Source organism: Miscanthus floridulus, unplaced genomic scaffold (genome assembly GCF_019320115.1).
Source record: "Miscanthus floridulus cultivar M001 unplaced genomic scaffold, ASM1932011v1 fs_914_1_2, whole genome shotgun sequence".
NCBI classification, from domain to species: Eukaryota; Viridiplantae; Streptophyta; class Magnoliopsida; order Poales; family Poaceae; genus Miscanthus; species Miscanthus floridulus.
In genome coordinates this window covers 1-69,305 of record NW_027097446.1, presented here as the reverse complement: position 1 = coordinate 69,305, position 69,305 = coordinate 1, and the positions used below count along the sequence as shown (strand labels likewise).

The window sequence follows — 69,305 nt, the reverse complement described above, 5'->3', positions numbered from 1 at the left end:
TTGGACAGAAATACAAATAATTCAATTTAGTTGAATAAGAACTTGCAATCTGATTAAACATAACTGCCAATAGCTATGACATGCAGGGGATGGATCAGACAGCATGAAGAAATGAAATACTCAAATACGGTAGATGGGTTATTATAAATAAATAAAAAGGGCAAAGACATGGACTCGTAAAGAAATGAACCTAACCTAGAGAGGCTAAACAGAAGATTTTAAATACTCGATGAATAGAGGGCATTCTTTTCTTTTTTTAAGTGTGGGTCCTTTGCTTCATTTTTCGAAACCCGGTATAGATGCAAACACCCTTTTAACCTAAAAGTACTAAAAAAAGATATATCTAAACTATTTTTTAGAAATTAATCCTTTAAGTCATGCCATGGGCTATTGCGCGACTCAGTCACTATGATTACACTATATATACACCCTCCGTCTCTTTTTAAATGTTATTATCTATATTAAGTTTGACTATATTTATAAAAAAAATTAGTAATATTTATATAAGTGTATTATTAAAAATATATTCAATGATTAATCTAATAATATTTATTAAGCAACATAAATATTAGTAACTTGTATATATTTGATCAAAGTTGAGTATGTTTGACACCTTGATATATGAGAATGGCATTTAAAAAGGACGGATGGTGTACTGATATGTGATTATAAATGTTTTCGCAAAAAAAAAATGTGATTATAAATGAACACGCTGGCCAGTTTTTACGTGTATCGTATGGGCCACGTCAATTCAGTTGACTCATGCTGTTGGGCTTGACGGGACTTTCAAACTGGGCCACTCCTTTCTTCTCTGGTTTATTTTTATTTTCTGATTCTTTTTATGTTGATAGACCAGACAAAAAACTTAGGGACCTCAAAAAATATTGCAATTTTTTAAATAGATAATAAAAATAAAGGGTAACCCATTTTTCTTGGATCTACCTTCGTTGCTTCTTTGATTTTGAAATTAAAATTCTTCCCATAAAGCTATATTTGAGTTTTTGCTTTAAGGTATTTACTATTTAGCCCCAAAAATGTCTCAAAAATCTAGAAAAAATCATGTAAATTCATGGTCAAAGAAGTATTATTTATGTAATTTCTTGCATATGTGCTCAGGTAAAATCCAAGGTTCCTTAATTAAGCACATGCTCCAAATTATGTTTTAATTCAAAATTAAATTTAAAATGATTTTAAATGATTTTAATATTTTTATAGATGCTAAAGATTTTTGTTTTGATGCCATAGATGCTAAAGATTTGATAGTACGTGCTGCTAGCCCGCTATTTTTAATTCAGGACTCAGGTTCTTCTCTATCGCGGTCAAAGGTCTATTCCAGTTTCTGATCGGATGGCCTATGTGGCTATGTCCCTCTCCTCCACGCCGTGATGCTACAAGTTCTATCGATGACGTGGCATGGCTATTATGCGCTGGAATGCGCTAGATTTAGAGTCTTGAGATAAGTGGTGTTTTGGACATTGACAAGGTGAACAGATATCATGATGTTACCTGGTTTGCATTTCCTAGTGTTGTGGAAAATATTGTGTTGATTTTTGTTAGCGAATCAGACAGTTGGTTTTTCCTTTGTTGTTTGCAAACAAAAAAAAATTGACTTGTAACCATACCAAAAAGGATCTGTTTCTAGATTTTCCCAACAAAAAACGACTGATACACATAATAATAACTAAGATAAATCACAAGATCATTTCCATGGAAAAAATCATACCTGAGAACAGATTGAACCGATCTACAAGGCCATGTACCATGGCTTTAACATTAACAACAGAGAGGGCATGTAATGAAACCAACAAAACGCAAGCTTGCAAGGTTGAAAGAACAGGATGGGGAGGGACTCATGTCGACAGGCTCCCGCCACCCTGCTGCCAGAGGTTGATGATATCGGTGGCCTGGTTGAGAAGGATGATCATCTGCTTCTGCGAGATCCACTCTTTCTCTTCCAACTTCGCTCTAAGCTCCTCCCACGCGTCTTTCCGTGGCCAAAAGTAGTATGGGCTTAATGGGATGCTGCCATAGCCAGGAACCAATTGGTCGAGTGCTATGCCGATGTTCTTCTCCATCCAGATGAACTTGAGTACCAGCATCGGGTCCTGTCTCTCGGGGACCACCACCTTATTCTGTAATGCAAGATTCAGGTCATCTCAAATTTCATTCTGATGATGAAACACAATATCTCCATCCTAGTAAAGCTTAAGTGTGTGGTTTTAACACAATCCACATCACAAAACTAAGCAGGAGAGATCAAATGTTGAAGCTAGTGTTCCCCTTTTGTTAGCTTTGTGATGCAGCTACCATTGGCATTTCAGCACCAAAACCCACTTCTTAGGTGTTGTTTGGTTCATAAATGATGATGCAAACGTATATGGTATGAGATCCAGGAAGCAATGATTACAGGATAATCGGTTCTCCATTTTGTTTGGTTCCACGCTAGATCCTGTCTGGTACGCCTACCGCCCACTGAGCTGAGATAATGATTACCACTGAATTTGCACTGGCCCCCAAACCCAACTACACAGGACCTGATTACACCTAACTGAATCAAACAAATTTAATGGATTCAGATTACCCTGTGAACGGATAACGTCACAAACTTACGAAACCAAACAGCACCTTAGTATTCTAAAGGGTAATTTTGATAAAACCATAGATTTTCTTTAGTTCAATATAAACAACTATGTTTCGACAATGAAAACAAAGACTATTCATATATACTACTCAGGAACCGAATTCCAGATGCTCTCATTACATTCACATTCGCAACATCTCAGCGCATCAGAATATACAGCTCCTTTCCATATAAGCAACAGCTATGCAACAGCAAGCTCAGGTAAAGGCTATTTTTCAACATGTATACATCATTGTCAAGCTCAAGGCTTCGCCAGAACATCCCCCAAAGGTGCCCAGCTAACCTAAATTGTCCCTTCTAGTAGTTGAGACCAAATTCATGGTAAACAGTAAGCTAGCCAAGGGCAATTGGTGTCACACTGAACGTTAAACCTAATAATCAATTGAAGAGCCAAAATTGAAGAATCGGGGTCCAATTCGTTGGAATTGAGTTCTACTGAGCATATGATGCACTTAGAGAGGCCAACGAAACATAACCATTTTAAATTTTAACTGCATAATTTCCAGTTGTACAGACAACGACTGAGCCGGGTAAGTTGCCCGAATCGTAGTGGGTTCGAAAGGCCAATACCTCCGCTTCCTCCTCGTCGACCGCATCCACCCCTCCACCTAGTTGCACCTCTTCTTCCTCTGCCCCGACGGCATCGGCGGCGGCAGCGGCGACGACGCTGCGGAGCGAGCGAAGTGGCAGCCTCCTGCTCTTGAAACTGACGGTGCGAGAGCAGGGGGAGGACGAGGTGGCGGCCAGGGAGCTGGAAGACCTGGGCGGGGAGACGCGGGCGTGCGGGGACAAGGCCGGCGTGGTCGTGGGGTGCACCGCCATTGGGAGCATGGTGTCGGGCCAAGGTTCTTCCTCCGCGGATAAGAGGAACAACGAACCTGCGCGAAAGCCTTCTGATCATCCTTGCCCTTTTTCTCTTCCCGACGACTGAGCTACTCCAAATGGGAAAAAGAAAAACTAAACGGGCTGGATAAAATTTGGATCAGGCCTGTCATGGGCCCAATGTGTTGGAACGGCTCTGTCGATGGCGAAATGCAAGCTTATCCGTCTGCTCCATTGTTTCAGCGCAAAAAAAGACCTCCTTTCAGAACGACAGAATACAAAGAGTCAAAGACCAATATACAGTGCGAGGTAGTACATTACCAGTAGTATAGTGCCACAATATACAAACTTGAACAGTTGGATTCTAAGATATATGGGATCAGACGAGAGAAAAAAAAGAGTTCTTCCCATTTCGATTAGCTCCACTATACTGCTGATGAAAGTGGTTGTTGAATTACATACAGAGCAAAGACGAGACGCTCTGGTCAGGGACGAAGCTATGAAAAAATTTAGGAGGGACTAAACAACGATAATTAGCAATAAAAGAGGTTCAGCAAATCTCAGCCCCGCCTACCTGTGCATCTACAACTGAAATTTCAGACGGCGACTCTACGGGGCTTCGCTTGCTTGCGAGCGGTAGGGGGCTGGAGCCCCCCTAGCCCCACCGCTGGCTCCGTGCCTGGCTCTGGTCACTGTTCTACAGTCTACAAGAAGCTTTGGCAACTGATGAACGAGTAACAAAGATTCTAAGGGGGTGTTTGGTTGCCCCTCCTAAATTTTAGTCGATGTCCCATCGAATGTTTGGACACATGCATAGAGTATTAAATATAGACTAATTATGAAACTAATTATATAGTTTACGACTAATTTGCGAGACGAATCTTTTAAGCCTAATTAGTTCATGATTTGACAATGTTTTGCTATAGTAAACATGTACTAATGTCGGATTAATTAGGCTTAAAAATTTCGTCTCGTGGAATACCGACGGATTATGTAATTTGTTTTTTTATTAGTATTCGAATACCCTATGCAACATCCTCCCGACATACCTCCTAAATTTTAGTCACCGGATCCAAACACCCCCTAAATTCGGTACATCTTCCTCACATGTTTAATCAGGGTGCTGTTTGAATTAACCCAAGAGCGCGATTTAACCATCAACATTAGTAGTTGTTCGACCTTATTGTTCCGAAATAAGTAGCTAGCTATTTACTGTGTCATTTCCCGGGCTGCATGCCGGCGAACATGTCCAGGGCTCACGAGTCAGAAGTCCAGCGCCGGAGAGTAGGCCTCGGGCGCCGGCGCAGCGACTACTGACGTCGACAACGAGGCCGACGACATCGAGTACGCCTCGGGCGCCGGCATCAGGACTGACGTCTGCAACGACGCCGACGAGGAGTACGCCTCGAGCGCGGGCATCGCCACTGACGTGGTCAGCAACGACGCCGGAGATGAGTATGCCTCGAGCGCGGGCATAGCCATTGACGTCTGCAGCGACGCCGAAGACGGGTACGACTCGGGAGCCGGCACTTCTACTGATGATGTCGGCAACGACGACGAGTTTACCAGGCTCATTATGCTGTCCCAGTAGTTCTTCTCCTCCGTCTCCTGCAGCCCGGCGTCCGCCTCGGCCGCGTCGTTGTCGTGCCTCGTCGCCGGCCTCAGATCCTGCTGGCTCAAGGAGCCGTCGAGAAGCAGGCCCGTGAACCCCGCCGCGGCGAAGCCTGCATCAGCGACATTGACAACGTGATCGCCCCACTGCTGCTGCTGCTCCTTACACGCCTCCTCGTACGCCTGCATGGGCTGCATGGCGGCGCGCGCGGCCGCGGCCGCAGCCGTTGCGGCGCCGTGCGCCTCCTGCAGGACCGAGGCGAGCGCCACGCTCTCGGAGAAGCTCAGCGTGGACGTCGGCGAGTCGAGCCGGTGCGCCGTGGAGTGTCCGGGCATCTGCGGCGGCGGTGCCGAGACCACGGACGCGGACGCGGAGGCGGCGGAGGCCGCGAGCGCGCGCAGCCTGGCCTCGCGCGCCAGGCGCGCCTCGGCCTCGAGCCTCGCGCTCTCCCACTGCGCCGTGTGGCTGAGGTGCGCCGCAGCCTTGGCGTGCTGTGCGCCCGCGGCACCGCCGGCGCCGGCGCCTCCCCCGCCGCCTGTCCCGAGCGCGTCGGAGCGCGGCTTGTGCGTGACCGGGTCGATGCCCATCTTGGCCAGCCGCTTCTTGAGGTGCGTGTTCCAGTAGTTCTTGATCTCGTTGTCGGTGCGCTTCGGGAGGTGCGTCGCGATCGCCGACCACCTGCATGAACGAGCACGGCGCGCACGTCATGAAAAAAAATTCTCAGCAAGCAATCGCGCGCGTTGACAAATCTGCATCGGCGGCGAGCGTAAAACCACCGCGGCCGGGCGTGCGAGTCTGCGAGACAGTAACGAGTGCATGGCCTGGCACAGACACGGTGCAGAGGTGACAGGAACTATGAGTCAAAACGGCAAGAGAGCAGGTGGCTGCAGTGACCTTGGTCCACCGGCGATGGGGGCCGGCGCTCATTGAATGGCAAGCTTGAATGCCGAATCATCAGGGAAAAAAGAAAGAAAAATTCGGGGAGGAGCCTCCCGTGGCCCAGCTTTCTCACGCTTTTTCCCGAGATGATGCCTATGCATTGATGGATCAATTCACGCAAGCTCAGCAGTAGATGTTGGACAGGCGAAAGATAAACAACAATGCAGTACGATAACTAAACTCAAGATAAACAACAATGCTCCTTTTGTACGGATATACACTACTGCTAAGGTTCAAAAATTTTCAGTTACTAGATGTACTCCTACTAGCTAAGGTGCCAAAATGGCAAAATGTATTGTTGGTTCATGTAAAACCGCTGCGAAAAACATGTGTACAGTAACTAGAGCGTAGTACTCCGAGAAAAATACTTGGACAGGTTCCCCATCTCGTGGTGCTCCTGCCCTAGGTACCCGCTCATGCATTACCCAATCATCATAAATAAGCAAGACTAGGGTGTGGGACGGATGCTACTGAGTTCTTGACCTGCCGGCCGGCCAGCCTGCTCGAGCTACCAGTCAAAATTCGTGCGATTAACTGAATTCCGGGTGCAGCCGTGCAGGGTACTGGCCGGCCAGTGCTAGGACAGTGATCCATGGATGGAGTCGAGCCCTCACCTGTTGCCGAGCAGTGCGTGGAGCTGGATGATGGTCTGCTCCTCCTGCAGGCTGAACTTGCCCCGCTTGATGTCCGGCCGGAGGTAGTTCGTCCACCGGAGGCGGCAGCTCTTGCCGCACCGCTGCAGCCCTGCGCCACGGTCACCATTCGCATGCATGTCAGTTACGAAGGAGCAAAACCAGACAGCGTAGTAGCCGAACGCCGCTGGCTGGACCGCCCAGCACTACGATTACTAGTACTAGCTTGCGATCGAGCTCACCGGCTTTGGCGGGCAGCGAGCGCCAGCAGCCATGGCCGTGCTGCTCAATGTAGGCGAGCAGCTTCTGGTCCTCCTCCGGCGTCCACGGCCCCTTCTTCAGCCCATCCTTCTCGCAGCACGGCGATCGCCCCATCGCCCGCCGCGGCGCCGCCCGTGTCCAACCGAGCACTGAGCCTGCGCTGTGGCTGCGCAGCGACACAACACAACCCTCGCCGCCTGATCCTCCTCCCTCTCGCACGGCCGGCCTCACTCACAGCAATTCAGCCTCGCTCCTCGCTCCTTTCCCCTTAATACCCCCAGGGGATCGGCGCAATTGACTGCTCGGGATCCTCCTTTCCTTCTGGCAGCAGGCCGGGCGGGGCACTGTGAGTGACTACTACGAGCGCAGCGCAGGCGGCAGGCAGCAATTGCCAGTGAGCAGAGGCAGAGCAGGGGGGTGCCAAAGCGAGAAAGCGACGCACTGATCACTGAGGCGTGGTGCGCCGAGGTCGGTGTGAGGCATAAATAGAGTACTCCGTAGTGAGTAGAGGAAGGAAAGGGCCGGCCGGGGCGTGGCGATGGCGTTTGCCTGTATTGGGGGCCGGCCGGCTGGGGCGGCACGATATCTTCTTCGAGCGCCGCGATCCCGGCGCAGACAGGGCCCCGGCTGTCAGCGTGGCGGGGCGCGCGATGGCAGTGCTGGGATTTCGCCCCCCGCGCGTTCTCAGCTCACAGCCCCGGCGCGGAAGCGTCGCTGCCAATCGCGATCCACCCGATCAGAGGGCGGAGCATTTAACACTCGGCTGGGGTCGGGGCGTCGGGCCGGGGCCTCGGGGGCCTCTGCCTGCTCTAATGGTCCAGATTCCCGAGCTGTCTTCTCTGCCTTTCCTTGCCTTGGACGCTGTATGCACGGCGTCAGCGTGTTCGTTTGGCTGTGGCTTGTCGTAAATCATCCTAAATTTCTAGCAAATCCACTTGCTTTAAATTTACAAGCTATATCAAGTGTGATAATCGCAACAATGAATCCAAACACATGGAAGGCCAAAGTAAACCAACACTAGTGGATACAGAAAATCCCTCTAAGGCCAGGCTAAGTGGGATGTTTAATGTCCCTGTTTCTAAGATGTGGTAGTTCTTGGAACTAGGACATGAAATATTCTCTCTCAATTCATAATTTAGTTTCACTATTTTATAGGCTAGCTACATCTTTTGATTCTTACATGGGTGTGTGATAAATCGTGCTACGTGAATAATGTTGCCACTTGTAATACTATCTAACTAAGCACTAGCATAAAAAAATGTGTCTACAAAAATAGTTTAATTTACATCAATATTCATATGATATATATAAAATACATATAATAGAGTAGCACATGTAAAATAAAATTACATATAGCACATCATAAATATGAGAAGCACGGTGCACAATAAGAACGCGAGCCACATGGAATTGACCGAAACACATGGGGATGAAACCTTGAGCTCTGAATGCAGATTTCATTCGAGTTTCGTTCACTAGGAGAAATTGCCAACAAGGTTTTATGGGGTGAAACTCATCTCTTACTTTTCTTGATTTCCATATCACCTCATCACTTTTACTGTTGTGGCACTATACTAAACGAGACTTGGAAACTTTTAAACAAAATGAGACTGGCCTAAGCAGTGCAAGGATCCGTAGGACAGCCCTCTATTTTGACGCGCTACTAAACATGGCAGCTCGAGCCAGGCTAGGTTTTAGCGATCCAATTTCTCGGGTGGGGCATGCACGTGAGCACCCGTATGGGCATATCGCGATGCCGTCTGACTCAGCCAGGCAGGCAGCCTGTCTGACTCTCGGGGTTGCTATACTTTAATCCTTGGCAGCCCAAGTGTCAATCAACAGATGGGCGAAAACGGCAAGGTGACGAGATTTCGGCCGCGCAGGGACATTTCCATATGCGGCACAGATCCGTCCTTTTTCAGGTCGGAGACCGTATTTCCCCGTCGTTTCACGCTGCGGAGCTCCACCAACGCCAAAGTTGCCAGCCGCAGGGTTCAAGCAAAGTTGCACGTTACTTTGGAGAAACTGTCTCTTCCGGCTACATTAACAGATGTTTTTTGAACCGATTGGCCAATCAGATGCTGAAAACAGTGCTGCAGCCAGTACTGGACAAGTACAGATTCCGAAGTAGAATACGTCGGCTGCACCTTTTTCCTACCTGGGTCGTCCTGGGAGGTGCTGCACGCCCATGTGGCCACTGGCCGAGATGATGATACTAGTTGATAGTTGCGTGCGCTACGCCACTTTTGAGACGGTTGCGACGCTACCTGCCACCGGGTAAAAGTAGTTTTAGGAGCCACCGGTATCGGTCGATTCACCAGTTAGGCTACAGGTGCGAAGCACAACCGTGGGTACCTTTTGTTCTCCTATGTTTGATTTCCACATTTTCTTTTGGTCCCGGTTCTCGGTACAAATAGGCCCTGTTTGCTGGGCTGAATTTGGCTGAAAAACATTGTTTTGGTTGAATTGTTGTGAGAGAAAAATATTGTTCCGGCTGAAAAAAGAAGCCGAACAAGCCGGCTTTTATGACCAGCCGAACGACACTATAGAGGTGCAAAGCAAGTAGGAGTGGTTTGCAACTTAAAATATGTTATCGTGTGACACGAGCACATGGCTAATGCAGTAAGAGTATATCACTATTGTTGGATACTCGAGCAATTAGAGTAACGTCATCTAGCAAATTAAACAGTCACAAAGTGTTAAGTTTTATAGATGGCTTAGGCGCGGCTCTGAACAAGTGGCCGACCATACATAATCAACAAGATGTCGTACGTCGAAGGGAAGTCTCTCACTCTCTCTCGAGGGATATCTCTATATGGTAATGGAAGATAACATAGGGTCTATTCAGTACCCATTCTTTATAGTGGCAGAGGCAACTTTGAAGCGAGAGATATCTCTACGTGATAATGAAAGATAACATAGGGCATGTTCGGTATCCATTCTTTATAGAGGCAGTGGCAACTTTGGCTTCAGACCTCTCTCACGTAACATTGTATAATCAGCAGCAACGACTGACAGGTCCATAATTAAATAAGTGTAAATTTTGTCAATCACATGTTAGAGATTCGAGCTGATGGTGTGGTTAGTCGCGCACCCAAGAAAACAGAGGAACCGGGGCGATGCAACTCTCAACCCCTAGTACGCCACTCTTTGATAACCATTCTCAGCAAATAGGCCATGGGCCATGTATCGGGTCTTATAAGAGGATACCAGGAGAGAAGCCCGGCATGGGTCTAGGGTCATCGAGTCCAAGGTTCGCCTCTAGGTGTGTTTGAGACTTTAGCTTTTTTTTGTTGCTATTTTGGTGTTGTAAAACCTCTAGGCCGAAGCCCAAAAAATGGTGTCAAGCGTATTTATGTTGGGCCAGGTTTTGGATTTACATGGCTCGGGCTAGATGCTCGAGCTAGCCCAAGTAGGGATAGTCGTCTCAACTTTTATTTGTTTTCTATATAAAAACACAAATTTTTAGTCAACAAGTAACTAAGTAAGTGTACTCTGTTATCAAACACTTATTGGTATTTGTTTCGACGTTATAGGTGAAATCGTTGTTAAAATCGTAGTCAATGGGATCTGTCTTCTTTGACAATTTGTTGGCGTGCGAACATGAATGGTACTGTGTCATGTGTGCTTAATTCATCTTTTGAGAACAGCACAAATTTATAACTCTAATAGTATATCCAATATTGTTATTTTAGATCAGCATCTATGCCCTTTTTTCTTGTGCTCAGAATCTATACAACCACTTAAGCAGCAACAGGTTCTGATGTCACCCGGAACCACATATGGCAAAATTAAACAAACTACAGGTGGAAGTTGAAAATCTATAGACAACGGGGATATACACATGAGTCTTTTTCAAACCAAAATTATTTCAGATCTGATATATATTAAGAAAAATATGACACTTCGACAAACAATGATAAATAAAAAAGAAAAAGGACAAATAATCCTTCTAATTATTTACAGAACGTCAGCTATTGCTTAAAATAGTATTATTAAAATATATAATAAATCAAATATAAGCCCTCATACCAAGTCAAAAACTTAAAATTAGGTAGACAGATTCTAAGCAATTGTTGTGATTATATTTAACTCGAATGCTTTAGTAGTATAAAGCATGGCAGGTGGAGCGATATCAGGGGTGCATTTGTTATGGATCTAGATTCTTCTAGAAACGTTTCAGATCTAGGCTCTTTCTAAATGTTTCTCTATGAAGCCGTTTGGCTGTATCACTAGATTCTTGAAACTAAAACTGGAACGAGGAGAAATCATATTTTAGATCTTTCTAAGGACTAGTAAAAAACAAGAATTGGTTTCAAGTGATTCTAGCTAAATGTTTCTCTCTTTGTAAAGTTTGGCAACAATTTTAATGATTCTACTATTAAAATGTTTTTTTTTTTTGCTACCAAACGCACCATGGGTTAGGGATCCAATTTCTTGGGTGGAGTCCATGCATGTGAGCACCCATGCCGCGATGCCGCGGCGCAGTATGACTCAGCCAGGTACACAGTTTCCTAAAAATAGGAGTCCTTGACCACCATGCGCTCTGCAGTCACTGTCATTAGGAGCACGTCGCTCTCGGCAGCACAAGTGTCAATCATCAGATGGGCGAATACGGCAAGGTGACGAGGTTGCGACCGTGCAGGGACATTTCCATATTCGGCAGATCCGGCCTTTCCAGGTTGACACCGTACTATATATTTTCCTTCGTCCTACGCCACCGCCGAGCCCGAGCTCCAAAGTTGCCGGCCGCAGGGTTCAAGGAAAGTTGCACGTTACCTTGCGAGAAACTGTCTCTTCCGGCTTGCAGGTTAAAGGTGGCGTACGTGCTGAATCAGGTGCTGATAACAGTGCTGAACAACAGAGCAAGTACAGCCTCCAAAATAGGCGTGCGTGCGCTGCGCCACTTTTGAGATGGTGAGGGAGCTAGCGGCAGGCCGGCAGCGTAAATACTTTCTCAGTTACTTTGTAAGTGATGCTATAATATTCGTTCTGATCAAACTATCTTAAATTCTAAGTTTATAAAAAATATATTAACTATCTTCAAATATGTTTATTATGAAAATAGATTCAACGATCTATCTTAAAGATACTAATATGTACTCCTAAAATTTGACTATATTAACTATCTTCAAATATATTAACTATATTAAAAATATATTAACTATCTTCAAATATGTTCATTATGAAAATAGATTCAACCATCACAGCTTGAAGGTATTTTACTTGAACATTTTGATTTATATATGTGATCCAAAGTGTTTGCATTGTGGGAAAGCAATGAGACTTTGTTGGCCGGCAGCTATATGAATTTAAAATTTGACTATAATATATAAGTTGAAGAATTTCCAGAAGGTTTGGTTGGCTGGCAGCTATATGAATTTAAAATTTGACTATAATATATTATTAACTTAATTATGTGTACTCCCCTGATCAGCCATATGTTTTTTTGTTCCTTCTGATCTACTATATACATTGAGGTGCTGATTCAGTAAGTTTAGTAGCCACTCAATCTATAACTACTTAACATAGAGATAGTATCAGGTTATTGCAGCTGCTGTTACTCCATTGAATTCTTATTAATAATGTTGACCTTGTTGAATCCAAGATGAAAATTATATATACCATTATTAAGCTGCTGGTACCTTGCTTTAAATTCAGTCCGCTCTCCTCGAGGAACTGAAAAGAATTATACATGACAGAAATTAACCTACTAGGTACCTCCGTATGCATTGCTGCTAGTGGAGGCAAGCAGCAACCATGATTTTCGATTCATCCATCAATAGCTCGCTGCTTTGTAGTTGGCATGGCATTGCTAACTAGATTGAATGGAATTATGTAATGGGCCTGTGTCACCAAATAGTGATAGCATAGCTGCCCACTATACAGTAGTATTTTTTTTCACTATTTGCACCCAATAACAAAGCAAGAGTTAGTGATACAGAGCACATTTCATTGATATTTCGCTTTTTCTTTTTCATATTAGGTACTTAAGCTCTGTGGTGTTGCAAGTATTTTGGATTGGCAACCTTTTGAGGTTCGATCAAAGAGCTGTTACATGTTCTCTGGAGTGGCAGCAACCATATGTGCACTAAGTTGGTGTTCAAGTATTTTGGAGTGGCAACAAGCATCAGAGATTTGTTGCAGGAAGACATGAATTTCAGTTCTTTTCTTTTATTTGCACCTACTATCATGTAGGCCAAAGACATGGAAGCGTTGAATTCCACTTTTGTGCCCAAGTCATGATCTATTGAGCTCTTAGCTTTATCCATAACCAGTTAGTACAAGACTGTAGTATATGTCTCCTAGTGACTAATCTATATCTTAGACCTGTATATGTATGGAAGACTGATCTATGTACTATGATCATCATCACTTGACCTACTATATATAATCTAGCTGGTGTATGTATGGAAGATCTGATATATTATTTCTGTGAAATCAAGTGAATATGTTCAATGTGATGCCTTCTATATGAATAACAGTGGATTTGTCAAATTATTCAAATTGTATTTATATCTATATTTGCAGTATAGTTTTGCCGATAGTTTAGTTGTTGACAGGGCATGATTCACAAAATACCTTGAAAATGGTTTCGCCAACACACAAACAGTCGGGAAAGGTTCAAACTGTCGGCGTAGGTCTTAACTGTCGGCAAAGGATTAACTGTCGGCAAAGGTTTCAACTGTCGACGTAGGTCCACCATTTGGCAACACAAAAAGTGTCGTGATTCCTTTAACTGTCGGTGAAAGTTTCGCCGACTGCTTCTAGCACGACTATTTCTAAACTGTTGGCAAAACCTTTCGCGGGAGGTTATCTGTCGGGAAAGGTATCCTTTGTCCACTATAAAAAGTGTCGGCTGAAAGCATCTAGGCCCCAAGTTGGGTTTCGGTGATTAATGACAATACAAGATTACTATGACTAACGTGTGTTTTGCAGAGGCAATTGAGTTAGGTCATAGTAATGGTGATCGATTGGGCAATCGGTATGGTCATGCCCCTACGATGGAAATCGTTTTGGTTTTCAAAGGATGGACGACAAGGTTAAGGATGACTAGTTCTAAGTGTCGATTGGTGTTGGAGAGACACTTAGAGTAGTTTAGGACTTTGTTTTTCCTTTGGCCATACTATTAAGGGGGGTATGAACGGGTAGCTTGACCTAGTTGAGTCTAGTGAGTTAGGTATGGTGCACACTTGTTTAAACTAGCTCTAGGTAGCTCCTATGAATGCCTAAGATCCTTTGGAGCAAACTTCATTCACATATGATCGAGAGTTGGAAGTGAATAGAGGATCAAATGCTGACCGGACGCTGGCCCCGGTGCGACCGGACGCTGGCCGCAGGGTCCGGTCAGTTCATTTGATCAGCAGACAGCGTTCGGTGCGACCGGACGCTGGAGAGGTCAAGTGACCGGACGCTGAAACGCAGCGTCCGGTCGACTCCAGTAAGGTTCCAGAGAAGGGAATCTACGACCGGACGCGTCCGGTCAGTACTGACCGGACCCTGAGGGTTCAGCGTCCGGTCGAGTCCAGTAAGGGTCCAGTAAGGGTTTCATGAGACCGGACACGTCCGGTTAGTGCTGACCGGACCCTGCCAGCGTCCGGTCAACTCATTTTTACTGGTTCGCGGGTTGAACTGACTGGAGCGTCCGGTCAACACGACCGGAGCGTCCGGTCACCCCACAGAAGCTCATAATGGTTCGTTTTTCAGGCTGCCTTATAAATAGAAGCTCCACTCGTGTGTGGAGTTACTTTTGCTCATTCCAACAGCTGAGAAACACGTTTGTGAGTGCCAAGAAGAGCAAGGTCCTAGTGAGGTGATTGAGATTTGAGAATCCAAGAGAGTAACCTCATTAGTGAATCAAGAGTAGTCAAGTGTGCATCCATCTTCTCATTAGGCTTCGCGTGGTCAAGTGAGAGTTCGTGCTTGTTACTCTTGGTGATCGCCATCACCTAGACGGCTTGGTGGCGGTTGGGAGCTTGGTGATCACCCGACGGAGCTTGTGGGTGACCCAACTCAAGTTGTGAGTGGCTTTGGGTGATTCGCCACGACGGAGTGTCAAAGAATCAACCCGTAGAGAGCACTTGATCCTTGCGCGGATCAAGGGAGAGCTACACCCTTGCACGGGTGCTCCAACGAGGATTAGTGGGGAGTGACGACTCTCCGATACCTCGGCAAAACATCGCCGCGTTCCTCTCTCTCTTTACTTTGAGCATTTACTTTGAGTATTTACTTTGAGCAATTCAATACTTGTCTTTACATTCTTAGAATTGCTTTGCTAGAGTAAGTTTAGAACATAGGTTGTAAGTTCTTTGTGCGTTAGTTTGATAGAAACACTTTTTCTAGGCACAAGGGGTTAATTGGGCTATCCATATGATTTGATTATTGCAAGAAAATTTTGAATTAGCCCAATTCACCCCCCCCCCCTCTTGGACATCTTGATCCTTTCATCGGCAAAGGTATGTTGTGTTATAATGCACTTTGACAAACAAGGAAAAGTAAAAATGATTCATTTTTAAAATTTCTTTGTTAATCATAGAATATAGACATAAACGTCTGTAAATTAACACGTACGTACAATCACCCCTAAGAATGCCCACATATAAATCCTACTTCTATGAGCATATTTGAAAGAGTGATAGATATATCTTGATATTGACAAAGTCATTGTAAGTGTCGCACTATTGATAGACATATCAAATAAGATAATATCAGTAAATTATAGAATAAATCAAATATAAGTACTTGTACCAAGTCAAGAACTTAAAATTAGGTAAACATGTTCTAAGGACATGTTTGGATTACAACCGAATTATTATAATATGGACATGTATAGGATTATTAACATCAGGTTTATGGGTTTCAATAATTATTGTGTTTAGATCCCTAGATTATTGTTGATTAAAGTAAGAAATGTCTATAATCACCAAAAAGCAGGTCTCACTTAGATTATACGCTTATTTTAATCTAGATGTTGATTATAATAGCGGTAATGCTTGGTTGAGGACATATGTCGTCCGTTTGGACGGACTGACCCGTGTGGCGTGACGACCAAGAAAAAAAGAGGGGCACATGTTACAGTCATAGGGCCCGCACCCATCCATTCCATGGTCAGCGCATGGGAGCGTGTGCGACCACTCGCTCGGCGTGGAGAGCATGCGGCGTGTAGGGTCGTGCATGCACGGTGACCACAAAGAGAGAATGACCGGTGCTAGGAATTTGTGAGAGGAGCGCGGGCCCACATCATGCGCCATTTTCTCCCGTGACTAGTGACCGTGGGCATTGAACTTAGTGCTGGTGTATGCTTTTCGGGTGTATGTTTTGGATGTTTTATCCGGATGTTGCATATGTTGCAATGGCTATACACATATGTTGTAAGTGTATCTTTGGCTATACACATATGTTGTAAGTGTATCTTTCAAATGTTTCATCTGTTCTACATGTTTTCATCTGGATATTGCATATGTTGCAGTGGCTATACGTGTATGTTGCAAGTGTATCCAAATGTTTCACATGTTTCATACATATGTTGCAAGTGTTTTATATGAATATTGCATATGTTACAATGACTATACACATATATTGCAAGTGTATGTTTTAATTTGTTTCACTTTGTTTTAGCATGTTGTAGCAAGTGCTGCTCTCCACGCGCTCTGACTCGTGGGCACGCACGCGTTGCAAGACGTGCATGCAACGAGCGGTCAGTGCCTAAACTACCGAGCACTCCCTGGTCAAAGTGCATGCGCGCATGTAGAGCACCAGAGCGGGACAGCACCCAAGGAACACAGAACCAGTCGTCCTGCACCACCAGGTGTGCCCCCCCCCCCATAGTGCAGCATGCATCCGTGTTAATACATGGGTATAGGCGTTGTGCTCCCTCTCTCTCATGCAGCTGGCGGGCCCCAAGCATATGCTCTTCCGTGCGGACGCAACGGCAAACGTGGGGCGTAGCTGCAGCAGTAAGAGGAGGCGCGTGTTTCCAAAAAAAGCAAGAGTTCAGATGCGCGAATCCATCGGACGTCTATAATAATCCAGCCTATTTGGATCATAATTAGATTATTTTAATTGATTATTATTATAATAATTTATCTAAACATGGTCTAAAGGCAACTCTCACGATGAGTTATGAGCTAGCACGAAGCATATTATTATTTTATATTTTAATACAAGTGAGAGAAAATCTATCTATCGATCAAGGCTAGTCTACTAGACACATTTTAAGATTATGTGAGAGTGTTACGTTATACTATTCATACTATGAGCTATGTGATAAAGTTAGCATCATTAGAGAAGTTGTCTTAGTACTTGTAATTAGCTTATACCGGGTGCCCTAAGTAACCGATGCGATTCTTTTTTGATTCGATTGCTTTAGTAGTAATGTTCGCAAAAAAAAAAGGAATGCTTTAGTAGTAAAGCATGGCAGATGGAACGAGAGCAGGTTAGGGATCCAATTTCTCGGGCGTAGCCCATGCATGTGAGCGCCCATGCGGCGATGCCGCGGTGCCGTCCGACTCAGCCAGCTAGACAGACTCCTAAAAATAGGAGTCCTTGACCACGCTGCGGTGACCGTCATTAGGAATACGTCGCTCTCGGTCTTGGCATACTTTAATCCTTGGCAGAACAAGTGTCGATCATCAGATGGGCGAATACGGCAATGTGACGAGGTTGCGGGCTTGCGGCCGTGCAGGAACATTTCCATATGCGGCAGATTCCCATCCGCCCTTTCCAGGTTGACACCATCATTTTTCCTTCGTCCTACGCCGCCGAGCCCGAGCTCCAAAGTTGCCAGCCGCAGGGTTCAAGGAAAGTTGAACGTTACCTTGCGAGAAACTCTCTTCCGGCTGCAGGTTAAAGGCGGCATACGTGCTGAATCAGGTGCTGATAACAGTGCCGAACAACAGAGCAAGTACAGCCTCCAAAATAGACTATTCCTACGTCGACTGCACCATTTTCCTACCTGGGACTCTGGGAGGCGCTGCACGTCCATGTGGCGCTGCCCCTGCCCGTGGCCGAGATGATAGGTGTGCCGTGTGCGTGCACTGCGCCGATGGCGAGGGCGAGCTAGCGGCAGCAGAGCGTGACGGTGACGCGCACGCGCCTGCTGCCTGCATGCGTCCACGTCCCACTACGCTACGCCCCTCCCGGATGCCGCTGTCGGACTGTCGACCGCCCCCAGCGCCGAGCGGCCAGCGGGCAGCGCCCGCGAGCTAGGCGCCGGCCTGGATGGGCTTAGGGCATGTACAACCTACGGGGGTTTGTCTCCAAGAGTCTTGAATCCAACGTATAGACAACTGAAAGGACAGATCGTACAACCCACAAACAGGGAGTCGTCTGCAAGTTATTTAATACTTCGCATGTAGTCAGAATCAATTATGAACACCATCTTCGCATGTAGTTAGTATAGGTCACATATTTAACTGGAAGCAGATAGCTCATCAGGTAACAGATTTAGAACATAGAAGCATTCAGATAACCCATCACGGCCACCATCCGTGTTCAGGTAGCTAACTTCAGAACATGAATAGAACTATGACCAGGTCCTGAACGCGGCATGCTAGATGAAGCAAAGATAATCCTTCAACATAATACATAATCATCCAATCCATCTATACGGGCACTCATGTAACTTGCAGACAGGAACTGAATGAACGGCTTTTGCTGGCAGTTTGATGATGGCAGCTGCCCTTAGGAATCAGCAGAAGAAGAAATAACACGAGCCGGCCGCTGAGGCAAAGACCCATGAGGCCCCCGACGGACGCGCCGAGCATGAAGCACCGCGACGGCTCCATGGCCAGACTCTGAGGCCACTGGGCGAGGAGGAGACGAATCTGCAGGCGTCAGGCTCTTCCTAGATACGTGGACTTCGAGGAGCCCGGCATCTTATCGCGCCGACAGGAAGTTGACATCAGCGCAGCCGTTGAAGGATGGAGGGCTACGACACCAGAGCGAGCGAAGGCGATGACACCGGTGGGTAACGATTTGGCGCGAGATTTCTCTCAACGCGCGCCAAAACTGGAACCTCCGCACGCCACCGACTTGTACAACGCTGCTGGAAGAGGAGTATCAGCCTCGGGCAACGGGACATCCCCGTCTCCTCGCGAGACGACGCGAACCCCGTCTCCTAGCATCAGCGAGGGTTTTTTGCGAAATTAGCATCGTAGAGACGGGCTCAAGGGACGCGTTGTATTTGCCCTTAGCGCAGCGCAAAGTAGATACCAAACCAACCAGCCCCTCCCGGGCCTGTTTGGTTCATTGGCTCACGACGACAGGCCGATATAGGCACAATAATGCCTAAGCTTGGTTCCAAAAGCATTATATTCATACATTGTTTATACAATTACAAATACCCTCCAACTAAGCAAGCAAGCTCACCGAAAAAGGTGCTATGGTTTGAAAAGGATACTAATACATTATATTCTTTTTAGATTAAACACTTGTCGTTATGCAATAACATAGAGGAAATTCAGTAAATTAATTCCCAAAGTGTTATTGTTGGTCGCAGAGAGAAAATTAAGCATCCAATACGACGAATCAAGGGTTAGAGATTCTAATCAGATTTGCTATCTCACGACCGGTTATTTCGTTGGCCTCCAACACTACCCGACACGGCTGATTTGCCGAGTGCAAAAAGCTTTGCCGAGTGCTTTTTGTCGGGCACTCGGCAAAGGCAATCTTTGCCGAGAGCCGGACCCAGCGGCACTCGGCAAAGATAGGCCGTCGGCAAATCTACCTTTGCCGAGAGCCGGACACTCGGCAAACTTTAGCCGTCGGCAAAAATTTTCCTTTGCCGAGTGTCGGGCGCTCGGCAAAGATTGGCCGTCGGCAAAAAAATCTTTGCCAAGTGTCGGGCACTCGGCAAAATTTGGCCGTCGGCAAAGGTGGCCGGCGTGACGGCGGCCACCTGCCGTCAGCCTTTGCCGAGTGCCCCGCCGTTACACACTCGACAAAGGGTTTTTTATTTTTTATTTTTTAAAAATTCTTTATCGAGTGCCCTGTGACCTGGCACTCGGTAAAAAAAATTTTTTGTTTTTTCGCCCATTTTTTTCTGGGGCCTTGCTACAGTAATTAGAACTTCATTTCAAAATTTAGGACAATTTTGAGTTTTTTTACTATATTTCCTTAATTATTTTTGTCTCGTTGAATTTTTCCGACTATTTCAAATTTGAACTGCATGTACATGAAATAATGGAATTTGGTCATTCAAAAAATGGTATTCATGATGTTTGGCGTATGTTGAGGCCGTATCCAGGAATTCGTGTGAAATTACGAGCATCTTGTTGTTGTAACATGACGATGTACTTACGGGAAAAGTGTATTTAAATTATATAAAATCCAAACAAAGTCCGAAAATTACGAAACTTGTTGAGGTGTCTTGTTATCGCATGTGGAGGCTGTGGTAAAAAATTAAGAAAGTTTGGAGCAAGTTGTGACGTCAGATGCCTAAAAGCCAGACATCTCCACATGTGGATGTCTGGCTTTTAGGCATCCGACGTCACAACTTGCTCCAAACTTTCTCAATTTGTTACCACGGCCTCCACATGCGATAATAAGACACCTCGACAAGTTTCGTGATTTTTGGACTTCGTTTGGATTTTATATAATTTAAATACACTTTTCCCGCAAGTACATCATGTTACGACAACAAGATGCTCGTAATTTCATGTGAGTTCCTGGATACGGCCTCAACATACGCCAAACATCATGAATACCATTTTTTGTATGACCAAATTCCATTATTTCATGTACATGCAGTTCAAATTTGAAATAGTCGGAAAAATTCAACGAAACAAAAATAATTAAGGAAATATAGTAAAAAACCTCAAAATTGTCCCAAATTTTGAAATGGAGTTTTAATTACTGTAGCAAGGCCCCAGAAAAAAATGGGGCAAAAAAAACCAAAAAAAAATTTACCGAGTGCCAGGTCACAGCGCACTCGACAAAGAATTTAAAAAAAAACCCTTTGCCGAGTGCCGCTGGGCTCGGCACTCGGCAAATCTTTTAACCTAAAGGCCCAGAACGGGCTGGCCCAACCCCACCCCCTCCTCACTCCTCTCCCACCTGCCCCCGCGTTTCCCTACCGCGCCGTCGCTGCCCCCGCCCGCCCGTGCCACCCCGCCGTCGTCCCCCTCCGGCAAGGTCCTGCCGGGCCCACCCCGACGCCCCCGTCCCGCGCCCCCCGTCCCGGCGGCGCTCGCCCCGGCGCCCGGCCGATGCTCCCGCCCGGCCCCGGCGGCCCAGCGCCCCCGCCCCCGCCCCGACAGCCCCGCGCCCGTGCCCCGGGTCCCCGGCCGCTGCCCCGAGCTCGCCGGTGCCCCGGGCTCCGAGCTCCTCGGGGACAGCGACCCGACCGGCACCGAGCCACCCAGAGCTCCCCCGGTCCCAAGCTCCCCCGTCGGCCCCGAGCTCCACTGGCCCCGCCATGCCCTGCGGCCGGCCAGCAGAGGGAGAAGGAGAGGAGCAAGAGGAAGAAAGAGAAGGGGGAGGAGGAAGAGGAAGAAAGAGAAGGGGGAGGAGGAAGAAGAGGAAGAAAGAGAAGGGGGAGGAGGAAGAAGAGGAAGGTGCCGACCTGACCGCCCGTCGATCCTCGCGCCGTTCTGACCGCCCGTTGATCCTTGCGCTGCTGCAGTCATCCCCGCCGTCGTCACCGGCCCTCGCTCTTGTCATTCTTGCCGCCAAGGTAAGCCCTACCCTTATAGTGTTAGTAGTAGTAGTAGTTAGTTGTAGTGTTAGTAGTAGTAGTTAGTAGTGTTAGTTGTAGTGTTAGTTGTAGTAGTTAGTAGTGTTAGTTGTAGGGTTAGTAGTAGTAGTAGTTAGTAAATAGTAGTAGTTAGTAAGTAGTAGTGGTTGTTAGTAGTAGTTAGTAGTGTTAGTTGTAGGGTTAGTAGTAGTAGTAGTAGTTAGTAAGTAGTAGTGGTTAGTAGTAGTAGTTGTTAATAGTTAAGTAGTTCTTAGTATTAGTACTGTTAGTAGTTAAGTAGTTGTTAGTAGTAGTGTTAGTAGTAGTTGTAGGGTTAGTAGTAGTAGTAGTTAGTAGTGTTAGTAGTAGTAGTTAGTAGTGTTAGTTGTAGTGTTAGTTGTAGTAGTTAGTAGTGTTAGTTGTAGGGTTAGTAGTAGTAGTAGTAGTTAGTAAATAGTAGTAGTTAGTAAGTAGTAGTGGTTAGTAGTAGTAGTTAGTAGTGTTAGTTGTAGGGTTAGTAGTAGTAGTAGTTAGTAAATAGTAGTAGTTAGTAAGTAGTAGTGGTTAGTAGTAGTAGTTGTTAATAGTTAAGTAGTTCTTAGTATTAGTACTGTTAGTAGTTAAGTAGTTGTTAGTAGTAGTTGTAGGGTTAGTAGTAATTGTTGTTGTACTACTTCAATACTTTCATCTGCATGGAAAGAGAACTAAAGTACATGGCTCCTCTTGATATATTGGTGGTTGTTGGCCTTCGTGCCCATGTTTGGTATATATGTGGTTGTTGGCCTTTGTGCCATGTTTTTTGTAGGTTTTGGGAACCTCCCCGTGCATGGGAGGTGCTGCCGAAATTTTGAGTCGACACTAACCATTTTTGCCCTTTTTTGCAGGAGGACCTGTGGGAGGGACTCAGCGACCCCGATCGTCTTTGTCGACGCTGCGGGTCTTCCTGCACTGCGTCGACTCGCCACTGCACCGACTCTCCACCACCCCGCTACCCTGACCTCATCGGCACCCTAGGTATAACCCCTCTATCCATATGTGGTCTTTGGTTGCATAACCTAGTTAGGTGTCTCCCATCCGAAAGAGATACGGTTGGAGGTATGCAGATCTTTGTATATTTGCGACCATATCTATTTCGGATTGTCCACATTTTTTGGACAACCCACAGATACGTAAATGAGTTAGTTTCCATGGTCTGCTCTGGTCCAAGATGGTGTTTCGGCATCACCCCCTATTGTTCTCCAGAATAGAAGTAGACAATGAAAGGGTCGATGACGAGGAAGAAGGAGATGAGGTGCAAAATGCCAAGGACATAGAAATGCTTGAGCGATTACATTTAGACGATGACGATGAAGGCAACATGGAACCTTCAGACAGTGTTATTTATTTGGACAATTTTGATAGTGATGACGAGACATATGATCCAGATAATCCCAATAATGATGATTACTTCTAATACATGTAATACTATGTTATTTTGTAATCGTGTTTATTTATGTATTTAGCATCTATTTTTAACACATGTACTAATATGTCTTGTTTGTTTCTTTTTAATTGCAAGTGATTGAACAAAGATGGCAGGCAGTCGTGTGCCAAGGAACATGAACTTGAGGTTCATGAGGGCACATGATGTAGATCCGAATGCAGAAGAGGGGTCGTCGGACGGGAGGAGGCAGAGGGCCAAGAGCAACGGTAGCGGCAGCGGCAGCAGGAGGGGCCGACCTCCTCTAGTCAGGCCGCGTGACGTGCCGGAGGAGCAGCGCCGTACCCCAGACTCCTTGGACGAGGAGGAGCTGGTTCGGTAGACGGACGACGAGGGAGACGAGGCACAGCAGGGCGGCGAGGCTGGAGGCACGGCTGGTTTCGGACTCCTCTGCTTGTGGCCAGGATCTACTTGCGAGGTCCCTCGAAACTCCCTGGGCCTCCGCTTCTTCCCCTACGCCCAGTGATCCGCCCCCAGGGGGACAGGTAAGTAACTTTAGATTTTATCACAGCTACTTCATATAACCTGTTGAAAATTGTCAGAGAAACTAATAATGTTTGTTAATGACTTGTGCAGGCACTGGCTGGTTGTGTTGCCTGGTGACTCACACAACCCCAACCACGTCCTGGGTCTTGTGTGTAGGCACTTTTACCCTGGCATTGTCACGCACAAGGGGAACACTGAGCCGACCAAATCGTGGGACCACTACAAAGATGCCCCCGACGCATGTGGAGATAAGCAGGAGCGGGTGAGGAGAGAGTTCTAGGTAAGTCTCGCTCGCACAACTTTGATCAATACATCGTATTCATTTGACTTTTTTTGACATAATGAATTGATACATTGTGTCTGTCTGCAGACTTTTTTCAGATGTGAAGAGGGATAGGAGGACAGGGTAGAGAAGGTGATGGTGAAAAGTGCTAGGAAACGAATCACCGACATGCACTATGAGGAGTGCCTCACTTGCATCGTCAAGTACTACGCCACGCACCTTGGTGAGAAGATCACCAAGACATAGGCAAGACAGAGGACGCTGACCCAGGAACAGTACCTTGAGGTAAATGAAGAAGAATAATATTGATTCGTTTTGAGATTAAGTAGCTTTAATTTGGTCTTCTTACATCTCAAATTCTTTATGACATGTAGATAATTCCATGGTGGTGCGAGTCATATCGGGACTGCTGGGAGATGATCGTGGATAGGTGGTTCACGGCAGGGGCGGATCTAGCGGTGGGGCGGGGGGGGGGGGGCTCAAGCCCCCCCTACCCAAACCGAATCAGTGCAAATTACTGTAGAGTCCCTATGAATTTTTAGGCAAAGTTCTATAGTATAGGGGGGCTGAGACTTAAGATCGAGCAGCAGTGTTATTCAGTCCCCCCTAAAATATTTCCTGGATCCGCCGCTAGTTCACGGAGGGTTATATCTAGGACCACGAGGCGGGGCGGGAGTGGCGTATGGCAGCGACAGGCCCCACACACCATCAAGGCAGCCGTAGCCTTGTCGCGTACAAGCAAGCATGGGTACGTGAATTTTTAGTACTCTGATGCTCCATTCTGCATGTTTCTTCTAATCATCTTGTTGTCTTTCTCGCAGTCAGCATCACATGGTGGGCAGTCCATCTCCAATTTCATGGCATATGGTCTGGCCCGCAAGGGTAAGGCGACGTCCGCTGTCACCTTCACCCCGAATGACCCACCCAAGTCCTACAGCATCCCGAGCGTCCACACCCGCATCAGTTCGTACACGTCGGAGGCAAGGTCGGTCCATGGGCTAGACTAGGATCCGAGCACCGACGACATCGATGGGATGATGGTCATGAGGCTCGGACAAGGCAAGAAGCATGGGCGGATACTAGATTGGCGATGGCACCCTCGAGCCTAGCGAGATTCCCTCCCTCTCCTAGATCCGAGCACAGACCCCGAGCAGAGGCCCGGCCATACGTCAACGGCCGTCCCCTTCATAGCAGCGGGTCAACGCAACCAGGTTAGTTTCGTTTAACTCTTCGTACATTGATCTTTAAATAACTTAGTTACTTTTGCATTACTGAAACATTCGATTGAAATGTTGCAGGCCGAGAACGAGAGGATGGCTCAGGAGCTACGGGACCTGGCGGCGAGGTCCGAGTAGGCCGAGCAAGAAAGACAGGATGAGCGGGCCGAGCGGGAAAGGCAGGCCAAGCAGCTGGCGGAGATTACAACGTTCCTGTAGAACTTTGGGCAAATGCACTGGTGTAGCTATGCCGTAGTTCGCTCCACCGTCGCCGCCAGTTATAGCTAGTCCTGTGAGTATGAAACCAAATTGCTTCGACTGGTGCTTTCATTAGATGACCACTCTAACAGATGCAATCTCTTCGACGGAGACCACCACCAAGCCGTCTAGGAGGTGGCAACCTCCAAGAGTAACAAGCACCACCGGCTTGCAACTCGATCACCTAGTGCCACTCGATGCAACCTCATGATGCAATCGCACTAGAATCGCTCACTCACACAATCGAATGATCACTATCAAGTATATGTGTGATGGAGGGCTCCCAAGCACTCACAAGCATGGACACTAAGTCCCTTGAGGTGCTCCACACCAGCCATGGCCGAAGGCCACTTCTATTTATAGCCCCAAGGGCTAAACTAGCCGTTACCCCTTCACTGGGCAACGGTCGGGTCGACCGGACGCTCCGGTCGTGTTGACCGGACGCTGGACCTCAGCGTCCGGTCGCTCGCAGACGACCACGTGTCCCGATTCCAATGGTCACTTGACCTGACCGAACGCAGCAGCTATAACTGACCGGACGCTGGACCCTCAGCGTCCGGTCGTTTCCAGTAAGCTCCCGAGCATGACCGGACGCGTCCGGTCGAACGCGATCGGACATAGCCAGCGTCCGGTCACTCTCCAGCTACTGCTACACTCCACGTCAGCGTGACTGGATGCAGCTTGCCAGCGTCCGGTGCATTCAGATCCAGCGTCTGGTCAGTTGACCGACACCAGCATCTTCTCCATTCTCTTCACCCTTGCTCAAGTGTGCTAACCACAAGAATTTGCATCCGACGCAATAGAAAATAGACATTCCATTTTCCCGAAAGCACCGAATCCCGCCTCACAAGCTCGGTGGGAGGGAGAGAGGGACCCAAACCCATCTCACCCCTACAAACACCACCGCCTTTGTAAATGTGCCAACACCATCAAGTGTACACCACCATGTGTATGTGTGTTAGCATTTTCACAATCATTTCCCAAAGGATGTTAGCCACTCAACTTGCCACGCCACTCGATCCTAGCGACAATGCAAAGTTAGATCACTCGAGTGGCACTAGATGACCGATATGCAAACAAGTTTGCCCCTCTTGATAGTACGGCCATCTATCCTAAACCCGGTCATAAACTTCTCTACACACCTATGACCGGTGAAATGAAATGCCCTAGGTTATACCTTTGCCTTGCGCATTCCATTCTATCTCCTTCAATGTCGATGCAACACATGCACCAACGCGATCAACAATGATATGATCCACTTCATATCATCACATGATCATATTGGTTCATCGATCTTGACTCTACTTGCTCTTCACCATTGCCATCGTCCATCGGCGCCAAGTCTTGCTCAAGCTTCACCGCCACGCGGTCCATCACTCTAAAGCCTTTGACTTGCCCTTCACGCTTGCAACTAGTCCATCAAGCCAAGTCTTGTCTTGATCTTCTCCACCTTGATCACATGACTCAATGTCATGTCTCATGTGCAATAAGCTCCTTCATCATCACATGTGTGAGCTTTGCAACATCTCTAAGCCATTTTCACCTTCATGGCATATGTTGCTCACACACATGTACCTGTGGACTAATTACCTGTGTATCTCACATAAACATAATTAGTCCACCTAAGTTGTCACTCAATTACCAAAACCAAACAAGGACCTTTCAGCAGGTGACGGCACTTTTTCTTCACCAAGCACTCAGTTTCCTCCCCACCGGTAGTTTGTATCTCTTTTTCACCACTTGATGGACATGTGATGCACTGTGATCAACTATTGACTTGTTTCGATGCATATTGGACCTATTATGCTTGTGATGTTGTGTATGTGAGATATTGTGTGATCAACATGTGATATATATGTGGTATTGCCTTTGTGATGAGATGGATGTGATATATATGTGCTATATTCTGTTTGTGATGTCATAGATGTTATATATATCTCTTATATGTTTAAGAACTCCAACAGTAAGTTGATCAGGTCATTTGGAAAAAAACTGCCGGTTTCTTAAGGCTTCAAACGAACGACTAGTCATGTTGATGATGAAATCAAAGTCTATTTTTTACCTTTCATGAAGAAGCCTGCGTGCAAACTACCTAGCCCTTTTCAAAAGAACGTCGATTTCCATCTCAACAAAGAAAGAACTCCAAATAAATGAAAGCAAGATTGCTTGTTGTCCTATTACTCTTTTTGTCAGCCTTGTGGAGCTTTGGAAAGGAGAGAATTTGAATAAAGTAACTCTCGGAAACTCTTATTGGACGAGAGAGAGTCAATATGATATTGGGCGTGGGTTTTTCCAACGAAACGACGAGTGAGAAAGATAAAGAACGCGACGTGGTTCATTGAAGTAGAGGTTTGATCGAGGATTGGGTGTCCTACGCTACTTCCGTTCATGTTCAAAAAAAATAGAAAAGAAAAGACCTTGGAAAAACCAACGAAACGAAGAAGTTTAGGATTGTCTTTTTCATGCGGAACCCTCTCCGTATTAGTAAGCGGGCCCTCCTTTACGCGATCGTTACTGTCCATCTTTTGAAGCTCTGCTCCCGAAAAGAGAAAGGAGACTGAACACATTTCTATACCCGAAATAGGGACGATCAATTCAATTTAAGTATACGCATACCTTTTCCCACGATTCAGGGATAGCCATAGAGGACTACGTTTTATAGACGTACAAATCCTATGATACGCGCAAAAGCTATGAAACCATTAGGAACAGCAGCCCCATTTGATTTGGCTGGCTCCTTCTTTTACCTTGAAAAACAGATAGGAACGGCAAATCCTTGTTGAAGAAGAGAGGTGAGCAAGAGTGAAGAGTAGAGCGCGCATGGGAAGTGCGGTCGCTATGAACGAAGTGGGATTAGATATGGATCTTTGAAATAAGAGTCTTTCTACTTTCTATAAGTGAATTATTGATCAAGAGAATGGAAAGAACCCCATGTATATGTGAAACTATGCTCTTAGAACACCTTCTTCCATGCTATTGAAGCAGGCGAACAGGCGAGTGAGTGAAGAGAGAAGCCATGCCTCTTTCGAGGTGAGGCAAGCGATGAACGAGTAGATGCTGCCCTTAGACCTATTCTCTCTTTCGGTAGCAGACACCATGATGGGCTAGGCTAGGAAACCTTATTCGATACGATAGGACAGGTAAACAAAGCAAGGCCTAGGTCAAGAGCCAATTTCATATTCTCCGGTTTCATTCCTGATCAAACTCCCTTCCTGTCATCGTATCTTGTGTAAGAATCGCTTTCAGGCTTCTTATCGCTTTCTCATCAGTGGCAGTTTTATCTCCCGTCCCTACCGATAGTAACTGATCAACTTACTGTTGGAGTTCTTAAGCATATCTTTTTCCATTATTAGTTCTATCTTCCGAGTGGACTAAGGCATCAATCTGAACTATAAGCCCTATCGCTTGGGAATAAATGCTTCCCTAGCAGCTTGCTGGAGAAAAACGAAGCCTTAGAAATTGTAAATGAATCCCTAAAAGCGGATAAAGGCTTAAACCTATTCATCTATCCTATCCCTCGCTTGACTCTTCTCGGAAAAGGTTCTCGTTCCCATGAATCTTGATCTGCCTCCTGGCATTGATAGCGATTGATCGAATTCCTACTCTGGTTTGAGAAGCTTTTCAGTTTTCCTTATCTCTCGTGCCTTTGAACTATCCTGACTGAAAAGAATTCAAAATACGTATATTTGGTACTAAATAAACTACCTTCGCTGGCTAATCCCTATGTCTTGGTACTCTACCCTCCCATTCATAAGAGAGTGGTAGTTGTCACCGGAAGCAGGTGTGAGTTGAGTAGGTCTTGTCAACAACGCTTCGCACAACTAAATACTAACACAATGTTTACTTCTGTACTTCTCCACCGCCAAAACACAATGACTTATGCAATTCATACAAGCACGAGCAAAAAACGAGCTGAACAAGTGATCAGGTGCTTTGACCTCTCTTTCTACGGTTGGTTTCTGACATCGATCGAGATTCAACATTCAGTAGGTTTGCTTTGATGAGTTAAAGGTGGAAGCTTCGAAGCATCAGTGAAGAGAGTGACCCAGAGCCCATCCTTCCTGTACGCATTTCTTCCTTATTTTGAGAAGCAGCATGGGGACTTCATCTGCCCATGATTGATTCCCTCACGAGGGCTATGATTTATATAAAAAAAAGGATTTATATAATCCTGACGTCTACACAGAAAGGAAAGGGGTGAACTCCTTCCATCTTGGGTTTAGTTGCGCTGCCTGCTTTGTCTCAACGAAAGCTTTTTGTATGGAAAAGGAAAGGCTCTTAGCCACCGGTAACCGGCTCAATGATCCCCTTTGGGCAGCTATTTCTCTACTGCAAATGAAGAAGAATCTGGAATCGCTTGACCAATCGACAAGTTCTCTTCTTTATCTACGACCAAAGTAAAGTGAGGATCCAATCTGGAAAAGGGCTACGAGAATCAAAGTTGACAATGCGGGCCGAGAATTAGACTACTATCCATATTCACCGGGAACTACAACTGGCAGGCTTTATCTTATGGAATTTTCGGAGGATAGGATCCATTTTTCCGACATTTAGACGATAAAGTAACTGCTTTTATCACTATTCTCAGAATGAGGGATTGGGATTGACCGGGACCTATTCTCTGGGAACTTCCACCTCCTTAGCCAATCCACCTTATTCAGGATAGTTCGGTATGAATGGTATTCTTTTTAGTCTTAATCCTAATACTTCTATCATTGTATTAAATACCCTAGTACTGTTAGGAGAATGCCCAATAGCCCTTGAGCATGGAAGGAATGATAAGAAAATAGTGAATTTGCTTATTAGGAGTAGAAGCACTTTTCGATAGTAAGATAGATATAGATCTAAAGGGCTTAGCAGTTCTTACAATACCAGTAGTAATAGATAGGATACCTTACGGAGATACCTTGAAAAAAAAAGACTAGTTAGAGTTTCTCAAAAAAGCTTAGGAAAGCAAGTTTAGGAAAGGCAGTTTCACCAGTGTCTAAGTAAGAAAAGTCAAGTTAGTCATCTAAGGAAAGCCTTGGGCGAAAGAAAAACCCTTTTCTCTGCGCATATACCCTTTCTAGAGTATTATACTGTCAATAACTATCCTTTAGTTTCCTAAATCCCTTTTGCCGCCTCAAGTAAAGTCTAATATCAGAAGTAGTAGATGCTACTGAAAGAGGTATGTCATAATCATAAGTAGTTACTTCTTCCATTTTTACTGTAATAGAGTTCAAGTAGTTGATAGCGCCAGTCTAAGTAGTTATCTCTGTTCTCTTTCGGAGATGTAGTAAACTATGCGTAAGCTGTATTTGACTATGGATAAGGAATAGTTCTTGCCTATCTATCCGGAGTATTTGCCTATTCCTAAGTAGTTATTCACTATCCATATCCTTTATTAGTATCTGACCTCTTGGGCAAGCCAGAATCAGTAATTCTGAAAAGCTAGTATCTTTACCTCTTTCTTTCCTCCGTCTAAGGCCAGTCATTTTCCTTCTCTGCGGTTGCTTATGGTGAGTGCTAATTCCTTCCAATTGCAGTCCTTCGGGGTTATTATCCTGGTATATGAAAGATAAGATCAATTCCTTAGGAGACAGGTATCGATGCTTGCCAGCAGGAGAAAGATCACTAGGTTCAATCTCAGATCTGATCAATAGGGTTCCCTAGGTACATTCCGTTTTCTGGAAATCCAGCAGGGATAGTAGCTCCCTTTTCGAGGGCAAAAAAAACTTGTTAGGCTATCCGAGATCAACTACTTGTCTAGCTTTTTGGAGTGAAAATAAGGAGTGCCCGGCCATCTAAAGTGCCAGTCTAAGGAGTGTTTGTGAATATAGAATAAAAAAAATAGCCTCTTTGCCGAGTGCCCTGACCCTGGCACTCGGCAAAGCTGGGAATTCTGCATTTACAGAATTCCCAGCTTTGCCGAGTGCCGCCCTGACAGGGCACTCGGCAAAGAAATTACGAAAAAAATTAAAAAATATTTGCCGAGCGCCGACCTGGCAGGGCACTCGGCAAAGAAATTATTAAAAAAATAAAAAAAATCTTTGCCGAGTGCCTCCCCGGTATGGCACTCGGCAAAGAAATTTTGAAAAAAAAATTAAAAAATCTTTGCTGAGCGCCTCTGACATGACACTCGGCAAAGCATGTGCTAACACAACCGGCGCCGTGACAGTCACTTTTCTTTGCCGAGTGCCGAGATTGTGCCCGATAAAAGGCGCTCGGCAAAGAATTCTTTGCCGACGGATTTTTTACCGGAGGCTCTTTGCCGAGTGCTACCCTCGGCAAAGGCTTTACCGAGAGCAAAGTAGCCTTTGCCGAGTGCATTAGGCACTCGGCAAAGCGCCTGAATCCAGTAGTGTAACAACCGGATTTCTGAGCGTCCGATGATCCAATCCGACGCTTGCTTGCATGCGGCGTAGTTTGGCCACCACGCAAAGCGCGCGTAGGCAGCCGCTCCGCTCCAGCTAGTAGCTTAGGCCTGTTTCTAGCTCCTCTGAAAATGGCTTCGGCTCTGGCTTCTCTGAAGGAGCAGCTCCTCTGGAGGAGCTAAAGCCGTTCTGGAAAACGTTTGGCAAAACGGCTCCTTCGCACTAGACGACATGAACCCACAGCAAGGAGCCGCACGAAGCTCGTTTTTTAGACTTCTCCTGCATAGGCAAAAAATGGCTGCCAAAGAGACCCTTACATTAGTTCCGGTCAAAAGCTAGTACATGTAGTACTCGTCAACCGCCACGGACAAGCGCGATATTATCGATATCCACCCAGTGATCGCAGGACAGTGCTAGCTACATGTGTGCTCCTTGGTTCTGCCGCTTGAAGACGAGATATGCTCTCTGTTGTTTCATTTGTATTTGAAAACATTTGTGAATAATTTGATATATATTTCTTTGATGTCTGAAATTCAAAGAAATAATTTGTAATTTGTTTTGAAAATTTTGGCATATATTTGTGTTATTCCCAACTTACATCACTCTGTCCAATATATTACACTGAAAAAATAATTGTAAATATAGTAACAAGGCAATGTAAATATAGTTATAAGACAGTGTAAGTGCAAGGAAAAAATATGGTTGTTGGGAGGGACTAAAACAACCAATTATTGGCTAGACAGATTCTAATAAATATGTAGCCTACTCCGCATACTTTATCCAATGATTCAATTATCGATGTTCTTTCATCACTCTAAAACGTGTTTTGAACCGGTTCCAGAACGTTGGATCTTGCGGCATGTCTGATACTTTGAGGTTGGTCATTGGATTCGATATAAGGACTAAACTCGGATTTCGGTATTCAATAAGATTTTGTTCATCTAGAACATCGTCTGCATTGAGGAAAGCCGCTGCAAAGAAGATGATGGAAGAATCTACGGAGAACATTGTATCTTTTCTATTTCAGGGTTTTATGCAGTGTAGCTTAGGGATGTACTATATCAAGGTTTTTAATGTAGTTCCCAACTTTCGGTCATGAATGCTAATATTCCAGGACAATAAAAGAGATGAAATGAATGCGTGGATTAGGATGAAAATCACTTAAATGAAATGAATTTCACTAGAATAGAACTAAAAGAATAACGTTTTTTTATTGGACAGAAATACAAATAATTCAATTTAGTTGAATAAGAACTTGCAATCTGATTAAACATAACTGCCAATAGCTATGACATGCAGGGGATGGATCAGACAGCATGAAGAAATGAAATACTCAAATACGGTAGATGGGTTATTATAAATAAATAAAAAGGGCAAAGACATGGACTCGTAAAGAAATGAACCTAACCTAGAGAGGCTAAACAGAAGATTTTAAATACTCGATGAATAGAGGGCATTCTTTTCTTTTTTTAAGTGTGGGTCCTTTGCTTCATTTTTCGAAACCCGGTATAGATGCAAACACCCTTTTAACCTAAAAGTACTAAAAAAAGATATATCTAAACTATTTTTTAGAAATTAATCCTTTAAGTCATGCCATGGGCTATTGCGCGACTCAGTCACTATGATTACACTATATATACACCCTCCGTCTCTTTTTAAATGTTATTATCTATATTAAGTTTGACTATATTTATAAAAAAAATTAGTAATATTTATATAAGTGTATTATTAAAAATATATTCAATGATTAATCTAATAATATTTATTAAGCAACATAAATATTAGTAACTTGTATATATTTGATCAAAGTTGAGTATGTTTGACACCTTGATATATGAGAATGGCATTTAAAAAGGACGGATGGTGTACTGATATGTGATTATAAATGTTTTCGCAAAAAAAAAATGTGATTATAAATGAACACGCTGGCCAGTTTTTACGTGTATCGTATGGGCCACGTCAATTCAGTTGACTCATGCTGTTGGGCTTGACGGGACTTTCAAACTGGGCCACTCCTTTCTTCTCTGGTTTATTTTTATTTTCTGATTCTTTTTATGTTGATAGACCAGACAAAAAACTTAGGGACCTCAAAAAATATTGCAATTTTTTAAATAGATAATAAAAATAAAGGGTAACCCATTTTTCTTGGATCTACCTTCGTTGCTTCTTTGATTTTGAAATTAAAATTCTTCCCATAAAGCTATATTTGAGTTTTTGCTTTAAGGTATTTACTATTTAGCCCCAAAAATGTCTCAAAAATCTAGAAAAAATCATGTAAATTCATGGTCAAAGAAGTATTATTTATGTAATTTCTTGCATATGTGCTCAGGTAAAATCCAAGGTTCCTTAATTAAGCACATGCTCCAAATTATGTTTTAATTCAAAATTAAATTTAAAATGATTTTAAATGATTTTAATATTTTTATAGATGCTAAAGATTTTTGTTTTGATGCCATAGATGCTAAAGATTTGATAGTACGTGCTGCTAGCCCGCTATTTTTAATTCAGGACTCAGGTTCTTCTCTATCGCGGTCAAAGGTCTATTCCAGTTTCTGATCGGATGGCCTATGTGGCTATGTCCCTCTCCTCCACGCCGTGATGCTACAAGTTCTATCGATGACGTGGCATGGCTATTATGCGCTGGAATGCGCTAGATTTAGAGTCTTGAGATAAGTGGTGTTTTGGACATTGACAAGGTGAACAGATATCATGATGTTACCTGGTTTGCATTTCCTAGTGTTGTGGAAAATATTGTGTTGATTTTTGTTAGCGAATCAGACAGTTGGTTTTTCCTTTGTTGTTTGCAAACAAAAAAAAATTGACTTGTAACCATACCAAAAAGGATCTGTTTCTAGATTTTCCCAACAAAAAACGACTGATACACATAATAATAACTAAGATAAATCACAAGATCATTTCCATGGAAAAAATCATACCTGAGAACAGATTGAACCGATCTACAAGGCCATGTACCATGGCTTTAACATTAACAACAGAGAGGGCATGTAATGAAACCAACAAAACGCAAGCTTGCAAGGTTGAAAGAACAGGATGGGGAGGGACTCATGTCGACAGGCTCCCGCCACCCTGCTGCCAGAGGTTGATGATATCGGTGGCCTGGTTGAGAAGGATGATCATCTGCTTCTGCGAGATCCACTCTTTCTCTTCCAACTTCGCTCTAAGCTCCTCCCACGCGTCTTTCCGTGGCCAAAAGTAGTATGGGCTTAATGGGATGCTGCCATAGCCAGGAACCAATTGGTCGAGTGCTATGCCGATGTTCTTCTCCATCCAGATGAACTTGAGTACCAGCATCGGGTCCTGTCTCTCGGGGACCACCACCTTATTCTGTAATGCAAGATTCAGGTCATCTCAAATTTCATTCTGATGATGAAACACAATATCTCCATCCTAGTAAAGCTTAAGTGTGTGGTTTTAACACAATCCACATCACAAAACTAAGCAGGAGAGATCAAATGTTGAAGCTAGTGTTCCCCTTTTGTTAGCTTTGTGATGCAGCTACCATTGGCATTTCAGCACCAAAACCCACTTCTTAGGTGTTGTTTGGTTCATAAATGATGATGCAAACGTATATGGTATGAGATCCAGGAAGCAATGATTACAGGATAATCGGTTCTCCATTTTGTTTGGTTCCACGCTAGATCCTGTCTGGTACGCCTACCGCCCACTGAGCTGAGATAATGATTACCACTGAATTTGCACTGGCCCCCAAACCCAACTACACAGGACCTGATTACACCTAACTGAATCAAACAAATTTAATGGATTCAGATTACCCTGTGAACGGATAACGTCACAAACTTACGAAACCAAACAGCACCTTAGTATTCTAAAGGGTAATTTTGATAAAACCATAGATTTTCTTTAGTTCAATATAAACAACTATGTTTCGACAATGAAAACAAAGACTATTCATATATACTACTCAGGAACCGAATTCCAGATGCTCTCATTACATTCACATTCGCAACATCTCAGCGCATCAGAATATACAGCTCCTTTCCATATAAGCAACAGCTATGCAACAGCAAGCTCAGGTAAAGGCTATTTTTCAACATGTATACATCATTGTCAAGCTCAAGGCTTCGCCAGAACATCCCCCAAAGGTGCCCAGCTAACCTAAATTGTCCCTTCTAGTAGTTGAGACCAAATTCATGGTAAACAGTAAGCTAGCCAAGGGCAATTGGTGTCACACTGAACGTTAAACCTAATAATCAATTGAAGAGCCAAAATTGAAGAATCGGGGTCCAATTCGTTGGAATTGAGTTCTACTGAGCATATGATGCACTTAGAGAGGCCAACGAAACATAACCATTTTAAATTTTAACTGCATAATTTCCAGTTGTACAGACAACGACTGAGCCGGGTAAGTTGCCCGAATCGTAGTGGGTTCGAAAGGCCAATACCTCCGCTTCCTCCTCGTCGACCGCATCCACCCCTCCACCTAGTTGCACCTCTTCTTCCTCTGCCCCGACGGCATCGGCGGCGGCAGCGGCGACGACGCTGCGGAGCGAGCGAAGTGGCAGCCTCCTGCTCTTGAAACTGACGGTGCGAGAGCAGGGGGAGGACGAGGTGGCGGCCAGGGAGCTGGAAGACCTGGGCGGGGAGACGCGGGCGTGCGGGGACAAGGCCGGCGTGGTCGTGGGGTGCACCGCCATTGGGAGCATGGTGTCGGGCCAAGGTTCTTCCTCCGCGGATAAGAGGAACAACGAACCTGCGCGAAAGCCTTCTGATCATCCTTGCCCTTTTTCTCTTCCCGACGACTGAGCTACTCCAAATGGGAAAAAGAAAAACTAAACGGGCTGGATAAAATTTGGATCAGGCCTGTCATGGGCCCAATGTGTTGGAACGGCTCTGTCGATGGCGAAATGCAAGCTTATCCGTCTGCTCCATTGTTTCAGCGCAAAAAAAGACCTCCTTTCAGAACGACAGAATACAAAGAGTCAAAGACCAATATACAGTGCGAGGTAGTACATTACCAGTAGTATAGTGCCACAATATACAAACTTGAACAGTTGGATTCTAAGATATATGGGATCAGACGAGAGAAAAAAAAGAGTTCTTCCCATTTCGATTAGCTCCACTATACTGCTGATGAAAGTGGTTGTTGAATTACATACAGAGCAAAGACGAGACGCTCTGGTCAGGGACGAAGCTATGAAAAAATTTAGGAGGGACTAAACAACGATAATTAGCAATAAAAGAGGTTCAGCAAATCTCAGCCCCGCCTACCTGTGCATCTACAACTGAAATTTCAGACGGCGACTCTACGGGGCTTCGCTTGCTTGCGAGCGGTAGGGGGCTGGAGCCCCCCTAGCCCCACCGCTGGCTCCGTGCCTGGCTCTGGTCACTGTTCTACAGTCTACAAGAAGCTTTGGCAACTGATGAACGAGTAACAAAGATTCTAAGGGGGTGTTTGGTTGCCCCTCCTAAATTTTAGTCGATGTCCCATCGAATGTTTGGACACATGCATAGAGTATTAAATATAGACTAATTATGAAACTAATTATATAGTTTACGACTAATTTGCGAGACGAATCTTTTAAGCCTAATTAGTTCATGATTTGACAATGTTTTGCTATAGTAAACATGTACTAATGTCGGATTAATTAGGCTTAAAAATTTCGTCTCGTGGAATACCGACGGATTATGTAATTTGTTTTTTTATTAGTATTCGAATACCCTATGCAACATCCTCCCGACATACCTCCTAAATTTTAGTCACCGGATCCAAACACCCCCTAAATTCGGTACATCTTCCTCACATGTTTAATCAGGGTGCTGTTTGAATTAACCCAAGAGCGCGATTTAACCATCAACATTAGTAGTTGTTCGACCTTATTGTTCCGAAATAAGTAGCTAGCTATTTACTGTGTCATTTCCCGGGCTGCATGCCGGCGAACATGTCCAGGGCTCACGAGTCAGAAGTCCAGCGCCGGAGAGTAGGCCTCGGGCGCCGGCGCAGCGACTACTGACGTCGACAACGAGGCCGACGACATCGAGTACGCCTCGGGCGCCGGCATCAGGACTGACGTCTGCAACGACGCCGACGAGGAGTACGCCTCGAGCGCGGGCATCGCCACTGACGTGGTCAGCAACGACGCCGGAGATGAGTATGCCTCGAGCGCGGGCATAGCCATTGACGTCTGCAGCGACGCCGAAGACGGGTACGACTCGGGAGCCGGCACTTCTACTGATGATGTCGGCAACGACGACGAGTTTACCAGGCTCATTATGCTGTCCCAGTAGTTCTTCTCCTCCGTCTCCTGCAGCCCGGCGTCCGCCTCGGCCGCGTCGTTGTCGTGCCTCGTCGCCGGCCTCAGATCCTGCTGGCTCAAGGAGCCGTCGAGAAGCAGGCCCGTGAACCCCGCCGCGGCGAAGCCTGCATCAGCGACATTGACAACGTGATCGCCCCACTGCTGCTGCTGCTCCTTACACGCCTCCTCGTACGCCTGCATGGGCTGCATGGCGGCGCGCGCGGCCGCGGCCGCAGCCGTTGCGGCGCCGTGCGCCTCCTGCAGGACCGAGGCGAGCGCCACGCTCTCGGAGAAGCTCAGCGTGGACGTCGGCGAGTCGAGCCGGTGCGCCGTGGAGTGTCCGGGCATCTGCGGCGGCGGTGCCGAGACCACGGACGCGGACGCGGAGGCGGCGGAGGCCGCGAGCGCGCGCAGCCTGGCCTCGCGCGCCAGGCGCGCCTCGGCCTCGAGCCTCGCGCTCTCCCACTGCGCCGTGTGGCTGAGGTGCGCCGCAGCCTTGGCGTGCTGTGCGCCCGCGGCACCGCCGGCGCCGGCGCCTCCCCCGCCGCCTGTCCCGAGCGCGTCGGAGCGCGGCTTGTGCGTGACCGGGTCGATGCCCATCTTGGCCAGCCGCTTCTTGAGGTGCGTGTTCCAGTAGTTCTTGATCTCGTTGTCGGTGCGCTTCGGGAGGTGCGTCGCGATCGCCGACCACCTGCATGAACGAGCACGGCGCGCACGTCATGAAAAAAAATTCTCAGCAAGCAATCGCGCGCGTTGACAAATCTGCATCGGCGGCGAGCGTAAAACCACCGCGGCCGGGCGTGCGAGTCTGCGAGACAGTAACGAGTGCATGGCCTGGCACAGACACGGTGCAGAGGTGACAGGAACTATGAGTCAAAACGGCAAGAGAGCAGGTGGCTGCAGTGACCTTGGTCCACCGGCGATGGGGGCCGGCGCTCATTGAATGGCAAGCTTGAATGCCGAATCATCAGGGAAAAAAGAAAGAAAAATTCGGGGAGGAGCCTCCCGTGGCCCAGCTTTCTCACGCTTTTTCCCGAGATGATGCCTATGCATTGATGGATCAATTCACGCAAGCTCAGCAGTAGATGTTGGACAGGCGAAAGATAAACAACAATGCAGTACGATAACTAAACTCAAGATAAACAACAATGCTCCTTTTGTACGGATATACACTACTGCTAAGGTTCAAAAATTTTCAGTTACTAGATGTACTCCTACTAGCTAAGGTGCCAAAATGGCAAAATGTATTGTTGGTTCATGTAAAACCGCTGCGAAAAACATGTGTACAGTAACTAGAGCGTAGTACTCCGAGAAAAATACTTGGACAGGTTCCCCATCTCGTGGTGCTCCTGCCCTAGGTACCCGCTCATGCATTACCCAATCATCATAAATAAGCAAGACTAGGGTGTGGGACGGATGCTACTGAGTTCTTGACCTGCCGGCCGGCCAGCCTGCTCGAGCTACCAGTCAAAATTCGTGCGATTAACTGAATTCCGGGTGCAGCCGTGCAGGGTACTGGCCGGCCAGTGCTAGGACAGTGATCCATGGATGGAGTCGAGCCCTCACCTGTTGCCGAGCAGTGCGTGGAGCTGGATGATGGTCTGCTCCTCCTGCAGGCTGAACTTGCCCCGCTTGATGTCCGGCCGGAGGTAGTTCGTCCACCGGAGGCGGCAGCTCTTGCCGCACCGCTGCAGCCCTGCGCCACGGTCACCATTCGCATGCATGTCAGTTACGAAGGAGCAAAACCAGACAGCGTAGTAGCCGAACGCCGCTGGCTGGACCGCCCAGCACTACGATTACTAGTACTAGCTTGCGATCGAGCTCACCGGCTTTGGCGGGCAGCGAGCGCCAGCAGCCATGGCCGTGCTGCTCAATGTAGGCGAGCAGCTTCTGGTCCTCCTCCGGCGTCCACGGCCCCTTCTTCAGCCCATCCTTCTCGCAGCACGGCGATCGCCCCATCGCCCGCCGCGGCGCCGCCCGTGTCCAACCGAGCACTGAGCCTGCGCTGTGGCTGCGCAGCGACACAACACAACCCTCGCCGCCTGATCCTCCTCCCTCTCGCACGGCCGGCCTCACTCACAGCAATTCAGCCTCGCTCCTCGCTCCTTTCCCCTTAATACCCCCAGGGGATCGGCGCAATTGACTGCTCGGGATCCTCCTTTCCTTCTGGCAGCAGGCCGGGCGGGGCACTGTGAGTGACTACTACGAGCGCAGCGCAGGCGGCAGGCAGCAATTGCCAGTGAGCAGAGGCAGAGCAGGGGGGTGCCAAAGCGAGAAAGCGACGCACTGATCACTGAGGCGTGGTGCGCCGAGGTCGGTGTGAGGCATAAATAGAGTACTCCGTAGTGAGTAGAGGAAGGAAAGGGCCGGCCGGGGCGTGGCGATGGCGTTTGCCTGTATTGGGGGCCGGCCGGCTGGGGCGGCACGATATCTTCTTCGAGCGCCGCGATCCCGGCGCAGACAGGGCCCCGGCTGTCAGCGTGGCGGGGCGCGCGATGGCAGTGCTGGGATTTCGCCCCCCGCGCGTTCTCAGCTCACAGCCCCGGCGCGGAAGCGTCGCTGCCAATCGCGATCCACCCGATCAGAGGGCGGAGCATTTAACACTCGGCTGGGGTCGGGGCGTCGGGCCGGGGCCTCGGGGGCCTCTGCCTGCTCTAATGGTCCAGATTCCCGAGCTGTCTTCTCTGCCTTTCCTTGCCTTGGACGCTGTATGCACGGCGTCAGCGTGTTCGTTTGGCTGTGGCTTGTCGTAAATCATCCTAAATTTCTAGCAGGTCCTGAACGCGGCATGCTAGATGAAGCAAAGATAATCCTTCAACATAATACATAATCATCCAATCCATCTATACGGGCACTCATGTAACTTGCAGACAGGAACTGAATGAACGGCTTTTGCTGGCAGTTTGATGATGGCAGCTGCCCTTAGGAATCAGCAGAAGAAGAAATAACACGAGCCGGCCGCTGAGGCAAAGACCCATGAGGCCCCCGACGGACGCGCCGAGCATGAAGCACCGCGACGGCTCCATGGCCAGACTCTGAGGCCACTGGGCGAGGAGGAGACGAATCTGCAGGCGTCAGGCTCTTCCTAGATACGTGGACTTCGAGGAGCCCGGCATCTTATCGCGCCGACAGGAAGTTGACATCAGCGCAGCCGTTGAAGGATGGAGGGCTACGACACCAGAGCGAGCGAAGGCGATGACACCGGTGGGTAACGATTTGGCGCGAGATTTCTCTCAACGCGCGCCAAAACTGGAACCTCCGCACGCCACCGACTTGTACAACGCTGCTGGAAGAGGAGTATCAGCCTCGGGCAACGGGACATCCCCGTCTCCTCGCGAGACGACGCGAACCCCGTCTCCTAGCATCAGCGAGGGTTTTTTGCGAAATTAGCATCGTAGAGACGGGCTCAAGGGACGCGTTGTATTTGCCCTTAGCGCAGCGCAAAGTAGATACCAAACCAACCAGCCCCTCCCGGGCCTGTTTGGTTCATTGGCTCACGACGACAGGCCGATATAGGCACAATAATGCCTAAGCTTGGTTCCAAAAGCATTATATTCATACATTGTTTATACAATTACAAATACCCTCCAACTAAGCAAGCAAGCTCACCGAAAAAGGTGCTATGGTTTGAAAAGGATACTAATACATTATATTCTTTTTAGATTAAACACTTGTCGTTATGCAATAACATAGAGGAAATTCAGTAAATTAATTCCCAAAGTGTTATTGTTGGTCGCAGAGAGAAAATTAAGCATCCAATACGACGAATCAAGGGTTAGAGATTCTAATCAGATTTGCTATCTCACGACCGGTTATTTCGTTGGCCTCCAACACTACCCGACACGGCTGATTTGCCGAGTGCAAAAAGCTTTGCCGAGTGCTTTTTGTCGGGCACTCGGCAAAGGCAATCTTTGCCGAGAGCCGGACCCAGCGGCACTCGGCAAAGATAGGCCGTCGGCAAATCTACCTTTGCCGAGAGCCGGACACTCGGCAAACTTTAGCCGTCGGCAAAAATTTTCCTTTGCCGAGTGTCGGGCGCTCGGCAAAGATTGGCCGTCGGCAAAAAAATCTTTGCCAAGTGTCGGGCACTCGGCAAAATTTGGCCGTCGGCAAAGGTGGCCGGCGTGACGGCGGCCACCTGCCGTCAGCCTTTGCCGAGTGCCCCGCCGTTACACACTCGACAAAGGGTTTTTTATTTTTTATTTTTTAAAAATTCTTTATCGAGTGCCCTGTGACCTGGCACTCGGTAAAAAAAATTTTTTGTTTTTTCGCCCATTTTTTTCTGGGGCCTTGCTACAGTAATTAGAACTTCATTTCAAAATTTAGGACAATTTTGAGTTTTTTTACTATATTTCCTTAATTATTTTTGTCTCGTTGAATTTTTCCGACTATTTCAAATTTGAACTGCATGTACATGAAATAATGGAATTTGGTCATTCAAAAAATGGTATTCATGATGTTTGGCGTATGTTGAGGCCGTATCCAGGAATTCGTGTGAAATTACGAGCATCTTGTTGTTGTAACATGACGATGTACTTACGGGAAAAGTGTATTTAAATTATATAAAATCCAAACAAAGTCCGAAAATTACGAAACTTGTTGAGGTGTCTTGTTATCGCATGTGGAGGCTGTGGTAAAAAATTAAGAAAGTTTGGAGCAAGTTGTGACGTCAGATGCCTAAAAGCCAGACATCTCCACATGTGGATGTCTGGCTTTTAGGCATCCGACGTCACAACTTGCTCCAAACTTTCTCAATTTGTTACCACGGCCTCCACATGCGATAATAAGACACCTCGACAAGTTTCGTGATTTTTGGACTTCGTTTGGATTTTATATAATTTAAATACACTTTTCCCGCAAGTACATCATGTTACGACAACAAGATGCTCGTAATTTCATGTGAGTTCCTGGATACGGCCTCAACATACGCCAAACATCATGAATACCATTTTTTGTATGACCAAATTCCATTATTTCATGTACATGCAGTTCAAATTTGAAATAGTCGGAAAAATTCAACGAAACAAAAATAATTAAGGAAATATAGTAAAAAACCTCAAAATTGTCCCAAATTTTGAAATGGAGTTTTAATTACTGTAGCAAGGCCCCAGAAAAAAATGGGGCAAAAAAAACCAAAAAAAAATTTACCGAGTGCCAGGTCACAGCGCACTCGACAAAGAATTTAAAAAAAAACCCTTTGCCGAGTGCCGCTGGGCTCGGCACTCGGCAAATCTTTTAACCTAAAGGCCCAGAACGGGCTGGCCCAACCCCACCCCCTCCTCACTCCTCTCCCACCTGCCCCCGCGTTTCCCTACCGCGCCGTCGCTGCCCCCGCCCGCCCGTGCCACCCCGCCGTCGTCCCCCTCCGGCAAGGTCCTGCCGGGCCCACCCCGACGCCCCCGTCCCGCGCCCCCCGTCCCGGCGGCGCTCGCCCCGGCGCCCGGCCGATGCTCCCGCCCGGCCCCGGCGGCCCAGCGCCCCCGCCCCCGCCCCGACAGCCCCGCGCCCGTGCCCCGGGTCCCCGGCCGCTGCCCCGAGCTCGCCGGTGCCCCGGGCTCCGAGCTCCTCGGGGACAGCGACCCGACCGGCACCGAGCCACCCAGAGCTCCCCCGGTCCCAAGCTCCCCCGTCGGCCCCGAGCTCCACTGGCCCCGCCATGCCCTGCGGCCGGCCAGCAGAGGGAGAAGGAGAGGAGCAAGAGGAAGAAAGAGAAGGGGGAGGAGGAAGAGGAAGAAAGAGAAGGGGGAGGAGGAAGAAGAGGAAGAAAGAGAAGGGGGAGGAGGAAGAAGAGGAAGGTGCCGACCTGACCGCCCGTCGATCCTCGCGCCGTTCTGACCGCCCGTTGATCCTTGCGCTGCTGCAGTCATCCCCGCCGTCGTCACCGGCCCTCGCTCTTGTCATTCTTGCCGCCAAGGTAAGCCCTACCCTTATAGTGTTAGTAGTAGTAGTAGTTAGTTGTAGTGTTAGTAGTAGTAGTTAGTAGTGTTAGTTGTAGTGTTAGTTGTAGTAGTTAGTAGTGTTAGTTGTAGGGTTAGTAGTAGTAGTAGTTAGTAAATAGTAGTAGTTAGTAAGTAGTAGTGGTTGTTAGTAGTAGTTAGTAGTGTTAGTTGTAGGGTTAGTAGTAGTAGTAGTAGTTAGTAAGTAGTAGTGGTTAGTAGTAGTAGTTGTTAATAGTTAAGTAGTTCTTAGTATTAGTACTGTTAGTAGTTAAGTAGTTGTTAGTAGTAGTGTTAGTAGTAGTTGTAGGGTTAGTAGTAGTAGTAGTTAGTAGTGTTAGTAGTAGTAGTTAGTAGTGTTAGTTGTAGTGTTAGTTGTAGTAGTTAGTAGTGTTAGTTGTAGGGTTAGTAGTAGTAGTAGTAGTTAGTAAATAGTAGTAGTTAGTAAGTAGTAGTGGTTAGTAGTAGTAGTTAGTAGTGTTAGTTGTAGGGTTAGTAGTAGTAGTAGTTAGTAAATAGTAGTAGTTAGTAAGTAGTAGTGGTTAGTAGTAGTAGTTGTTAATAGTTAAGTAGTTCTTAGTATTAGTACTGTTAGTAGTTAAGTAGTTGTTAGTAGTAGTTGTAGGGTTAGTAGTAATTGTTGTTGTACTACTTCAATACTTTCATCTGCATGGAAAGAGAACTAAAGTACATGGCTCCTCTTGATATATTGGTGGTTGTTGGCCTTCGTGCCCATGTTTGGTATATATGTGGTTGTTGGCCTTTGTGCCATGTTTTTTGTAGGTTTTGGGAACCTCCCCGTGCATGGGAGGTGCTGCCGAAATTTTGAGTCGACACTAACCATTTTTGCCCTTTTTTGCAGGAGGACCTGTGGGAGGGACTCAGCGACCCCGATCGTCTTTGTCGACGCTGCGGGTCTTCCTGCACTGCGTCGACTCGCCACTGCACCGACTCTCCACCACCCCGCTACCCTGACCTCATCGGCACCCTAGGTATAACCCCTCTATCCATATGTGGTCTTTGGTTGCATAACCTAGTTAGGTGTCTCCCATCCGAAAGAGATACGGTTGGAGGTATGCAGATCTTTGTATATTTGCGACCATATCTATTTCGGATTGTCCACATTTTTTGGACAACCCACAGATACGTAAATGAGTTAGTTTCCATGGTCTGCTCTGGTCCAAGATGGTGTTTCGGCATCACCCCCTATTGTTCTCCAGAATAGAAGTAGACAATGAAAGGGTCGATGACGAGGAAGAAGGAGATGAGGTGCAAAATGCCAAGGACATAGAAATGCTTGAGCGATTACATTTAGACGATGACGATGAAGGCAACATGGAACCTTCAGACAGTGTTATTTATTTGGACAATTTTGATAGTGATGACGAGACATATGATCCAGATAATCCCAATAATGATGATTACTTCTAATACATGTAATACTATGTTATTTTGTAATCGTGTTTATTTATGTATTTAGCATCTATTTTTAACACATGTACTAATATGTCTTGTTTGTTTCTTTTTAATTGCAAGTGATTGAACAAAGATGGCAGGCAGTCGTGTGCCAAGGAACATGAACTTGAGGTTCATGAGGGCACATGATGTAGATCCGAATGCAGAAGAGGGGTCGTCGGACGGGAGGAGGCAGAGGGCCAAGAGCAACGGTAGCGGCAGCGGCAGCAGGAGGGGCCGACCTCCTCTAGTCAGGCCGCGTGACGTGCCGGAGGAGCAGCGCCGTACCCCAGACTCCTTGGACGAGGAGGAGCTGGTTCGGTAGACGGACGACGAGGGAGACGAGGCACAGCAGGGCGGCGAGGCTGGAGGCACGGCTGGTTTCGGACTCCTCTGCTTGTGGCCAGGATCTACTTGCGAGGTCCCTCGAAACTCCCTGGGCCTCCGCTTCTTCCCCTACGCCCAGTGATCCGCCCCCAGGGGGACAGGTAAGTAACTTTAGATTTTATCACAGCTACTTCATATAACCTGTTGAAAATTGTCAGAGAAACTAATAATGTTTGTTAATGACTTGTGCAGGCACTGGCTGGTTGTGTTGCCTGGTGACTCACACAACCCCAACCACGTCCTGGGTCTTGTGTGTAGGCACTTTTACCCTGGCATTGTCACGCACAAGGGGAACACTGAGCCGACCAAATCGTGGGACCACTACAAAGATGCCCCCGACGCATGTGGAGATAAGCAGGAGCGGGTGAGGAGAGAGTTCTAGGTAAGTCTCGCTCGCACAACTTTGATCAATACATCGTATTCATTTGACTTTTTTTGACATAATGAATTGATACATTGTGTCTGTCTGCAGACTTTTTTCAGATGTGAAGAGGGATAGGAGGACAGGGTAGAGAAGGTGATGGTGAAAAGTGCTAGGAAACGAATCACCGACATGCACTATGAGGAGTGCCTCACTTGCATCGTCAAGTACTACGCCACGCACCTTGGTGAGAAGATCACCAAGACATAGGCAAGACAGAGGACGCTGACCCAGGAACAGTACCTTGAGGTAAATGAAGAAGAATAATATTGATTCGTTTTGAGATTAAGTAGCTTTAATTTGGTCTTCTTACATCTCAAATTCTTTATGACATGTAGATAATTCCATGGTGGTGCGAGTCATATCGGGACTGCTGGGAGATGATCGTGGATAGGTGGTTCACGGCAGGGGCGGATCTAGCGGTGGGGCGGGGGGGGGGGGGCTCAAGCCCCCCCTACCCAAACCGAATCAGTGCAAATTACTGTAGAGTCCCTATGAATTTTTAGGCAAAGTTCTATAGTATAGGGGGGCTGAGACTTAAGATCGAGCAGCAGTGTTATTCAGTCCCCCCTAAAATATTTCCTGGATCCGCCGCTAGTTCACGGAGGGTTATATCTAGGACCACGAGGCGGGGCGGGAGTGGCGTATGGCAGCGACAGGCCCCACACACCATCAAGGCAGCCGTAGCCTTGTCGCGTACAAGCAAGCATGGGTACGTGAATTTTTAGTACTCTGATGCTCCATTCTGCATGTTTCTTCTAATCATCTTGTTGTCTTTCTCGCAGTCAGCATCACATGGTGGGCAGTCCATCTCCAATTTCATGGCATATGGTCTGGCCCGCAAGGGTAAGGCGACGTCCGCTGTCACCTTCACCCCGAATGACCCACCCAAGTCCTACAGCATCCCGAGCGTCCACACCCGCATCAGTTCGTACACGTCGGAGGCAAGGTCGGTCCATGGGCTAGACTAGGATCCGAGCACCGACGACATCGATGGGATGATGGTCATGAGGCTCGGACAAGGCAAGAAGCATGGGCGGATACTAGATTGGCGATGGCACCCTCGAGCCTAGCGAGATTCCCTCCCTCTCCTAGATCCGAGCACAGACCCCGAGCAGAGGCCCGGCCATACGTCAACGGCCGTCCCCTTCATAGCAGCGGGTCAACGCAACCAGGTTAGTTTCGTTTAACTCTTCGTACATTGATCTTTAAATAACTTAGTTACTTTTGCATTACTGAAACATTCGATTGAAATGTTGCAGGCCGAGAACGAGAGGATGGCTCAGGAGCTACGGGACCTGGCGGCGAGGTCCGAGTAGGCCGAGCAAGAAAGACAGGATGAGCGGGCCGAGCGGGAAAGGCAGGCCAAGCAGCTGGCGGAGATTACAACGTTCCTGTAGAACTTTGGGCAAATGCACTGGTGTAGCTATGCCGTAGTTCGCTCCACCGTCGCCGCCAGTTATAGCTAGTCCTGTGAGTATGAAACCAAATTGCTTCGACTGGTGCTTTCATTAGATGACCACTCTAACAGATGCAATCTCTTCGACGGAGACCACCACCAAGCCGTCTAGGAGGTGGCAACCTCCAAGAGTAACAAGCACCACCGGCTTGCAACTCGATCACCTAGTGCCACTCGATGCAACCTCATGATGCAATCGCACTAGAATCGCTCACTCACACAATCGAATGATCACTATCAAGTATATGTGTGATGGAGGGCTCCCAAGCACTCACAAGCATGGACACTAAGTCCCTTGAGGTGCTCCACACCAGCCATGGCCGAAGGCCACTTCTATTTATAGCCCCAAGGGCTAAACTAGCCGTTACCCCTTCACTGGGCAACGGTCGGGTCGACCGGACGCTCCGGTCGTGTTGACCGGACGCTGGACCTCAGCGTCCGGTCGCTCGCAGACGACCACGTGTCCCGATTCCAATGGTCACTTGACCTGACCGAACGCAGCAGCTATAACTGACCGGACGCTGGACCCTCAGCGTCCGGTCGTTTCCAGTAAGCTCCCGAGCATGACCGGACGCGTCCGGTCGAACGCGATCGGACATAGCCAGCGTCCGGTCACTCTCCAGCTACTGCTACACTCCACGTCAGCGTGACTGGATGCAGCTTGCCAGCGTCCGGTGCATTCAGATCCAGCGTCTGGTCAGTTGACCGACACCAGCATCTTCTCCATTCTCTTCACCCTTGCTCAAGTGTGCTAACCACAAGAATTTGCATCCGACGCAATAGAAAATAGACATTCCATTTTCCCGAAAGCACCGAATCCCGCCTCACAAGCTCGGTGGGAGGGAGAGAGGGACCCAAACCCATCTCACCCCTACAAACACCACCGCCTTTGTAAATGTGCCAACACCATCAAGTGTACACCACCATGTGTATGTGTGTTAGCATTTTCACAATCATTTCCCAAAGGATGTTAGCCACTCAACTTGCCACGCCACTCGATCCTAGCGACAATGCAAAGTTAGATCACTCGAGTGGCACTAGATGACCGATATGCAAACAAGTTTGCCCCTCTTGATAGTACGGCCATCTATCCTAAACCCGGTCATAAACTTCTCTACACACCTATGACCGGTGAAATGAAATGCCCTAGGTTATACCTTTGCCTTGCGCATTCCATTCTATCTCCTTCAATGTCGATGCAACACATGCACCAACGCGATCAACAATGATATGATCCACTTCATATCATCACATGATCATATTGGTTCATCGATCTTGACTCTACTTGCTCTTCACCATTGCCATCGTCCATCGGCGCCAAGTCTTGCTCAAGCTTCACCGCCACGCGGTCCATCACTCTAAAGCCTTTGACTTGCCCTTCACGCTTGCAACTAGTCCATCAAGCCAAGTCTTGTCTTGATCTTCTCCACCTTGATCACATGACTCAATGTCATGTCTCATGTGCAATAAGCTCCTTCATCATCACATGTGTGAGCTTTGCAACATCTCTAAGCCATTTTCACCTTCATGGCATATGTTGCTCACACACATGTACCTGTGGACTAATTACCTGTGTATCTCACATAAACATAATTAGTCCACCTAAGTTGTCACTCAATTACCAAAACCAAACAAGGACCTTTCAGCAGGTGACGGCACTTTTTCTTCACCAAGCACTCAGTTTCCTCCCCACCGGTAGTTTGTATCTCTTTTTCACCACTTGATGGACATGTGATGCACTGTGATCAACTATTGACTTGTTTCGATGCATATTGGACCTATTATGCTTGTGATGTTGTGTATGTGAGATATTGTGTGATCAACATGTGATATATATGTGGTATTGCCTTTGTGATGAGATGGATGTGATATATATGTGCTATATTCTGTTTGTGATGTCATAGATGTTATATATATCTCTTATATGTTTAAGAACTCCAACAGTAAGTTGATCAGGTCATTTGGAAAAAAACTGCCGGTTTCTTAAGGCTTCAAACGAACGACTAGTCATGTTGATGATGAAATCAAAGTCTATTTTTTACCTTTCATGAAGAAGCCTGCGTGCAAACTACCTAGCCCTTTTCAAAAGAACGTCGATTTCCATCTCAACAAAGAAAGAACTCCAAATAAATGAAAGCAAGATTGCTTGTTGTCCTATTACTCTTTTTGTCAGCCTTGTGGAGCTTTGGAAAGGAGAGAATTTGAATAAAGTAACTCTCGGAAACTCTTATTGGACGAGAGAGAGTCAATATGATATTGGGCGTGGGTTTTTCCAACGAAACGACGAGTGAGAAAGATAAAGAACGCGACGTGGTTCATTGAAGTAGAGGTTTGATCGAGGATTGGGTGTCCTACGCTACTTCCGTTCATGTTCAAAAAAAATAGAAAAGAAAAGACCTTGGAAAAACCAACGAAACGAAGAAGTTTAGGATTGTCTTTTTCATGCGGAACCCTCTCCGTATTAGTAAGCGGGCCCTCCTTTACGCGATCGTTACTGTCCATCTTTTGAAGCTCTGCTCCCGAAAAGAGAAAGGAGACTGAACACATTTCTATACCCGAAATAGGGACGATCAATTCAATTTAAGTATACGCATACCTTTTCCCACGATTCAGGGATAGCCATAGAGGACTACGTTTTATAGACGTACAAATCCTATGATACGCGCAAAAGCTATGAAACCATTAGGAACAGCAGCCCCATTTGATTTGGCTGGCTCCTTCTTTTACCTTGAAAAACAGATAGGAACGGCAAATCCTTGTTGAAGAAGAGAGGTGAGCAAGAGTGAAGAGTAGAGCGCGCATGGGAAGTGCGGTCGCTATGAACGAAGTGGGATTAGATATGGATCTTTGAAATAAGAGTCTTTCTACTTTCTATAAGTGAATTATTGATCAAGAGAATGGAAAGAACCCCATGTATATGTGAAACTATGCTCTTAGAACACCTTCTTCCATGCTATTGAAGCAGGCGAACAGGCGAGTGAGTGAAGAGAGAAGCCATGCCTCTTTCGAGGTGAGGCAAGCGATGAACGAGTAGATGCTGCCCTTAGACCTATTCTCTCTTTCGGTAGCAGACACCATGATGGGCTAGGCTAGGAAACCTTATTCGATACGATAGGACAGGTAAACAAAGCAAGGCCTAGGTCAAGAGCCAATTTCATATTCTCCGGTTTCATTCCTGATCAAACTCCCTTCCTGTCATCGTATCTTGTGTAAGAATCGCTTTCAGGCTTCTTATCGCTTTCTCATCAGTGGCAGTTTTATCTCCCGTCCCTACCGATAGTAACTGATCAACTTACTGTTGGAGTTCTTAAGCATATCTTTTTCCATTATTAGTTCTATCTTCCGAGTGGACTAAGGCATCAATCTGAACTATAAGCCCTATCGCTTGGGAATAAATGCTTCCCTAGCAGCTTGCTGGAGAAAAACGAAGCCTTAGAAATTGTAAATGAATCCCTAAAAGCGGATAAAGGCTTAAACCTATTCATCTATCCTATCCCTCGCTTGACTCTTCTCGGAAAAGGTTCTCGTTCCCATGAATCTTGATCTGCCTCCTGGCATTGATAGCGATTGATCGAATTCCTACTCTGGTTTGAGAAGCTTTTCAGTTTTCCTTATCTCTCGTGCCTTTGAACTATCCTGACTGAAAAGAATTCAAAATACGTATATTTGGTACTAAATAAACTACCTTCGCTGGCTAATCCCTATGTCTTGGTACTCTACCCTCCCATTCATAAGAGAGTGGTAGTTGTCACCGGAAGCAGGTGTGAGTTGAGTAGGTCTTGTCAACAACGCTTCGCACAACTAAATACTAACACAATGTTTACTTCTGTACTTCTCCACCGCCAAAACACAATGACTTATGCAATTCATACAAGCACGAGCAAAAAACGAGCTGAACAAGTGATCAGGTGCTTTGACCTCTCTTTCTACGGTTGGTTTCTGACATCGATCGAGATTCAACATTCAGTAGGTTTGCTTTGATGAGTTAAAGGTGGAAGCTTCGAAGCATCAGTGAAGAGAGTGACCCAGAGCCCATCCTTCCTGTACGCATTTCTTCCTTATTTTGAGAAGCAGCATGGGGACTTCATCTGCCCATGATTGATTCCCTCACGAGGGCTATGATTTATATAAAAAAAAGGATTTATATAATCCTGACGTCTACACAGAAAGGAAAGGGGTGAACTCCTTCCATCTTGGGTTTAGTTGCGCTGCCTGCTTTGTCTCAACGAAAGCTTTTTGTATGGAAAAGGAAAGGCTCTTAGCCACCGGTAACCGGCTCAATGATCCCCTTTGGGCAGCTATTTCTCTACTGCAAATGAAGAAGAATCTGGAATCGCTTGACCAATCGACAAGTTCTCTTCTTTATCTACGACCAAAGTAAAGTGAGGATCCAATCTGGAAAAGGGCTACGAGAATCAAAGTTGACAATGCGGGCCGAGAATTAGACTACTATCCATATTCACCGGGAACTACAACTGGCAGGCTTTATCTTATGGAATTTTCGGAGGATAGGATCCATTTTTCCGACATTTAGACGATAAAGTAACTGCTTTTATCACTATTCTCAGAATGAGGGATTGGGATTGACCGGGACCTATTCTCTGGGAACTTCCACCTCCTTAGCCAATCCACCTTATTCAGGATAGTTCGGTATGAATGGTATTCTTTTTAGTCTTAATCCTAATACTTCTATCATTGTATTAAATACCCTAGTACTGTTAGGAGAATGCCCAATAGCCCTTGAGCATGGAAGGAATGATAAGAAAATAGTGAATTTGCTTATTAGGAGTAGAAGCACTTTTCGATAGTAAGATAGATATAGATCTAAAGGGCTTAGCAGTTCTTACAATACCAGTAGTAATAGATAGGATACCTTACGGAGATACCTTGAAAAAAAAAGACTAGTTAGAGTTTCTCAAAAAAGCTTAGGAAAGCAAGTTTAGGAAAGGCAGTTTCACCAGTGTCTAAGTAAGAAAAGTCAAGTTAGTCATCTAAGGAAAGCCTTGGGCGAAAGAAAAACCCTTTTCTCTGCGCATATACCCTTTCTAGAGTATTATACTGTCAATAACTATCCTTTAGTTTCCTAAATCCCTTTTGCCGCCTCAAGTAAAGTCTAATATCAGAAGTAGTAGATGCTACTGAAAGAGGTATGTCATAATCATAAGTAGTTACTTCTTCCATTTTTACTGTAATAGAGTTCAAGTAGTTGATAGCGCCAGTCTAAGTAGTTATCTCTGTTCTCTTTCGGAGATGTAGTAAACTATGCGTAAGCTGTATTTGACTATGGATAAGGAATAGTTCTTGCCTATCTATCCGGAGTATTTGCCTATTCCTAAGTAGTTATTCACTATCCATATCCTTTATTAGTATCTGACCTCTTGGGCAAGCCAGAATCAGTAATTCTGAAAAGCTAGTATCTTTACCTCTTTCTTTCCTCCGTCTAAGGCCAGTCATTTTCCTTCTCTGCGGTTGCTTATGGTGAGTGCTAATTCCTTCCAATTGCAGTCCTTCGGGGTTATTATCCTGGTATATGAAAGATAAGATCAATTCCTTAGGAGACAGGTATCGATGCTTGCCAGCAGGAGAAAGATCACTAGGTTCAATCTCAGATCTGATCAATAGGGTTCCCTAGGTACATTCCGTTTTCTGGAAATCCAGCAGGGATAGTAGCTCCCTTTTCGAGGGCAAAAAAAACTTGTTAGGCTATCCGAGATCAACTACTTGTCTAGCTTTTTGGAGTGAAAATAAGGAGTGCCCGGCCATCTAAAGTGCCAGTCTAAGGAGTGTTTGTGAATATAGAATAAAAAAAATAGCCTCTTTGCCGAGTGCCCTGACCCTGGCACTCGGCAAAGCTGGGAATTCTGCATTTACAGAATTCCCAGCTTTGCCGAGTGCCGCCCTGACAGGGCACTCGGCAAAGAAATTACGAAAAAAATTAAAAAATATTTGCCGAGCGCCGACCTGGCAGGGCACTCGGCAAAGAAATTATTAAAAAAATAAAAAAAATCTTTGCCGAGTGCCTCCCCGGTATGGCACTCGGCAAAGAAATTTTGAAAAAAAAATTAAAAAATCTTTGCTGAGCGCCTCTGACATGACACTCGGCAAAGCATGTGCTAACACAACCGGCGCCGTGACAGTCACTTTTCTTTGCCGAGTGCCGAGATTGTGCCCGATAAAAGGCGCTCGGCAAAGAATTCTTTGCCGACGGATTTTTTACCGGAGGCTCTTTGCCGAGTGCTACCCTCGGCAAAGGCTTTACCGAGAGCAAAGTAGCCTTTGCCGAGTGCATTAGGCACTCGGCAAAGCGCCTGAATCCAGTAGTGTAACAACCGGATTTCTGAGCGTCCGATGATCCAATCCGACGCTTGCTTGCATGCGGCGTAGTTTGGCCACCACGCAAAGCGCGCGTAGGCAGCCGCTCCGCTCCAGCTAGTAGCTTAGGCCTGTTTCTAGCTCCTCTGAAAATGGCTTCGGCTCTGGCTTCTCTGAAGGAGCAGCTCCTCTGGAGGAGCTAAAGCCGTTCTGGAAAACGTTTGGCAAAACGGCTCCTTCGCACTAGACGACATGAACCCACAGCAAGGAGCCGCACGAAGCTCGTTTTTTAGACTTCTCCTGCATAGGCAAAAAATGGCTGCCAAAGAGACCCTTACATTAGTTCCGGTCAAAAGCTAGTACATGTAGTACTCGTCAACCGCCACGGACAAGCGCGATATTATCGATATCCACCCAGTGATCGCAGGACAGTGCTAGCTACATGTGTGCTCCTTGGTTCTGCCGCTTGAAGACGAGATATGCTCTCTGTTGTTTCATTTGTATTTGAAAACATTTGTGAATAATTTGATATATATTTCTTTGATGTCTGAAATTCAAAGAAATAATTTGTAATTTGTTTTGAAAATTTTGGCATATATTTGTGTTATTCCCAACTTACATCACTCTGTCCAATATATTACACTGAAAAAATAATTGTAAATATAGTAACAAGGCAATGTAAATATAGTTATAAGACAGTGTAAGTGCAAGGAAAAAATATGGTTGTTGGGAGGGACTAAAACAACCAATTATTGGCTAGACAGATTCTAATAAATATGTAGCCTACTCCGCATACTTTATCCAATGATTCAATTATCGATGTTCTTTCATCACTCTAAAACGTGTTTTGAACCGGTTCCAGAACGTTGGATCTTGCGGCATGTCTGATACTTTGAGGTTGGTCATTGGATTCGATATAAGGACTAAACTCGGATTTCGGTATTCAATAAGATTTTGTTCATCTAGAACATCGTCTGCATTGAGGAAAGCCGCTGCAAAGAAGATGATGGAAGAATCTACGGAGAACATTGTATCTTTTCTATTTCAGGGTTTTATGCAGTGTAGCTTAGGGATGTACTATATCAAGGTTTTTAATGTAGTTCCCAACTTTCGGTCATGAATGCTAATATTCCAGGACAATAAAAGAGATGAAATGAATGCGTGGATTAGGATGAAAATCACTTAAATGAAATGAATTTCACTAGAATAGAACTAAAAGAATAACGTTTTTTTATTGGACAGAAATACAAATAATTCAATTTAGTTGAATAAGAACTTGCAATCTGATTAAACATAACTGCCAATAGCTATGACATGCAGGGGATGGATCAGACAGCATGAAGAAATGAAATACTCAAATACGGTAGATGGGTTATTATAAATAAATAAAAAGGGCAAAGACATGGACTCGTAAAGAAATGAACCTAACCTAGAGAGGCTAAACAGAAGATTTTAAATACTCGATGAATAGAGGGCATTCTTTTCTTTTTTTAAGTGTGGGTCCTTTGCTTCATTTTTCGAAACCCGGTATAGATGCAAACACCCTTTTAACCTAAAAGTACTAAAAAAAGATATATCTAAACTATTTTTTAGAAATTAATCCTTTAAGTCATGCCATGGGCTATTGCGCGACTCAGTCACTATGATTACACTATATATACACCCTCCGTCTCTTTTTAAATGTTATTATCTATATTAAGTTTGACTATATTTATAAAAAAAATTAGTAATATTTATATAAGTGTATTATTAAAAATATATTCAATGATTAATCTAATAATATTTATTAAGCAACATAAATATTAGTAACTTGTATATATTTGATCAAAGTTGAGTATGTTTGACACCTTGATATATGAGAATGGCATTTAAAAAGGACGGATGGTGTACTGATATGTGATTATAAATGTTTTCGCAAAAAAAAAATGTGATTATAAATGAACACGCTGGCCAGTTTTTACGTGTATCGTATGGGCCACGTCAATTCAGTTGACTCATGCTGTTGGGCTTGACGGGACTTTCAAACTGGGCCACTCCTTTCTTCTCTGGTTTATTTTTATTTTCTGATTCTTTTTATGTTGATAGACCAGACAAAAAACTTAGGGACCTCAAAAAATATTGCAATTTTTTAAATAGATAATAAAAATAAAGGGTAACCCATTTTTCTTGGATCTACCTTCGTTGCTTCTTTGATTTTGAAATTAAAATTCTTCCCATAAAGCTATATTTGAGTTTTTGCTTTAAGGTATTTACTATTTAGCCCCAAAAATGTCTCAAAAATCTAGAAAAAATCATGTAAATTCATGGTCAAAGAAGTATTATTTATGTAATTTCTTGCATATGTGCTCAGGTAAAATCCAAGGTTCCTTAATTAAGCACATGCTCCAAATTATGTTTTAATTCAAAATTAAATTTAAAATGATTTTAAATGATTTTAATATTTTTATAGATGCTAAAGATTTTTGTTTTGATGCCATAGATGCTAAAGATTTGATAGTACGTGCTGCTAGCCCGCTATTTTTAATTCAGGACTCAGGTTCTTCTCTATCGCGGTCAAAGGTCTATTCCAGTTTCTGATCGGATGGCCTATGTGGCTATGTCCCTCTCCTCCACGCCGTGATGCTACAAGTTCTATCGATGACGTGGCATGGCTATTATGCGCTGGAATGCGCTAGATTTAGAGTCTTGAGATAAGTGGTGTTTTGGACATTGACAAGGTGAACAGATATCATGATGTTACCTGGTTTGCATTTCCTAGTGTTGTGGAAAATATTGTGTTGATTTTTGTTAGCGAATCAGACAGTTGGTTTTTCCTTTGTTGTTTGCAAACAAAAAAAAATTGACTTGTAACCATACCAAAAAGGATCTGTTTCTAGATTTTCCCAACAAAAAACGACTGATACACATAATAATAACTAAGATAAATCACAAGATCATTTCCATGGAAAAAATCATACCTGAGAACAGATTGAACCGATCTACAAGGCCATGTACCATGGCTTTAACATTAACAACAGAGAGGGCATGTAATGAAACCAACAAAACGCAAGCTTGCAAGGTTGAAAGAACAGGATGGGGAGGGACTCATGTCGACAGGCTCCCGCCACCCTGCTGCCAGAGGTTGATGATATCGGTGGCCTGGTTGAGAAGGATGATCATCTGCTTCTGCGAGATCCACTCTTTCTCTTCCAACTTCGCTCTAAGCTCCTCCCACGCGTCTTTCCGTGGCCAAAAGTAGTATGGGCTTAATGGGATGCTGCCATAGCCAGGAACCAATTGGTCGAGTGCTATGCCGATGTTCTTCTCCATCCAGATGAACTTGAGTACCAGCATCGGGTCCTGTCTCTCGGGGACCACCACCTTATTCTGTAATGCAAGATTCAGGTCATCTCAAATTTCATTCTGATGATGAAACACAATATCTCCATCCTAGTAAAGCTTAAGTGTGTGGTTTTAACACAATCCACATCACAAAACTAAGCAGGAGAGATCAAATGTTGAAGCTAGTGTTCCCCTTTTGTTAGCTTTGTGATGCAGCTACCATTGGCATTTCAGCACCAAAACCCACTTCTTAGGTGTTGTTTGGTTCATAAATGATGATGCAAACGTATATGGTATGAGATCCAGGAAGCAATGATTACAGGATAATCGGTTCTCCATTTTGTTTGGTTCCACGCTAGATCCTGTCTGGTACGCCTACCGCCCACTGAGCTGAGATAATGATTACCACTGAATTTGCACTGGCCCCCAAACCCAACTACACAGGACCTGATTACACCTAACTGAATCAAACAAATTTAATGGATTCAGATTACCCTGTGAACGGATAACGTCACAAACTTACGAAACCAAACAGCACCTTAGTATTCTAAAGGGTAATTTTGATAAAACCATAGATTTTCTTTAGTTCAATATAAACAACTATGTTTCGACAATGAAAACAAAGACTATTCATATATACTACTCAGGAACCGAATTCCAGATGCTCTCATTACATTCACATTCGCAACATCTCAGCGCATCAGAATATACAGCTCCTTTCCATATAAGCAACAGCTATGCAACAGCAAGCTCAGGTAAAGGCTATTTTTCAACATGTATACATCATTGTCAAGCTCAAGGCTTCGCCAGAACATCCCCCAAAGGTGCCCAGCTAACCTAAATTGTCCCTTCTAGTAGTTGAGACCAAATTCATGGTAAACAGTAAGCTAGCCAAGGGCAATTGGTGTCACACTGAACGTTAAACCTAATAATCAATTGAAGAGCCAAAATTGAAGAATCGGGGTCCAATTCGTTGGAATTGAGTTCTACTGAGCATATGATGCACTTAGAGAGGCCAACGAAACATAACCATTTTAAATTTTAACTGCATAATTTCCAGTTGTACAGACAACGACTGAGCCGGGTAAGTTGCCCGAATCGTAGTGGGTTCGAAAGGCCAATACCTCCGCTTCCTCCTCGTCGACCGCATCCACCCCTCCACCTAGTTGCACCTCTTCTTCCTCTGCCCCGACGGCATCGGCGGCGGCAGCGGCGACGACGCTGCGGAGCGAGCGAAGTGGCAGCCTCCTGCTCTTGAAACTGACGGTGCGAGAGCAGGGGGAGGACGAGGTGGCGGCCAGGGAGCTGGAAGACCTGGGCGGGGAGACGCGGGCGTGCGGGGACAAGGCCGGCGTGGTCGTGGGGTGCACCGCCATTGGGAGCATGGTGTCGGGCCAAGGTTCTTCCTCCGCGGATAAGAGGAACAACGAACCTGCGCGAAAGCCTTCTGATCATCCTTGCCCTTTTTCTCTTCCCGACGACTGAGCTACTCCAAATGGGAAAAAGAAAAACTAAACGGGCTGGATAAAATTTGGATCAGGCCTGTCATGGGCCCAATGTGTTGGAACGGCTCTGTCGATGGCGAAATGCAAGCTTATCCGTCTGCTCCATTGTTTCAGCGCAAAAAAAGACCTCCTTTCAGAACGACAGAATACAAAGAGTCAAAGACCAATATACAGTGCGAGGTAGTACATTACCAGTAGTATAGTGCCACAATATACAAACTTGAACAGTTGGATTCTAAGATATATGGGATCAGACGAGAGAAAAAAAAGAGTTCTTCCCATTTCGATTAGCTCCACTATACTGCTGATGAAAGTGGTTGTTGAATTACATACAGAGCAAAGACGAGACGCTCTGGTCAGGGACGAAGCTATGAAAAAATTTAGGAGGGACTAAACAACGATAATTAGCAATAAAAGAGGTTCAGCAAATCTCAGCCCCGCCTACCTGTGCATCTACAACTGAAATTTCAGACGGCGACTCTACGGGGCTTCGCTTGCTTGCGAGCGGTAGGGGGCTGGAGCCCCCCTAGCCCCACCGCTGGCTCCGTGCCTGGCTCTGGTCACTGTTCTACAGTCTACAAGAAGCTTTGGCAACTGATGAACGAGTAACAAAGATTCTAAGGGGGTGTTTGGTTGCCCCTCCTAAATTTTAGTCGATGTCCCATCGAATGTTTGGACACATGCATAGAGTATTAAATATAGACTAATTATGAAACTAATTATATAGTTTACGACTAATTTGCGAGACGAATCTTTTAAGCCTAATTAGTTCATGATTTGACAATGTTTTGCTATAGTAAACATGTACTAATGTCGGATTAATTAGGCTTAAAAATTTCGTCTCGTGGAATACCGACGGATTATGTAATTTGTTTTTTTATTAGTATTCGAATACCCTATGCAACATCCTCCCGACATACCTCCTAAATTTTAGTCACCGGATCCAAACACCCCCTAAATTCGGTACATCTTCCTCACATGTTTAATCAGGGTGCTGTTTGAATTAACCCAAGAGCGCGATTTAACCATCAACATTAGTAGTTGTTCGACCTTATTGTTCCGAAATAAGTAGCTAGCTATTTACTGTGTCATTTCCCGGGCTGCATGCCGGCGAACATGTCCAGGGCTCACGAGTCAGAAGTCCAGCGCCGGAGAGTAGGCCTCGGGCGCCGGCGCAGCGACTACTGACGTCGACAACGAGGCCGACGACATCGAGTACGCCTCGGGCGCCGGCATCAGGACTGACGTCTGCAACGACGCCGACGAGGAGTACGCCTCGAGCGCGGGCATCGCCACTGACGTGGTCAGCAACGACGCCGGAGATGAGTATGCCTCGAGCGCGGGCATAGCCATTGACGTCTGCAGCGACGCCGAAGACGGGTACGACTCGGGAGCCGGCACTTCTACTGATGATGTCGGCAACGACGACGAGTTTACCAGGCTCATTATGCTGTCCCAGTAGTTCTTCTCCTCCGTCTCCTGCAGCCCGGCGTCCGCCTCGGCCGCGTCGTTGTCGTGCCTCGTCGCCGGCCTCAGATCCTGCTGGCTCAAGGAGCCGTCGAGAAGCAGGCCCGTGAACCCCGCCGCGGCGAAGCCTGCATCAGCGACATTGACAACGTGATCGCCCCACTGCTGCTGCTGCTCCTTACACGCCTCCTCGTACGCCTGCATGGGCTGCATGGCGGCGCGCGCGGCCGCGGCCGCAGCCGTTGCGGCGCCGTGCGCCTCCTGCAGGACCGAGGCGAGCGCCACGCTCTCGGAGAAGCTCAGCGTGGACGTCGGCGAGTCGAGCCGGTGCGCCGTGGAGTGTCCGGGCATCTGCGGCGGCGGTGCCGAGACCACGGACGCGGACGCGGAGGCGGCGGAGGCCGCGAGCGCGCGCAGCCTGGCCTCGCGCGCCAGGCGCGCCTCGGCCTCGAGCCTCGCGCTCTCCCACTGCGCCGTGTGGCTGAGGTGCGCCGCAGCCTTGGCGTGCTGTGCGCCCGCGGCACCGCCGGCGCCGGCGCCTCCCCCGCCGCCTGTCCCGAGCGCGTCGGAGCGCGGCTTGTGCGTGACCGGGTCGATGCCCATCTTGGCCAGCCGCTTCTTGAGGTGCGTGTTCCAGTAGTTCTTGATCTCGTTGTCGGTGCGCTTCGGGAGGTGCGTCGCGATCGCCGACCACCTGCATGAACGAGCACGGCGCGCACGTCATGAAAAAAAATTCTCAGCAAGCAATCGCGCGCGTTGACAAATCTGCATCGGCGGCGAGCGTAAAACCACCGCGGCCGGGCGTGCGAGTCTGCGAGACAGTAACGAGTGCATGGCCTGGCACAGACACGGTGCAGAGGTGACAGGAACTATGAGTCAAAACGGCAAGAGAGCAGGTGGCTGCAGTGACCTTGGTCCACCGGCGATGGGGGCCGGCGCTCATTGAATGGCAAGCTTGAATGCCGAATCATCAGGGAAAAAAGAAAGAAAAATTCGGGGAGGAGCCTCCCGTGGCCCAGCTTTCTCACGCTTTTTCCCGAGATGATGCCTATGCATTGATGGATCAATTCACGCAAGCTCAGCAGTAGATGTTGGACAGGCGAAAGATAAACAACAATGCAGTACGATAACTAAACTCAAGATAAACAACAATGCTCCTTTTGTACGGATATACACTACTGCTAAGGTTCAAAAATTTTCAGTTACTAGATGTACTCCTACTAGCTAAGGTGCCAAAATGGCAAAATGTATTGTTGGTTCATGTAAAACCGCTGCGAAAAACATGTGTACAGTAACTAGAGCGTAGTACTCCGAGAAAAATACTTGGACAGGTTCCCCATCTCGTGGTGCTCCTGCCCTAGGTACCCGCTCATGCATTACCCAATCATCATAAATAAGCAAGACTAGGGTGTGGGACGGATGCTACTGAGTTCTTGACCTGCCGGCCGGCCAGCCTGCTCGAGCTACCAGTCAAAATTCGTGCGATTAACTGAATTCCGGGTGCAGCCGTGCAGGGTACTGGCCGGCCAGTGCTAGGACAGTGATCCATGGATGGAGTCGAGCCCTCACCTGTTGCCGAGCAGTGCGTGGAGCTGGATGATGGTCTGCTCCTCCTGCAGGCTGAACTTGCCCCGCTTGATGTCCGGCCGGAGGTAGTTCGTCCACCGGAGGCGGCAGCTCTTGCCGCACCGCTGCAGCCCTGCGCCACGGTCACCATTCGCATGCATGTCAGTTACGAAGGAGCAAAACCAGACAGCGTAGTAGCCGAACGCCGCTGGCTGGACCGCCCAGCACTACGATTACTAGTACTAGCTTGCGATCGAGCTCACCGGCTTTGGCGGGCAGCGAGCGCCAGCAGCCATGGCCGTGCTGCTCAATGTAGGCGAGCAGCTTCTGGTCCTCCTCCGGCGTCCACGGCCCCTTCTTCAGCCCATCCTTCTCGCAGCACGGCGATCGCCCCATCGCCCGCCGCGGCGCCGCCCGTGTCCAACCGAGCACTGAGCCTGCGCTGTGGCTGCGCAGCGACACAACACAACCCTCGCCGCCTGATCCTCCTCCCTCTCGCACGGCCGGCCTCACTCACAGCAATTCAGCCTCGCTCCTCGCTCCTTTCCCCTTAATACCCCCAGGGGATCGGCGCAATTGACTGCTCGGGATCCTCCTTTCCTTCTGGCAGCAGGCCGGGCGGGGCACTGTGAGTGACTACTACGAGCGCAGCGCAGGCGGCAGGCAGCAATTGCCAGTGAGCAGAGGCAGAGCAGGGGGGTGCCAAAGCGAGAAAGCGACGCACTGATCACTGAGGCGTGGTGCGCCGAGGTCGGTGTGAGGCATAAATAGAGTACTCCGTAGTGAGTAGAGGAAGGAAAGGGCCGGCCGGGGCGTGGCGATGGCGTTTGCCTGTATTGGGGGCCGGCCGGCTGGGGCGGCACGATATCTTCTTCGAGCGCCGCGATCCCGGCGCAGACAGGGCCCCGGCTGTCAGCGTGGCGGGGCGCGCGATGGCAGTGCTGGGATTTCGCCCCCCGCGCGTTCTCAGCTCACAGCCCCGGCGCGGAAGCGTCGCTGCCAATCGCGATCCACCCGATCAGAGGGCGGAGCATTTAACACTCGGCTGGGGTCGGGGCGTCGGGCCGGGGCCTCGGGGGCCTCTGCCTGCTCTAATGGTCCAGATTCCCGAGCTGTCTTCTCTGCCTTTCCTTGCCTTGGACGCTGTATGCACGGCGTCAGCGTGTTCGTTTGGCTGTGGCTTGTCGTAAATCATCCTAAATTTCTAGCCGGAACAGTATTTTTCTCTCACATAAATCAGCTAGTAGTACTTCTTCACGAACTGGCGACGATATGAACAAACAGGTGTTCCCCGCCCCCGCCCGGCCCCGTGCGTGCGTCGCCGACCCGGCACGACGCCGCGGCCCTACTCCTCCGCCGGGCGATCAGCCATAAGCGACGCTAGCTGCCGCGTCGCTCCTAGCAGGCAATGCGAATCTCGCACGGCTCGCTCCACTGTATCAGATGATGATGGCAAGCTCGATTCCAGCGCATAGCAGGAGCGGAAAACTGTGTGATCGATCGTCGCACACGCATCGTACAGTGCGTCTCATAAAAGCACCTACGTACGTTGTTCTATTCTTTGCTTCGCTTTGCTGTGGCTTGTGGCTGACGACGGCGCTCGTCGGTTGTGTGAGAAACGCACGTACGTACCGGTTCATCCGGCCGGCCGGAGCGCCACCGCCACGTCTTGGGTGGGTCTGGTCCGGCGGGCGCGAGACAGCCGGTGGCCCGTCGACGACGGCGGAGGCACGGCACGGCGCTGCGGGCAGCTAGCGATCGATCCGATCTCGCAATGATTTCGGGCCCGGCCCGTAGGAGCCACAGAAGCTGGGGCTGCGCTGCGCGCGACGCGTTTGTCTCATCTCTCTCCCCACCTCCGTCGCACCACCAACTAGCAGGAAATTAAGAAAAAGTAAACGGCAGCGTCGCGTGGCGCGGGATGCTAGCTGCATTGCTCGCTCGTCCGGCGCTGGTCCTGCCTGCTCTCATGCTATGCTTGCATCCATCGTCGACATGCATGCGAGGGGCAAGGTCCGGTGGCTCTGGACTGGCTGGACGGGCGTGGAAGGAAACCCTTGCCAGTTGCCTGTTGCCCCCATCCGTTTCAATTGGACGACGATTTGACTTGATTGCGATCGACCCCGCGGCGTGTTTGGGGAAACCCGTTTGTTTTACTCATTGATTTCGGTGCCTCGCTCCATCGGAAAGTGGCGTCGGTTTCCAGCTCTCTTTCCATGCTCGGCTACGGATCCACCACGGTGTCGCCTCCTGGTTTACACATGCCGATGCGGGCAGCACTGCACTTGCCGTTTCCGGGGAGTGTCTTGACTGTGAGCACTGACCATGCATCGTGATGGCCTGGCGTGGCAGATTTCGTCGCGTATCATGTTCGTATACATGCCCTGGTCAAAAACTCAAAAATAATGCTGTACTACTGCTGCTGGAGTGCTGGCTGCTGCGTGCAATTGAATTTGCTGCGTCGAGCCCATGCGTCGTCGTGGGCTCAAGTGGTTTCTGAAATCAGGAGTGCTCATGCTACTACTGGTGTCATGGTGTGTCTCAGTAAATGCTCTGTTGCTATTGCTATCTCTATCTGCAGTGCAGGTTTACTCTTTCAGTAAACTGTGGCCATCAGGGAATTTGTCGGTGTTAACCTCTTCCCTGTCCTTTTTTTTTCCATCCGTAATTAATTACGCGGTTAGTACTCTGTACGTCGCCATCAAGCTCGCGAGACGAACCGTGACGATCGCACCACCAGTCTTAAACGCAGCCATGCTAATACCACCACCACCAGTCCAGCAGCCCCAGCCTGTTCGGTTGGCTGGTTCGTGAAGAAGTACTGTTGGCTGGGTTGTGTGAGGAAAAAATACTGTTCCAGCTAAAAATTTATGATCATTTACGACGAGCTACAGCCAAACGAATATGCTGGCACTCGGGATGGAGGACTGGTGCTGTACCGACACTGAACACCCTGTAAATTCCGCCAACCTGCAATTGCGATGCGAGGCCCGGCGCCCGGCCGGCCTGGACCCTGGTGGCGGTACGCGGGATGGCTTTTGCCATTTATTCCGCTGTTTCCCATGGCCATGTCCATGGCCCTTTGCCGCGGGACGGCGAGGACGAGGACCACCTCTTGCAGCGGGGGACGGAATCATTCACCGGGCATGTGCGCCTTCTTCCTCCACGAATTTACGATTACCTCGCCTCGTCTCACCTCTGACCTCACTAACACAAGCCTGTAATTTTCGTACGGAAACGCCAGCTTTCTGCGCGTGATCAGCGCAATTAGCTTATCCGAGCCAGGCAGCCAGAGCAGCTCGGCAGACGGCAGAGGCCTCTGCTGCTGGCCTAGTGCCCCACGCTACGTTATCCTCATGGCTTGCACGCAAGACGGCAGGAGTCACATCACGGCGTAGACCCCCGGGCGGCCTTGCATGCTTTGCTTCAGTGGACACTCTTCGGCGGCGATGGCACAGCCGTTTCAGACACGCACGGCAGCACATGTGCATGTGCAATGTGCTAGAGCTAGACCGTCCTGGGCAGCCGTCGATGTCCGATTTGACGGCCGACATGCGTACGTATACGTACGTACGTAGTACATCCGCAGACCGCAGCAGATCCAACGGTGCGGCAATTTGGCTGGCCGCTGGCGCTAGCTACGAGTAGCGCCGGCCGGTGCTTGATTAGGGCATGGGTGGTGCAGCCGTGCAGGTCAATGGTCATGCCGTGCGCCAAAGATAAATTGAAAGCTGATCAATCGCCTACTGAAGTAGATCAGTGCCATGGGTACGAGCTAACCCCTGTGTCTACTCTGCAACGGGAAAGGAGAACCCGATGCGTCCGGCTGGTTCCCATCGCCCGTCGCCTCGCACCGTTTCGGCAAGTCGATGTGGGCTCGCCACCCGACTGTGGAGTGTGGACGACGACGTTTCCTCGGACGGGTAGTAGGTTCCTGAATTGCTCTCGGCCCTAGGAACTGAAAGCAATGTGTGCGCGTGGAAATGGCCACGGCATTAATCGGAGAAGACGCGCCGTATGAAGCATAGCCTTTCTTCCTGCGCCATTCGGCTCATTCAAAGAGGAAATGACAACTAGTATATAGTACTAAAATAAAAAGGAAATGACAAAGGGTCCTACAGTTTGCGCGTTCAACTGGCAGTGGGCTCCGCCAATGGGTCAAATTCAGGGCGTACAGTAAGTACATTATCTCCCCAGCAGCAAAAGGAAGAATCAGGATGGACATGACTGTTACCGCTTCTCTTGCAGTAAATACGTATAAGTTACTGCTCCAGCTGTGGCTATGTAGGACTTCGAGTTGGAAAGGCAGCACAGACCGAACAGCGAGCGCACTGCAGTGGCAGTGCCAAAGGTGAGTTAATTCAACTGTTGATACACTGACACAGTCAATGTTCACGCTGCCTCGCTGGACCAGCGGATTGACATCGTGAGAGGAATCCTACGCGTGTTTACAGCGCTGAAGATTTTGCAGCCACGCGCGGACTGGCACCGCGCCACTGCTGCATCTGCCCTGTTCGATTGGTTGTTCATATTGTAACTGGTTCGTGAGGAAGTATTGCTGGCTGATTTATGTGAAAGAAAAATATTATTCTAGCTAAAAATTTACGATCGTTTACGACAAGCCACAGCCAAACGAACAGGCTGCACAGAGCATAAGATTTTCCGTTTTGGAATGCGGAAAAAGTATATTGGGCCATTTTTTATAGAGGGAAACTCAATGATATTGGACTTGTAGTGGTATGCTTCAATGGGCTGTATCGTACAGTAGTACATGTGCATGTATCATGTATGCTACAGAACACATGCAGCGAAGGAAAAGCAGCAATTGTTTGGTGGTCATTGGGCAAAAATCGTGGTCCTGTGAAACCTTTCTAGGGTCCCCTTCTTCTACGGACTCCGTGGTGGATTCCTAGCCTTCGGCAAATTCGGCAGCAATGGCCAATAGCCTGAGCAGACAGAAAAAAAAAGCTTCGCTATCCAAGTTTACTTTATAGTCAAAATTTTCAAGCTTTGGCTACTAATGCCAACTAAAAATTTACAATAAGATATGCTTCGTTATCACATATATATATATATATATATATATATATATATATAGAGAGAGAGAGAGAGAGAGAGAGAGAGAGAGAGAGAGAGAGAGAGAGAAGAGACAACCTAGTTTCAAAGGTCGATAACTAAAAACCTATTAGAAGATGATAACAACACAAAATACTTCCTACATGTCCCTAACGGTAAGTATATTTATGTGATCTTATAAAAAAAGTATATTTATGAGACAACATTAAGTGCCAAAAAGGGTGTACCAAATTGATGGTCAGTTATTTCTGTTTTGAGCAGGTTTTCTAGAATTGAACTATTTTTTCTAGCATGTCTCTTGAAGATTAACATTAAGGCCCAAAAAGAGTCTGTAATTGGTAATAATTTGTAATGGTAAGAAGAGTGGTTGATCCCATGATTGATATAAGATGAGTGGATATCCGCATACATCAAGCATACTAATACTATTTGCACTACTAACTCAGATGCATGGTCGGATTTTTATTGAATTGCCTGGCTAACAATGGAATGGTAGGAAACATGTAATTGTTTGCATGTTGGTTGAATAAGTTTAAGTTATGGTAGTATGCTTGATCGAAAAGTTATGTTGTCTTTTTGAATAAATATGTTTTCTTAAGTTTGTTTCTTATAATTGCTATGCTTGATGCCAACATAACTTTAGTAAACCATAAACATAAAATTTGAATATTACTTATTTAGTTCTCTTATATATATAAAAAATAGGGTTGTCGGACATATTTTCACTGTTTTTTTTATTAAAATCATATGTCCATATGGTTGCAGTCACAAAAGTACCAGAACCATGAAGATAGTACCATCCACCGATTCGCTCCACGTTTTGTTGTAGCCAATAGTGCTAATAGACATCACATTTATTCCCTTTTGAATGGTTGTTCTAGTAGTTATTAGTACCTAAGTTAGATACTACTGCTTCTACAATGATCTTATAACCAACTCGCTAACTAGTTATTTAGTTGAAACCTCCTTTCAAATATTTAATACTGAAAACATTTGTTCAGGCTTGTTGCTTTACTACATGGTCTGTAGGGAAAGAAAATTGTATATTGACATTAGCCATCAATTGATAATTGGCCTAGATTAAGGGCCTATATGGATTATCTAGGGTTAGCTACTATAGTTGGACTAAAAATTAGCATAAATTAATTAGGATTGGCTAGTTAGTTGACTAACAACTAGTTAAAGACTTGGCTAAAAGATTAGCCCTCGGTTTAGAAAAACTAAAGCTAATTTTAACTAATTTTTAGCTAGCTATCAATGCAAACAGGCCCTGAATATAATATTTTAAATGAGAACAACATAAAAAATGTAAACAAAAATCAAATCTTAGTCCACATGTTTAATAAAAAGTTTACTTCAGTTGCCATTACTTTTTTAATAAAAAATCGATTTTGATGGGGGCTAACGTGTATACAATAACTTTATTTCATATGCTAAATCTGCCGGACGGGCACACCAAGATAAAATTAATGATGTAAGAAGATATATCACATATGTTTTGTTAGAACATAGTTAATAAAGTAGCTAACTATTAATCGTATGATGTTGTCATATTATTTGCAGCCCATGTAAAAGCCCACACATATAATAATTGGTCCAGCTCGTTATCTCGTAGATTTTTTGGCCCCAAGTGCATCGGTTGGTTGTAAGTGTAGCCCTTGATTTTCTTCTCTCTTCTCCACCTCAAAACAACTCTGATGTGGCACTTTTTATAGCCCGCTTTCATCTTCTTATTATACTTTCTCTTATAGTTTAGTACGTTTATGCCGGTAGACATCACATTTATGCCCTTTTAATGTCTGTCTTATGGCACTCCTAATGCAGAAAGCATAATAGTTTCTATGAACATTAATTGTACTGCCACCTCAGCATTTTACTGATGTGGTAAGGTAGTTATTGAAGAGGTAGAGCAAAAAATATAGAAACCGGGTCTAAATTAGAAATCATGTCTACACGAGAATCAAGACACGAAGAGATGTGATTGGTAGAGAATATATGTGATTGGATAAAAAACTGTTCTGTACAAATTATTCATTGGGACCATGTTTTCTATATGTATTGTCTATGAAAATTAATAGGTATAGAAACTACATGTAGTACTCTACGCTCGTACCCTGCAGCTCAGTTCATTTACTCGTACAAAGGCTTATACAAGTAATCTAGAATTTTTTCTGATATATAAGTTTATATATATGATTTTTTTTGGGAAACTTATATATATGATTATTGATAAACCGTTTGCCGAGTGAACCACAACGACCACTGTTATTCTAATTACTGGGAGCAGCGCGAGAGGCGTTAGCTGCGTCGGTTATTACAAGTTGATCGTTCCGGTCGGAGGTTTTAGTACGAGTGTATGACATGCAAAGGCGTACGTGTACCTACCGCGTACCTAGAGATGCTCCCGGCCGGTCAGTACTCAGTATAGCGAGGGACAGGTGGTGACAGGCCGGGCTGGTCTTCCAGC

General features: G+C 46.6%; 8 protein-coding genes across 8 annotated transcripts; all 8 read right to left on the bottom strand.

The window, feature by feature from the left end:
- Positions 1-1,663: 1,663 nt before the first annotated feature.
- LOC136533557 (small ribosomal subunit protein cS23-like) lies at positions 1,664-3,549 on the bottom strand. Its single transcript, XM_066526121.1, has 2 exons — positions 3,212-3,549; positions 1,664-2,132 (listed from the first exon to the last, which is right to left on the bottom strand). The coding sequence occupies exons 1-2, from the start codon at positions 3,470-3,472 to the stop codon at positions 1,851-1,853; spliced, it is 543 nt and encodes a 180-aa protein (XP_066382218.1). The 5' UTR covers positions 3,473-3,549; the 3' UTR covers positions 1,664-1,850.
- Positions 3,550-3,778: 229 nt separating this feature from the next.
- LOC136533556 (transcription factor MYB16-like) lies at positions 3,779-7,556 on the bottom strand. Its single transcript, XM_066526120.1, has 3 exons — positions 6,889-7,556; positions 6,629-6,758; positions 3,779-5,753 (listed from the first exon to the last, which is right to left on the bottom strand). The coding sequence occupies exons 1-3, from the start codon at positions 7,019-7,021 to the stop codon at positions 4,727-4,729; spliced, it is 1,290 nt and encodes a 429-aa protein (XP_066382217.1). The 5' UTR covers positions 7,022-7,556; the 3' UTR covers positions 3,779-4,726.
- A 13,391-nt stretch (positions 7,557-20,947) lies between these two features.
- On the bottom strand, positions 20,948-21,325 carry LOC136533559 (uncharacterized). The gene has a single exon (XM_066526123.1). It carries the CDS (start codon positions 21,323-21,325, stop codon positions 20,948-20,950), a length of 378 nt encoding a protein of 125 aa, XP_066382220.1.
- A 13,209-nt stretch (positions 21,326-34,534) lies between these two features.
- On the bottom strand, positions 34,535-36,420 carry LOC136533555 (small ribosomal subunit protein cS23-like). The gene is made up of 2 exons (XM_066526119.1): positions 36,083-36,420; positions 34,535-35,003 (listed from the first exon to the last, which is right to left on the bottom strand). The coding sequence occupies exons 1-2, from the start codon at positions 36,341-36,343 to the stop codon at positions 34,722-34,724; spliced, it is 543 nt and encodes a 180-aa protein (XP_066382216.1). The 5' UTR covers positions 36,344-36,420; the 3' UTR covers positions 34,535-34,721.
- A 229-nt stretch (positions 36,421-36,649) lies between these two features.
- Positions 36,650-40,427, bottom strand: LOC136533554 (transcription factor MYB16-like). The gene is made up of 3 exons (XM_066526116.1): positions 39,760-40,427; positions 39,500-39,629; positions 36,650-38,624 (listed from the first exon to the last, which is right to left on the bottom strand). Exons 1-3 carry the CDS (start codon positions 39,890-39,892, stop codon positions 37,598-37,600), a joined length of 1,290 nt encoding a protein of 429 aa, XP_066382213.1. The 5' UTR covers positions 39,893-40,427; the 3' UTR covers positions 36,650-37,597.
- Positions 40,428-43,213: 2,786 nt separating this feature from the next.
- On the bottom strand, positions 43,214-43,591 carry LOC136533558 (uncharacterized). Its single transcript, XM_066526122.1, has one exon. It carries the CDS (start codon positions 43,589-43,591, stop codon positions 43,214-43,216), a length of 378 nt encoding a protein of 125 aa, XP_066382219.1.
- Positions 43,592-56,800: 13,209 nt separating this feature from the next.
- LOC136533553 (small ribosomal subunit protein cS23-like) lies at positions 56,801-58,686 on the bottom strand. The gene is made up of 2 exons (XM_066526115.1): positions 58,349-58,686; positions 56,801-57,269 (listed from the first exon to the last, which is right to left on the bottom strand). The coding sequence occupies exons 1-2, from the start codon at positions 58,607-58,609 to the stop codon at positions 56,988-56,990; spliced, it is 543 nt and encodes a 180-aa protein (XP_066382212.1). The 5' UTR covers positions 58,610-58,686; the 3' UTR covers positions 56,801-56,987.
- A 229-nt stretch (positions 58,687-58,915) lies between these two features.
- On the bottom strand, positions 58,916-62,693 carry LOC136533552 (transcription factor MYB16-like). Its single transcript, XM_066526114.1, has 3 exons — positions 62,026-62,693; positions 61,766-61,895; positions 58,916-60,890 (listed from the first exon to the last, which is right to left on the bottom strand). The coding sequence occupies exons 1-3, from the start codon at positions 62,156-62,158 to the stop codon at positions 59,864-59,866; spliced, it is 1,290 nt and encodes a 429-aa protein (XP_066382211.1). The 5' UTR covers positions 62,159-62,693; the 3' UTR covers positions 58,916-59,863.
- Between the last annotated feature and the right edge of the window lie 6,612 nt (positions 62,694-69,305).

Bases quoted from the DNA above. Each gene is read 5' to 3' on its own strand.
- LOC136533557 (XM_066526121.1), bottom strand. From the start codon at position 3,472: ATGCTCCCAATGGCGGTGCACCCCACGACCACGCCGGCCTTGTCCCCG. The intron at 2,133-3,211 runs GTATTGGCCTTT...CTTGCATTACAG, and splicing joins TCGACGAGGAGGAAGCGGAG to AATAAGGTGGTGGTCCCCGA.
- LOC136533556 (XM_066526120.1), bottom strand. From the start codon at position 7,021: ATGGGGCGATCGCCGTGCTGCGAGAAGGATGGGCTGAAGAAGGGGCCG. The intron at 6,759-6,888 runs GTGAGCTCGATC...ACCGTGGCGCAG, and splicing joins CTCGCTGCCCGCCAAAGCCG to GGCTGCAGCGGTGCGGCAAG. The intron at 5,754-6,628 runs GTGAGGGCTCGA...TCGTTCATGCAG, and splicing joins CACGCACTGCTCGGCAACAG to GTGGTCGGCGATCGCGACGC.
- LOC136533559 (XM_066526123.1), bottom strand. From the start codon at position 21,325: ATGGCGGGGCCAGTGGAGCTCGGGGCCGACGGGGGAGCTTGGGACCGG.
- LOC136533555 (XM_066526119.1), bottom strand. From the start codon at position 36,343: ATGCTCCCAATGGCGGTGCACCCCACGACCACGCCGGCCTTGTCCCCG. The intron at 35,004-36,082 runs GTATTGGCCTTT...CTTGCATTACAG, and splicing joins TCGACGAGGAGGAAGCGGAG to AATAAGGTGGTGGTCCCCGA.
- LOC136533554 (XM_066526116.1), bottom strand. From the start codon at position 39,892: ATGGGGCGATCGCCGTGCTGCGAGAAGGATGGGCTGAAGAAGGGGCCG. The intron at 39,630-39,759 runs GTGAGCTCGATC...ACCGTGGCGCAG, and splicing joins CTCGCTGCCCGCCAAAGCCG to GGCTGCAGCGGTGCGGCAAG. The intron at 38,625-39,499 runs GTGAGGGCTCGA...TCGTTCATGCAG, and splicing joins CACGCACTGCTCGGCAACAG to GTGGTCGGCGATCGCGACGC.
- LOC136533558 (XM_066526122.1), bottom strand. From the start codon at position 43,591: ATGGCGGGGCCAGTGGAGCTCGGGGCCGACGGGGGAGCTTGGGACCGG.
- LOC136533553 (XM_066526115.1), bottom strand. From the start codon at position 58,609: ATGCTCCCAATGGCGGTGCACCCCACGACCACGCCGGCCTTGTCCCCG. The intron at 57,270-58,348 runs GTATTGGCCTTT...CTTGCATTACAG, and splicing joins TCGACGAGGAGGAAGCGGAG to AATAAGGTGGTGGTCCCCGA.
- LOC136533552 (XM_066526114.1), bottom strand. From the start codon at position 62,158: ATGGGGCGATCGCCGTGCTGCGAGAAGGATGGGCTGAAGAAGGGGCCG. The intron at 61,896-62,025 runs GTGAGCTCGATC...ACCGTGGCGCAG, and splicing joins CTCGCTGCCCGCCAAAGCCG to GGCTGCAGCGGTGCGGCAAG. The intron at 60,891-61,765 runs GTGAGGGCTCGA...TCGTTCATGCAG, and splicing joins CACGCACTGCTCGGCAACAG to GTGGTCGGCGATCGCGACGC.